The sequence below is a fragment of the Phocoena sinus genome, chromosome 16 (assembly GCF_008692025.1).
Source record: "Phocoena sinus isolate mPhoSin1 chromosome 16, mPhoSin1.pri, whole genome shotgun sequence".
Lineage (NCBI taxonomy): Eukaryota > Metazoa > Chordata > Mammalia > Artiodactyla > Phocoenidae > Phocoena > Phocoena sinus.
The window spans coordinates 40648221-40709168 of record NC_045778.1 but is presented as its reverse complement, the minus strand read 5'-3'; the positions used below and the strand labels follow the sequence as shown (position 1 = coordinate 40709168).

Here is a 60948-nt window from a genome sequence, read left to right as displayed (position 1 = left end):
GGGGAAAGTGGTGGGGGGGGTGGTATGATGAATTGGGAGATTGGGATTGACATATATACACTAATATGTATAAAATGGATAACTAATAAGAGCCAGCTGTATAAAAAATAAAATAAAATTCAAAAATTCAAAAAAATAAAGTGTCCTTACATCTCCGGTATCTGTTGGGAGTAGCCTACTTCTGTTTTCTCTTCTCTTTTTAAATAATATAAGGAATGGTTTCTTTTTCCCTAATTTATTTAGCTACTTTCCTCTATAAAATATTTTCTATTTCTAGGACAGGGGAATTTTATAAAATGCATTTTGCCCAAAATAGACACTAGGAATTCTCTTTAAATGAATGGTGTGTGTTCTATCAGAGCCTGCTTAAAATGGGGTCAAGTCTCTATTTAAAGAATTATAAAAGTGAAATAAAAGCAAAATTGAAATCTCCCTTTATTTTAATAGATTAAATGAAATATGTAAAGTCTTCCCCATCCCCAAATAAATAAGTAGATTTTCTTATAAGACCTAACCAGGACTTTAAATTTAATATCTAATGGTATTTTTCCCAGATGATATGAGAGTGAAGGACTCCTTTACAATCAGGACTCCTTTCATATTTGACGCTAGTTAACGCTAGCTGGCATTGCTAGAGAGAACCATTAGCTACTGATGCTGCCACTGCTGAGCTGAGTACACAGTATTTAGAGGTGCCCTTAGAAGAAGCAGCTTGGCTACAAGGAAATTCCTAAAATTAAAATCTTCCACCCTGGTTCATTATTTTTATACCCATTTTACTGTAAGTGAAGCTCAGAGAGGTTAAATAATATGCCTCAATTCACGTAGCTGTTAAGTAGAGAGGTCAGGATTCAAACCCAAGTCTCTCTGACTCCACAAATCCAAGTGTTCCCACACAATTCCATTTTTCACTCAATCCTAGACAAAGATGCATGCTAAAGTTATTACTTGCTGTATTTAAAGAAGAGAGAGAGCATTCTGGACTAAGACTGGCAGAAAAGTCAGCTTAGTTCTCTAAAACAGAGAGAAGAGAGTGAAGAAAGGAGGTACTTTATTTTATTTTATTTTATTTTGCGGTACGCGGGCCTCTCACAGTTGTGGCCTCTTCCACTGTGGAGCACAGACTCCAGACGCGCAGGCCCAGCGGCCATGGCTCACGGGCCCAGCCGCCCAGCGGCATGTGGGATCCTCCCAGACCGGGGCACGAACCCACGTCCCCCGCCTCAGCAGGCGGACTCCCAGCCACTGCGCCACCAGGGAAGCCCAAGAGGAGGTATTTTAAAACAAAGAAGATAATGAAGAGGAAAAAAAGGAACAGCAACAGAAAATGCATAAAGTTATCTCTCATCTATAGCTGCATAACAGTATTATCAGAAATTTAGCAGCTTAAAACAACACACATTTATTATCGCACAGCTTCTGTGGGTCAGGACTCTTTATTTCAGGGTCCCATGAGGCCGAAATCAAGGTATTGGCCTGGCTTTGGTCTCATCTCAAGGTTTGACTGGGCAAGGATCTGCTTCAAACGCAGATGGTCATTAGCAGAAATCAGTTCCTCGTGGCCTATTGGACCGAGATCTTCAGTTTCTTGCTGTCGCAGTTGCTGTCTTCAGTTCCTGGCTGGTTGCTGGCCAAAGGCCACTCTCAGTTCCTTGCTACGTAGGCCTCCCCAACACGGCCTTTGCTTCATCATGCTATCGAGATGGGCATTATACCTCATATAACTGCAGAAGTGACATGCTGTCATCTTTGCAGTGTTCTATTGGTTAGAAGCAAGTCACAGGCCCCACCCGCAATAAAGGGGAAGGGATTACACAAATGCATCAATACCAGGAGTTAGGGATCATTGCAGACCATCTTAAGGTCTGTGCACCGCAGGGAGAAAGGAATTTTCGGTCTCCAGACTCTAATTTGCTCTCTATAAGCCCAAAAGAGGGAATTCCCTGGCGGTCCAGTGGTTAGGACTTTGCGCTTTCACTTCCGAGGGCATGCAATTCCTGGTCGGGGAACTAAGATCTTGCAAGCCAGGCGGTGCAGCCAAAAAAAAAAAAAAAAATGCCCAAAAGAAATCCCTGAAACCAACACCTCCTAAAATTATTTCCCCATTTCTTCACCTGCCAAATGCATAACCATCCTTCAAAACCTAGATCAAATATTTATTTAATGATGAACTTGGTTGTTTTTTCATGGTACCCCATCCATATGTTCTATTATTCCCTCCTTTGTGGTTCCATAGTGTTTTGTTCAAACCTTTAATAGAGATAGCACTTAACAATTATTTATTATTATCTGTTTATATGTCTCTTATATATGTCTCTTCCAGATTCGTCCTATTCATTGAAATAATACCAGAATGTAGGCAAGTGCCTGTTACATTGTAGAGCAGCAGTTGGTGTTCACTGATTAATTACTATATTAAATATCTTAAATTATAATAAGTCCTAGAGAAACAACATCGACAATAAGTACCATAAACATTCAGAGGAGTGAGAAGTTAAATTTATTTCGTATAACTATGGATGTTACAGTTGGATCAGTGGGTGAATAGTACAAGGAAAACAAGTTTAAGCTCACTATAAAAAGAAGTGTTCGACTTCCCTGGTGGCGTCGTGGTTAAGGATTTGCCTGCCAATGCAGGAGACACGGGTTCAACCCCTGCTCCGGGAAGATCCCATATGCCGCGGAACAACTAAGCCCATGCGCTACAACTACTGAGCCTGCGCTCTGTAGCCCATGAGCCACAACTCCTGAAGCCCGCGCCCCTAGAACCTGTGCTCCGCAACAAGAGAAGCCACCACAATGAGAAGCCCGTGCACCACAACGAAGAGTGGCCCCCGCTCACGGCAACTAGAGGAAGCTGACATGCAGCAACAAAGACCCAACACAGCAAAAAATAAATTTATATTTAAAAAAAAAAAGACATCACATAGTTTAAAAAAAAAAAAGGGAGAAGTGTTACTGATAAAACGACACCAGGAGCTGATCTTTTTCCAAACTTACTAGAGTTTCATGTCATTACAGATCATTGGTCTGGGAATTCCTGTAGTTGTTGAAGTATGGGACCAAGTGACCCTTTAACATCTTTTCCAAACTTCCAGTCCATAACTTTATAAAGTTACTGGGCTTTTGCTTCCAACTAGCATGTCATCTGTATTTTCTTCTTGGGTTTGATATATAAAGCGATCTTTTCTTGGAGGACATGATGAAGGAGCTGGAAGTAGAAAGAGCTCAGAGTTTTATCAGCAAAGCAAACTCTAGCCTGCATTCAGATGATAGATTCATAAATAAACTATACTCCAACAAAAAGTTTTTTAAAAAATGATCGATTCCCACTACATTGTGTATCCTGTCTGTTGGGGAGGGTCATGGGTTCAGGAATAAGAATTCCCATTTACAAATGAGGTAACTATCTGGCTAGGTTTGCACTAACCATTTGGTGCAGAGAAGGAAAGAGGCAAGAAGAGGAAACCAAGACACCAGATGCTCTCAAGACAGAGAGGTCTTGAGTCTAGGTTGGTAGGGACCCACTGAAGTGGTTTTCAACAGACAAAACTTGAGAGATAATGACGGGAAAGAGATTATAATGAACCTTTTTCAACAAATCCTGTCCCCCTACGTTTTCCTGTATAACCTGCTTCCCCTTTCCTGGCCCCTAAACTGCCCTTCTCCCCACGAGCTTTCCTCTCTGCCCCCCAAGAAGCCCTTCTTCCTCACTGGTTCTCCTCCAAAAGCCTCTCTCTCCTCTCTATTGCCAGCCACCAAACTTTTTCTTAGCTGATCACCTTGATTGTGTTCATTTTCTGTGTACTTACCCAAGCTTGACCTCTGTTGCTGGAGTCACCTGCCTGTCTGAAGACTGGGACAGCCAAGACCGCAACCTTGCCTGTCCCAGATTTCTCACGGCTTTGAGAGGGGCCTTGGAAAAAACACAAAAGGCCTCTTCTTTCAAGATTTCTCTGTACTTTTCACCGTGTGGAAGTGGGTGTTTTGGTGCAGGAGCATTGTTTTTCTTCTCTAGTATTTGCAATATGTCCCCATTTCTCCCCCTTAGTCCTTTCTCTTGCTCATTGTTTTAAGTTATGCATTGCACACAGCACAGGCTCCAGAAATATGGGCTGAAATGAATTGAATGCACTTTCATGATAGGCTGCTTTGGTGGACCCAGCAGACAGCACAAAGCATTAATGGATCAATCTTTTGTTTCTACAAGAAAATAATTTGGTTGCAGATAAGTTAAAAACTATTAATGCCAACCTCTATGAAGGAGACTTTGTCACTATTTTTAAAAATTAAAAATTCATATACAATTTGATCCAGAAACTCTACTTCTAGGAATTTATCCTAGATTTACTTACACTTAAGCAAAGGATATAGTTTTAAAGTTGTTATATGATGCACTGCTTGTAATGGCAAACCAAAAGAAACAACCTAAGGGTTAAAGACGATAGGATTCAGACAATGAAAGAAAGTGCTGCCATTAAAAGAAATAAGGCAGGGCTTCCCTGGTGGCGCAGTGGTTGAGAGTCCGCCTGCCAATACAGGGGACGCGGGTTCGTGCCCCGGTCCGGGAAGATCCCACATGCCGCGGAGCGGCTGTGCCCGTGAGCCATGGCCGCTGAGCCTGCGCGTCCGGAGCCTGTTGCTCCGCAACGGCAGAGGCCACAACAGTGAGAGGCCCGCGTACCGCAAAAAAAAAAAAAAAAAAGAAATAAGGCAGATCTTTATGTACTGATATGAAACTCTACAATATATGTTAAGTTAAAAAAAAAAAGAGTGCAGAAGAGTATGTATATGCTTTAACCATAACTATCTTTTGTGTGAAAATGTATATTTGTGTGGTTGTATATCTGTGTGGATATGCATATACATATAACTAAAAATCATAAAGTTACAAGAAAAATCAGTGCAAAGCTTTATCCATGGCTACTATGCTTGAAATATTTGTTACATTGAATATAGTGGCATGAGCTTCTGAAATCCAAGCCCAAACTTGAAGATGACTGGAAATGGTTGGTAGGATTTTGCCTCAGTTATACAGGTAAACTAAAAGGATGTGAACTTTCTTCTGTAAGCAGGTCCCTCTAAATCAATTAAAGTCGTCACTTAGGATCCTGACAGGCAAGGAAGAGACCCAGCTTTTCAGCTTTTCACATTTCCTCATGCAGATTCCTCTTTCTTTTATAGTTCTGTATATAAATACTCCCTTCCCGGCCCTGCTCAATCTTTTCACCATAAAGCCTTCTCAACTGCGAGACCCCCTAATGATGGCTCCATTTTTTGACCCAATAAAGGTCTTGGTCAGGTCTTTATGGGCACTTGGCATAGATTATTTATATTATCTTTTTATCTTCATTTATGGGTTCTGAATTCCCAGTTAGGCTGTAAACATCTGCAGCACAATGCCTCTCACTTGAGGTAGACCTGGATTCAAATCCACTAGTTAGAAACCACATGTTACTATGTAACTTTGTTTACTTTGCTAAACCTCTCTAAACCTCACCTGTAAAATGAAAATAATAAAACCTACCACTGGGAGTTGGGCTGATTGATTCAAGCAACACATGCGAAACTGCCTGTCCTAGTATCTGACACATCTGAGTACCAGATGTGAGTCATGCCCCGCCAGGTTCTAACCGAGTAGTTTGCAGGAAGTCATTAGTATATCTTTATTTATGATAGCATAGGCTTAAAAAAAAAAGAAACCAGGGCCTTCCCTGGTGGCGCAGTGGTTGAGAGTCCACCTGCCGATGCAGGGGACACGGGTTTGTGCCCCGGTCCGGGAAGATCCCACATGCCGCGGAGCAGCTGGGCCCGTGAGCCATGGCCGCTGAGCCTGCGCGTCCGGAGCCTGTGCTCCGCAACAGGAGAAGCCACAACAGTGAGAGGCCCGCGTACCGCAAAAAAAAAAAAAAGAATCCGCCTGCCAATGCAGGGGACACAGGTTCGAGCTCTGGTCCGGGTAGATCCCACATGCGGTGGAGCAACTAAACCTGTGTGCCACAACTACTGAGCCTGCATGCTGCAACTACTGAAGCCCATGCACGTAGAGCCCGTGCTCCTCAACAAGAGAAGCTACTGCAATAAGAGGCCTGCGCACCGCAACAAAGAGTAGACCCCGCTCACCGCAACTAGAGAAAGCCTGTGCGCAGCAACGAAGACCCAACGCACCCAAAAATAAATAAATAAATATTTTTTAAAAAAGTAATTTTCAAAGATGATCAATGTAGTGATCAAATATGTTGCTTATCTGACATCCAGAGCAAATCATTTTATTATTGTTGCTTTTAAACACCTTCTATGTTACACGACAAAACTAGCTTCAGTAATATTGTAAAAGGGAATAAATAATAATAATGGCCAGAAAAGAATGCAGAGGGGAGAAAATTTTCGTTTATTTAACTTCATATGTATAAGCATGCTGGTAAAAATTAAAATTTAAATATTTCAATAAAATAAAGAAAAAAAGCATCTAGCTTTTCAATTACTTTAATGTATTTCTTGAAAGAAAGGAAACATACCTACATATTTGTCTGTGACAGAAATGAATAACATTACATCTTCTGTTTTGGGGCGCTGGCTTAGAAAAATTTGTCAATGACTTCATCAAATTGGACCTCCTTCGTATCTTCACATTCAATAGATTTGTGGATCCATCTTCAGAGCAAACAACATGTTTTAATAATTTTAACTTGGAAAAGTTTCTTTCACACAAAGAAACAGACACACAAAGAGTTAGGGAAAGTCTTAAACATGAGGATAAATTTGGAAGAGTCATAAAAATCAGATTTAACAAGAAATTCCAGAAATTGCAATATGCTTCAAGTCCTTGTCTTCAGGAATGATTCTAGAGGCTTTCAAATGTCTCCACAATCAAAAATTTTCTATTAAAATGTTACCTTTACCAGAGATTACTTTTTCTGTATTTTAGTAAAAACTTCCAAAGTTTTGCATCTTATAAAAAAAAAATCTGAGGAAATGACAGAATAATAGTAAATATTGGCATTTTTTTGATCCATTACTTTAAAATGGGTGTCCAGTGCTTGTCATTGAAACATTGACTTTTGATTTTTTTCTAGCAACGTAAGAACAGAATCTTTCATTGTTTCTCTTGGCATTCTTTGAACTTTTATTCTTTTTTTAATGTAAATGTCCCATATCTTTACATTTTGTTGTTGTATAGCCTTCTCAATTTCTATGCACAGATCTTCAGGGAGCAATTTCAAAGCTTAGTGTTTTTTCATCAGATATTCAAGTCTGATTCTTGCTGTTTACAAATATTTTCATATCTGATTAACTTCATCTAAGAATTTCATACCAGAAAAAAGATAACAAGAAACATACTTACATCCATCATTGTTCATTTTGAACCTACAGTTTAAATGTAAGAATATGTAAGTTACAAGCGTTGGAAGCAAAAACTGCCCAATGACCTAAAACAATTCTTGATCATTATGAACTTATTTTCAAAATGAATCCATGTAGCTAAATTCCACTGGGTCAGAAGCCAACAGTATAATTGGAAATTCTCCAAATTAACTTCCATGTAGTATGCAAAGCTATTAAAGAATTAGTAATAAAAATGTGCTAATCAGAATCTTACATATGCATTACTAAAACCCAACAAGTGATGAAAATGTTCTAAACTCAGATTGTGGTGATGGCTGCACAATTCTGTGAATATACTAAAAATTATTGAATTATATAAATAGGTGAATTTTATGGTAGGTGGATTATATCACCATAAAGATGTTTTTAAAAACTCAAGAGGAACTGCAGCGATAGTTTAGAACTTACATCAATGAATGATTTTTGAGGGTAGGAGAATTTTATCAATGACATTGTTTAGAATTGCTGGCAGTTTTGTATTATTCTTAAATTCTCTACAATGAGCCCCATATAGTCTGTGCCCAGGGTGAACAGCTCCCTTGGCATGCCACTGGATCAATTAATTTATGTGTTTATAATTCTATGTAATGTAATTGTCATTAAATTTTACTCCTTTAGGCTCTAAACACGGGGCAGCTGTACTATGGCTGCCCAAATGCTAAACCACACAGTAATCCAGGGGATTGTGGAATCTAGCATTAAATGACATTCAGGGATGACTTTGCAGTTTCTCTGCCTCTGATAATGAATTTTCTGTCATGTAGTTCCTCTGTCTCTCTCTCCCACACACTCTCTCTCCCTCCTTTTCCCCCTCCCCAGCATTCTGTGTTAAGAAATATCTGAAAATTATTCCAAGAGGCTTAATGTTCTTAAACCTGTCAGTTTTCTGAGACTTTTTAACACCAGCAGAATAAGGTGATTTTCTTTTTTAAGGTATGGAGGCTGCAGCATCTGTGTAGCTACAACACCTACATTCACACTAATTCCACCTCCTTTTCTTGCAAAGGCAAAAGAAACTTCAATCCAGACACCAAACGTTTGTTTTGTTTTGAGGTGGGTGGGATGTTAATGTTAAGATGTGACTCAGTTTTTTCCTATCCCCCACTAGAGTGGTGGGCTGGGGAGACTTAAGAAATTAACCAAATAGCAGACACTTAAGTAAGTGCACCTTTATGGGATGTTTTTGTCAAAACCCAGACACTGTGGCTCTCTTTCCCGTTTCTACACAATAGCCCTCTCCCATTTCCCAACAGGCAAGCATCAAAACAGCACAGTTATCTCCTAGCAAACAAAGGGCCTCTGCCCAAAGTCTCACACTTTTTCTCCTGGTCAAATGTGTTTTGTCTTCACTATTTCCCAGGCAGCTGAACTCCTTTTACTTTTAAGTCTTACAAGGTGGATTGCTCCCTCATTTTCAATCTCTCCTCATTTCTTCCATTTCCTGATCATCTAATGATAGAGTGTGTCCCTTTTCTTCAGGACAACAGTGGATGGAGTTCTCTCACACGTAAAAGCCGGAGAGAAAAGTGTGCAAAAGGGACTGGCTCCCAGAGGTGAGTCACACACCTGCTCTGTCTGTAATAGAAGGGTTGGCAGAGTGAATGCCAAATCCCATCCTCTGAGAGATCAACTGTTCTCAAGACAGGGTGGTTATTTGTTGGGGGAACATATACATTTAGAAAAAGCATATTATAGGGCAGTGGAAGGCAGTGAAGTGCCACGGCTAACAGCATGGCTATTTGCTCTGTTACTTACAGGCTATGCGACCTCATGAAATAATTTTTTCTCTTTAAATCTCAGTTTCTATATATGTAAAATGGGGCTAATAAGTATTTCCTTAACTGAGAGGCAGACTTTTTTGTATTTTAATGTTTATGATTGGGATATCTGACAATCTGTGCTGTTTTATATTCTGTGTATACTAGTCTATCTCCTAGGGTTGTTAGGAGGATGAAAGGTGATTGTGTGTAAAGTGCAGTTCACTGGTGGGAATTCTTCCATGACAGACTTTTTATTTTTTATTATTTATTTGCCTGTGCCGGGTCTTAGTTGTGGCACGTGGGATCCATTTCCCTGACCAGGGATCGAACCCAGATCCCCTGCATTGGGAGCGCAGAGTCTTAGCCACTGGACCACCAGGGAAGTCCCCATGATAGACTTCTTTCCTTCAAGAAAGTAGGCAGGTTAGAATCTGTGGGAAGATGAAATATTATTTTTATTGTTGGGACATGGGTTTGTGTATGTGTGGGGCTTTATCTTGCTCACAGACCTTCATGTTGGGCAGAGCTCACTGAGACAGGTCATCTCTGCTCCAGGAAACACTTGCCCTGCAGCTTGAATGGGGCTGCAGGATCTACATCCAAGATGGCTCCCCAGATGCAGGGCATGCTCTTGTTTATAATTTTTATCTTTAATATTTATCTTATTGAGGTATACTTTATATACTATATAATTCACCAATTTAAAATGTACATTTCAGGGACTTCCCTGGTGGCGCAGTGGATAAGACTCCTTGCTCCCAATGCAGGGGGCCTGGTTCAATCCCTGGTCAGGGAACTAGTTCCCACACGCATGCCGCAACTAAGAGTTCACATGCCACAACCAAGGAGCCCTCGAGCTGCAACTAAGGAGCCTGCCTGCCACAACTAAGGCCCGGTGCAGCCAAATAAATACTTTTAAAAATTAAAAAATAAAATAAAATGTACATCTCAGTGATTTTTAGTGAATTTACTGAGTACAACCATCACCGCCACCCAGTTTTAGAACATTACTTTCACCCCCAAAAGTTCCTTTGTGCTTATTGACAGTTCATCTCCACTTGCACTCCACAGCCTAGGCAACCACTGATCTGCTTTATTTGGTCTTTATAAATGTACCTTTGTTGGAAATTTCATATGAATGGAATCATGCAATATGTAGATCTTTTGCATATGGCTTTTTTCACTTCACATAATGTTTCTGACGTTTAGCCATTTTGTAGCATGTGTCAGTAGTTTGTTCCTTTTTATTGCCTAATAATATTCCATTGTATGAATCTACCACACTTAGATTATCTATTCACTAGTTGATAGACATTTGAACTGTGTCCATTTTTTTGGCCATTATGAATAATGCTTTTATGTACACACCTTTTTGGACATATGTTTTATTTCTCCTGGGTAGATTCTTAAGTATGAAATTGCTGGGTCATATGGTAAAGTTTATGCCTTTGTTAAGAAACTGCCAATATACTTTTCCAAAGTGGCTGTACCATTTTACGTTCCCACCAGCACTGTATAAGAGTTCCAGTTTGTCCCCACCATCTCCAACACCTGTCTTTTTAATAAGACTTTTTAAAAAATTGTGGTTAAAAAAAACACATAAAACTTACCATCTTAACTATTTCTAAGAGTACAGTTCAGTAGTGTTAAGTATATTCACATCACTGTGCTCTATACTCATTAAACCAGGTGTCCCCAACCTGGTCCTCGGCCTGTTAGGAACTGGGCGAACAGCAGGAGGTGAGCGGCGGGCAAGGGAGCAAAGCTTCATCTGCCGCTCCCCATCGCTCCCCATCGCTCGCGTTACAGCCTGAACCATCCCCCGTCCCCTCCCACCGTCTGTGGAAAACTTGTCTTCCACAAAACCAGTCCCTGGTGCCAAAAAGTTTGGGGACCGCTACATTAAACAACAACTCCCCATTCCCCCTGCTTAGGCTCCCTATCGCCTGGAAACCACTATTCTACTTTCTGTTTCTATGAAATTGATACATCATATAAGTGGAATCACGTAGTATTTCTCTTTTTGTGACTGGCTTATTTCACTTAGCATAATGTCCTCAAGATTCTTCCATGTGTCAGGATTTCCTTCTTTTTTAAGGTTGAAGGCATGGATTTTTTTTTAACACCTTTATTGGAGTATAATTCCTTTACAATGGTGTGTTAGTTTCTGCTGTATAACAAAGTGAATCAGCTATACATATACATATATCCCCATATCTCCTCCCTCTTGCGTCTCCCTCCCACCTTCCCTATCCCACCCCTCTAGGTGGTCACAAAGCACCGAGCTGATCTCCCTGTGCTATGTGGCTGCTTCCCACTAGCTATCTATTTTACATTTGGCAGTCTGTATATGTCCAGAAGGCATGGATTTTTAAAGGCTAAGGAGTGCTACATTTATCAACCTTAGGGTTAAGCAAAGTCTCTCTTGCAGTCCTAGGTGCAGGGGAGGGAAGGAAAAAGAGAAGGAAAGAGGAAGGAAGATAGGAGAAGTATATTGTGGAGGAAAGTTTCTGAAAAGGAGAAAGAAGTACAGAAAGGAATTAGGAACACACACTTTATCCCGTTTTGCCCAGGGTGAGCCCAACCACCAAACTCCCCTTGGCAGTCAGAAGCAATCTCCTTCCTGCCTTTCACAGGGCAGAAGTATATATTTATATATACATATATATACATACACATATATATATACATATATATATGTATATATATGGTCTTCTTGGACAGATTGATTTTTGGAGTCCTTGTAGCTTTAAACTGATTATGCAGTCGGCTCTGCATTTACTGCCCATAATTAGATCCTGCCAGGCTTTGCAGAAAAGCACATCCAGCCATGATTCATGGCACTTGGGAATGAGTTTGTTTGTTGAAAGGCTGTATCATGTAGACTTGTTCAACAACTTTTAAAGCATTAACATGCTTAATATTGTTTAAACTGGGGAGCAAAATTACTAACATCCCTCTTTCTCAGTAAATTGTCATATACTGTCCTGGATTACTTAGAGAATTTACAGAGCTGGGTAGTCATTTATTGCCTCTAAAGAATAGTCTTTACTATTATATGGTAATATCAAATGGAAAATGTGCAACTGTTGTAAAATAGAGCAAAAATTCTCAGAGCAATGAAGCATGGGGGTGGAGTTGAAAGGCTCCATCCAGAATATTTATATCATAGCCTAATATGACAAGTCATATCAAAGAATGAAGGAACTAAGTTTCTGAACATACTTGTGGAGAAGCAAGAGATTTCCTGGCATAGGAGAAAACTGTTAAATGGAATTGAGAAAAAAGAAAAAAAAAGAGAGATCTGAGAAGGAAGAACTCTGCAAAAGAATAGAACACATCTAATCAGGGAATAAAATTCTCTCTACATATAGCTTTCTGCTCTAGGACTATCACTGCCTTAATCTTTTTTTTTTAAATATTTATTTATTTACTTACTTACTTGGCTGCACCAGCTCTTAGTTGCGGCACCCGGGATCTTTTTAGTTGCAGCATGTGGGATCTAGTTCCCTGACCAGGGATCGAACCGGGGCCCCCTGCATTGGGAGTTAGCCGCTGGACCACCAGGGAAGTCCCTGATGTAATCTTTTTTACATTAAAAGTTTGAACCGTGGGGACTTCCCTGATGGCACAGTGGTTGGGAGTCCGCCTGCCAGTGCAGGGGACATGGGTTCGAGCCCTGGTCCAGGGGGATCCCACATGCCGCGGAGCAACTAAGCTCGTGCACCACGGCTGCTGAGCCTGTGCTCTAGGGCCCATGAGCCACGGCTGCTGAAGCCCACGTGCCACAACTGCTGAGGCCCCAGTGCCTGGAGCCCATGCTCCGCAACAAGAGAAGCCACAGCAATGAGGAGTCTGCACAACGCAACAAAGAGTGGCCCCCGCTCGCCGGAACTAGGGAGGGGCCTGTGTGCAGAAACAAAGACCCAACACAGCCAAAAATAAATAATAAATAAATTTATAAAAAAAAAAAAAAGTTTGAACCGAGTTGATTAGTGACATTTTCTTACAGAGATTTTTTTTTTCATTTTAGAGAAGAAAACATGAGGGGAGACTGCTGTATTGTCATTGTTACTTCTTTTTTAAAAATTTATACAAACGAATTCATGTATATTTATATAACTTATCAAAACATTTTCTAAATGAGGGCCAAGTAAGTGATTTTCAAGTACTAGAAACCATTCTTCTAACAAACTCTAAAGTAGAATCCAAACAATAGCAGATAACATTTTTCTGAAAAGCACCATGATCCCCTCACTGTGCTAAGCGCATCACGTGCATTACCTCATTTCATTATATAAGGTGTTATTAAACCAACTTTTATGTGAGGAAACTTACCCAAGTCCACTCAAGACAGTTTAGAAAAACAGATACATACTGAACTGCTCCAATTACTTTTGGGGGTGAGAGGCGCCAGGCCTAGAGCCTCAACCACTCATCTGCCCTCACCCCCTTCTTGTCCTACCTTCCACAATCCCAGTCCAAACTTCCTGGACTTCAGTGAATCACCACTCTGCCTCAGACTGGACGTCTGCTGGGCACTGTGCTAAAGAATGAGATGACTCAGTTGCTCTGTTTAAGAAGAGTTCTAGCTACCCAGATGTGGTTAATTTTAGGTGTCCACTTGACTGGGCTAAGGGAGGCCCAGATAGCTGGGTGTGTGTGTGGCAGTGACCACTAGACTGAGTAAAGAAGATCCACCCTCCCCAATGTGGTGGGTGTCATCCAATCCGTTGAGGGCCCAAATAGAGTGAAAAGGCTGGGGAAGGGTAAATTCTCTCCCTCTCTTCTTGAGCTTGGATATCCATTTTCTCCTGCCCTTGCACATAGGAGGACACAGGAGCCCCGGGTTTGTGGGCCTTGAGACTCCAGGACTTACACCAGCATCCCCCTCTTTCCCTCCTCTTTTTCAGGCCTTTGGCCTCAGACTGGAAGTTACATCATAGGCTTCCCTAGTTTTCAGACCTTCGGACTTGGACTGAATGTCACCACTGGCTTTTCTGGTTCTCCAGCTTGCAGGCGCCATATCATGGCATATTTCAGCCTCCATAACCATGTAAGCCAATCCTCATAATAATCTCCTCCTACATATCTATGTACTGTATACCCTATTGGTTCTGTTTCTCTGGAGAGTCCTACCTAATACACCAGGGCTGCTCAAAACTTTATTAAAATAGATTATGACTGGAACCACAGAAGGCGTTTCCTTCTCATACCTCATCAGACAAACAGAAACCAAAGTATGTTCAAACATTCTGCTTGCTGTTCAGTGCTCAAAATTGGTTTTAATTAACCGTTTAAAAAATAGGCTACAAAATAGACAGAAACACTTTTGAAGGAAATGTAGGTCCTAGAAGGGTACACATAACAGAAAACGCCCTTAAAAGAAGTACCTCCTGAAAAGTTTATGGTTGGTTGCACAACCTTTGAGGCTGTCTGCTCTGTGCCCTTCTTAAACCATGGTTCTGGCCTAGTTTCAAGCAGAAGCTACCTCAACACTGGGTTCTAACCCTATGGAGATTTACTTGGGGACAAGGAAATTCATGCTTCACACAGAGGCCCCAGCCTGGGAATGGTCCCCTTGAATCTTCTGGCGGGTAGCTGGACAGAGTTAGTGGGGGAGGGGGTAAGGTTAGAATCTGTGAGCCAACAAGCCAGACAGCTATTCTGGAAATACTTTAAAGGGAAGAATGCTTGAACTACATGTGTGCCAAACACCTGTTCTGAGCCGTCCCAACTCTCCTGACTGGGTTTTGACTCCTGGTGATTCTGGTTTTACAGTTATGGGACAGTAGAATCAAAGGGGAAAAGGCCCTCCTGTATCTGAAGACCGTGGTGGCCTATATGCCCAGAACTGTCCCAGGACAAATGAGAGCTCTCATCAGCCCCAAAAAGCACCCAGAGCTCAAAAGAACTGGGAGCATTTGAGTGGGGAGGCCCTCTACGAAGGCTTTTGACAGCACAGCCACAAAGAGGCACAAAGAGAAAACCAAAAGGAGCTCTTATAGTTGCAAAGACAAACATGTTTATATAGAGAACAGGTGGAAGAGAAGCAAAACTGGCTATCAGTGACTGTTCCCAGCAGTACCTGAGAAACAGGTAACTTCTGTTCCAGAGAGAGCAGAGCTGGTGGTGGTATTCCTAGCAGGGTGGCCTCTCTGCTCACCTCACTCAGCCAGGGCCAAGTTCAACGACTACAGACTCCGGAGTCCTGACACATACCCTGCTCCATCATGCCACACTCACCAGGAATGCCTGAATCTTTTCATCGAACCCTTCCTTTTCACTCTACTCTGAAAATTTCTGGCCAGATCAGTGTGTCAGTTTCTCCAGGGTCTTCAAAAACTGCCCAGATGGTTGCTTTGAGTCTGTCAAAGACTCAGCACACTTCACCCAGTCCCAAGAAGCTCTTCAGTCACCTCTTTTACTTGGTCAGCGAACCTCTCCAGAGACTTCTCCAAATGTCTTAATTACTTAATTGAACTTCTTCCCCTGGACCATTCTTTTTCCTGATTAACATCATCCCGCGACCATTCTGTATTCCAAGTGCTGAGAATGGCTGCTTCATATCCTCAAATATGAGTTTCTGAAAGAAGCGCAATCCCTCTCACAAAGTCTGTATCATTTGAGTTGGGTTTGTCAGGTGCAGGGTGGGAGGTCGTTCTATGCAGAGAGAATGCATTGTGCAAAGACACGTGACATTAATTAACTATAGTGTGTGAGCTAAAGTCTGAAAGGAGGCATTTAGGGACAAATTGGGATGGGTATTTTGCAGTAAGCTGAGGCATTGGACTTCCATGATACAAACCAATAGAGGTTTTTAAGCAATGGAGTGATTTGACTACTGCATCTTTTAGCAGTATGTAGGATAACCTGCAAGAGGGAGAAATTAATGCCAGTGTCCGGGCCTTTTGAATGAAATTGCCCTGATTGTAGCCTCTGCGTAAGTGTGTGTTTTTGTTATCTATGGAGTGATGATGGACTGTCCTATCAGGACTGTCCACTTAATGACCCTGGAGGTTTTTTTCTGGGCTTCCTGGTAATGAGCTACCTGCAACTAGTGCTTCCCCATAGTGGGAGCAGCTGAGCATGGCCTCACTTCCTACATGATACTATCCAAATGCTACCAGCTTGGGAATGCAACTCCCCAAAGCAGCTGATGCCCAAGCTCAGACTATTTCTCCCCTATTTACAAGGACACTCTCATGCTTGCCCTATAAAAAGGAAGAGCAATGTTTGGGGTAGGGCCCAACTTTCTGGAGCACAAAGATGGTGCATCAAGCTAGCCCCAATACACCTCTCTACAGGATGATATGAACTTGCTGGTGTGTTTCAGAAACCTCTTTGCCCCACAGTACTTCAAACTTCCCACAGCTGATTTGACCATGGGTGGCCAACTAACCCAAGTCAATCTACATGTACTTTGCTCACTAGCTGAAAATGTATAGCCTGGAGTAAAAAGATGAGTTGTGTCAATGGAATTCTTCCTTTTAGGGAGATAAATAGGGAGTACCAAAAGGCTTGGCCATTTAGCAGCAGGAGCAGTTGCTTGAAGACTGTCAAAAAGTGGGCTAAGGGTGGTGGGAGCTCATGCCTTGTACAAGAGAAGTTAAGGCGGGAGCTGGAAAAAGGAGGGCAGGCCAGCGTGCAGAGAGAAGCGAGACCTCAGGGAAAGGAAAGTAAGAGAGTAGCCAGGCTCCAGACCAGGTTTAGTTTTTATGTTTATTTTGGGTGGGAGGGCGGGGAGGGGGAATGACAGGCTTCTAAATTAAGTTTCAGATTCCATTAATTATTTCTACCATTCTTTCACGATCCTATTTCCCTAGACATTTTCTTTTAAGTTACATGAATGGATTTTTGCTGCTTGCTCTTTGTAAGCCTTTAGAATGCTATGGTAGCTATTGTTCTGGACTTCCTGAAAAGCTTTCCTCCAGCCCTCACCTGGTAACACATTCTGATTCCTGGCCACAGGGGAGGAAGGTGCACATGTCCAGTAGACTTTTGGACATAAAAGTCTGAAACTGGGGTGACGGTTTGGTTGGAAAGACAGATTTTAAAGGCATCATCATATAGATAAAAACAAATAAGGAAATAATTGTTATACAGCACTTTCAGCATATTAGGTACTGTGTTTGGCACATTACATTAATATCAGTGAATTCTTACAATAACATATCTAGAGATTATTATCGCTTTGGACATGAGGAAACTGAGGCTTAGAGAGTTTATGTAGCTACACGGTCACACAGTGGTAGGGGTCAGAGTTGGGATTCCACTCCAGGATAGGGGGTCAATCTACGAAGCCCAAGGTCCTCCAGCCATGCTGGGTGGCCTCCCAGGACATGGGAGGACACGAAGTCTACTTTTTAGGAAGATAGTGATGGTGAGAGATCAGGGGTTGGAACTCCAGGGCACTCTAACTCTTGAGAAGAGGAGCTGGTAACAGAAAAGAGTAAGTCAGAGAAGTAGAAGAGCCAACCACCCTGGTGCTCCGGAAGCGGGAGGCGGTGAGCGTTTTGAAAAGCGAAAGGGTAGCCAGCAATCAAATGGGTCAAAAACATCACAGAGGAAAAGGAATGAATTGGATTCGGGAATTAGAAGCTCAAGCTCAACTTTGGTGAAAACCGAATTCTGCTGCTGAAAGCAGAAGGCAAGTTTTAAAGGGGACACAAGTTCATAAGAATTGGGGGAGTGAGGAGTGCGAGTAGACTATGTGGATTGAGCAGGTATTGTACTGCCAACGGAAAAGGAGACAAGAGTGAGGACGAAGCTCAGAATTCACAGTTCCAAGGAGGAGCAGGCATGCGAGATTAGCGTCGGACAGAAGAGGGGCCTTTTGAAACAGAAACTAAGGAGGTAAGTAAGGCGTCATAACTGGAATGAGTCTGTGCATGTGTGAGAAATTTAGGCAATTTATATATTTGAGAACAGTGAAATCTGTAAAGGTAAAAATAACAAGACGAGCTGTAGCACATATTCGAATCCGGTACATGTTTTTCGAGCTAATTTGTCATCCTCATTTTACAGACTGGGAACTCCAGGTTCAGTACCTTGATCAAAATCCAATTGCAGGGACCAACTCCAGAGCCGGCAGCTCTGAGCCCACGCTGTGGGTCGAGGTCAGCGGTGAGTAACCAGTCCGGCCCGGGGCGGCGGCCGAGCAGGGCGCAGAAACTACACTTCCCAGTGTGCCCGGCGGGGCGGGGCGGGCGCAGGCTCCTTCCCAGAAGCAAAAGCGGAAACAAAAGAGTCTCGCCGGCGTCCCCGCCCGCATACTCGCGCACACTCGCGCTCGGGCGCCCTGGGAATAGGCACCGGCCCCCGGAGCGAGCCAGAGAGCGGCGAGCTGGGGATTCACCCGGCTGAGCCAGCTGAGGAGCCGGCGAGCCGGGCCCGCGACGACCCCACGCCCCCGAGCCCCGCAGCCGCCCCCAGCCGGCCGGTATCCCAGCCGCCCTCCCTGACCCATGGCGCTGAAGCGGATTCAGAAAGTGAGTGCCGGGGCCAGGCCTGGGGCGGCGGGGCGGGCTTCGGTCCCCTGTCCACGCTGACCCCGGCGGTGGCCCCTAGAGACGCGCCGCGAGGGAACGTGAAGGGAGGATGGGCCGGGGCGGGGACCGGGGGCCAGAGACGCTGGCGGGGCCAGCGGGCACCCGACAGGTGAGGTGGGAGCAGCGGTAGGTCCCGTGTGCTGGAGGTTTGTTGGAGGCAGGGGGCCCGCTGTGCGCTCGCGCCGGAGCTGAGCCCCGAGCCCGGGCTGGAGAGCCTCCTTGGTCTCCAGACCTTCCCGCAGTCTGTGCTGCTCGGTCACTGCTGGATTTTGCTCTACACCCGTCTAGTTTTGGCCCTTGTCATGCTGCTTTCTCCACGCTGTTTCTTAAGCCCGTCCTCTTTATGTGCTTGCCTCCCCGGGCTCCCGGGAGGGCCTGGGCCTTCAGCCTTCCTCCGCGGAGCTGTTGGGTTTGTTCTTTCTCTCCTCTGCGGTTGGCTGTTGCTCAGATGCCCGAATGGGGTGGAAAAGCTCTTTTGGGGCCGAGAAACCAGGAGAAACCTCCTGCCTCTTCTATTTTGGTGCCTCTCCTGCTGCCACTTTAGGTCACATAGCTGTAGTGAAAACATAGTTGCTGATACACAACAAGATGACCTCTTGGCTGTGATTCATCGTGAGTGAAGCCAAGCAGGTTTTTTTTCCCCTCGTGATAAACTTATATGTAAAGTTTGTGACACAACAGAAACTGCCACAAATTAAATTGTTTGATGCTTTGACACATGGCTATAGAATGAGGAAGAAATGTGTATGTTCATTAAACAAATATTTATCCATCCCAACTCAGTGTTAGGAATTATCTTCTCTTGCATAATGTTTATTGCTACAGTCTCTAATGTGAACATCTTACAAAACTGAGGTTGGGGCATTTTCTTTCTCTTCACTTTTATTTCTTTTTGGGTTATCACGTCTGTTCACTGACACAAGTTTTAGGTTCTTACTGTTGTGGTTCATGTGGAGAACACTGAGAATTTGTTTTTTTTAATGGGTAGTGCGTTCAGCAAGTTAAGCCAACAGTGGACAGCATGTTTCGCAAAGAATTTCAAAAGAAATGCTACCAAAAATTTGTGTCAACTTTTTCAGGCATGAATCCACAGAGCAGTGATAGAGATGTATACATTGTATTCTCAGTTACCCTTGGTGTCATCTTCTGGTACAGAGGACAGCAACTTTCAGACCCAGCCAGTTTGCCGGGGGTGGGGGAGAGGTCAAATACTAAATCTGTGAAATACTGTTATTTTTTTGTGCCTTTTAAGGTTCCTCTCACTACAATACACATAGCTAATCATCAGCATTTATTGATTAATGTGTTTTCTGATTTGAAGATAATGCAATTACACATTTTTTTCATGTAGATAATTCTCATTTTGAAGCCACACAGCATCTTTGCCATGTCTTGTGTACTTATTAATGATGATGTAATGTTAGCTCACATTTGAGGTAAACACATTTTTGCAAGGAAGTCTTAAGATTCCATTTCCTTCTTCCCTAGTTGTGAGAATTTTTCACAAGACTTCGCACATCCAGTAGCTTTTAAATAGTGTAGAATTTGTCCACAGTAAGTAAGCATTCAAAGAAAATTGACACTATTTGTAAATATACTGGGCAATTATCAATCACCATGCTAAGTCAATATATTTGGCTTATATTTATAATATGGCATATATGAAAATCATATTTTTAGTAGCTATTGGTTATTATTAGTTTATAACAGAGTTGTCTGTAAAAAAAAAAAAAGAAAAATTTGGGATCACATAATATCTCATCTCTGCATATCAGTCTTTGGCTTTTCTTCTCTGTTATCAGAAAAGTTAACTTGTACAAATCTCTTTTCCAGCCATTCTTTCAACTTCAAGAGGCATTTAATTTGATTCCCCACTTTTCCTCTTTCTTTACCTACCTCCTTGACTAGAAGCAAATTCCAGGGGAGCTGTGCTGTTTGCCATATGAACAGTTAAGTTACAAAGCTGTCTTTGATATCATCAGTTTACAGATTCTTTTTGAATCTTGCATGCTTCAACAAAAGAGTACGCATAATTAACTTTCGGCCTTTCTTTTAAAATGTAATAAAGTAACACTGTCAGGTACCTTCCAGGTCATTGGGTTGTGATTTTCGTGCACCCACAGTGGCAAGCTTTAGAACTGTGCAGAACCTTAAAGAACTCTGCAGGAGTGGAGTGGGGTGGAGGGCAGGGGAATAGCTTACAGGCGGTGGTCCCCAACCTTTTTGGCACCAGGGACCGGTTTCGTGGAAGACAGTTTTTCCATGGGGGGTGGTAATGCGAGCGATGGGGGGGATGGTTCAGGCTGTAATGCGAGCGATGGGGAGCCGCAGATGAAGCTTCGCTCGCTGGCCCACTGCTCACCTCCTGCTGTGCAGCCCGGTTCCTAACAGGCCATGGACCAGTATCCAGCCCCTGGTGGCTGGGGACTCCTGTTACAAGGTAGTGTATCAGAATCACCTGTGGGACATTTTCAGACTGTCCCCACTGCTGTAAATGGAGAGATGTTGAATCCCACAGATGCGCTGGGGTGGAAAGAAGGTTGTGAACCACTGACTGACATTCTAGTCTACTCTCCTTATTAGAGAAGGAGCTTGAGGTTTGGAGTGGAGTGCTTTGTCCAGGTTAATATCTTAAGAAGTGATTTGGCATGTTTTTAAAAGTTCATAACTTCACTTCATCTGAAAAGATTAAAGATAGTTGAATTAAAATTGTATGAATATACAAAGCATGTGGATATGAGTGCTCAAAATATGTTTTTATGCTAGAGTATGCTAAATGATTTAATACTCTGATTTAGACATCCAATGCCAGTTTTGCATTTCGGCTCATAAATTTACACACCCATGCCTTATTTTTAGACACAATGGAAGATGTTGTCACAGCCACCTGAATCACTAAAGGGAAAAAATTTGAACAAAGTCTGAGGAAAGATCCCCTAAAACATGTCTGAAAAAAGAGGGCAGTTCTTCAGCTGGACATTTATTATTTTCTAGAATTAATTTTGAAGTGTTTATTCTATGAATACTATTTTCATACCTTGGTAAACTTTTTTTGGAAATCATTTTTTAAAATAATTAATTATTTTTTGGCTGCATTGGGTCTTCATTGCTGCGCGTGGGCTTTCTCTAGTTGCGGCAAGCGGGGGCTACTCTTTGTTGGGTGCGTGGCCTTCTCATTGTGGTGGCTTCTCTTGTTGTGGAGCACAGGCTCTAGGCGCATGGGCTTAAGTACTCATGGCTCGCAGGCTCTAGAGTGCAGGCTCAATAGTTGTGGTGCACGGGCTTAGTTGCTCCGTGGCATGTGGGATCTTCCCGGACCAGGGCTTGAACCCGTGTCCCCTGTGTTGGCAGACAGATTCTTAATCACTGCGCCATCAGGGAAGTCCCTGGAAATAATTTTTTTTAATTATAAATGTTATATCACAATACTGAATGTCTTGAAAACCAGAAAGGGAAAAAAAAAGAACGGAAATTCTAACACAGTTATCATCTTAGTATATTTCCCTCTAGATTTGAGTTTTGTTTTGCAAATATAGCAACACAGATGACTATTCCTCAGTATATAGTTCTGCTGCCAAAATGGAATATTTGTATTTTTAATAGTCAATTTAACTTAAAATGTATATATAAATTAAAATACTTTATAAGTATTCTGAACTGTTGAATTTTTTTGTTTTGTACACTTCTGCATTAAACTATTTTATGTCAGTGTAGAAAACCTTAGGATACTTCAAAAAAACAAACAGAAAAAAAACCGCAGCCCTTTGTGGATGGAGCATCAGATGGGAGAAGAAGCTCTGGTTTCTGTTCCTGGCTCTGTGACTTACCAGCTTGTTTCCCTATCCATACAGCTGCTGATAAGTACAACCAGCATGTATAATATATAATGGTTCCTCTGTGCTAGATACTGTATTAAGTGCTTGACATATATTAATTGATTTAATCATTAGTGGGCCCAAGAGGTAGAAACGATTATTATCCCCATTTTACAGATGATAAAACTAAGGCATAAAGATGTTGAGTAATGTACTCAGAATCACATTTTGTAATTGTAAGTGGCAGCACTAAGAGTCCAAACCAGACAGTTGGCTCCAGAGTCCCTGCTTTTAACTATTTCAGTATATCCAGGTAGACTCACATCTTCTATCTATTGTACTTAAACTGAAGGACATAGAGTCAAATGAGTTTATGGATGTAAGTGTTTTGCAAACTGGAATATTCTGTACAAATGTAATGTGGTATTATAATTAAGACCTTGGCATATTTAATCATTTTCACTGATGCATCACTCAGCTTGTTGATTATGCATTGTAAGTTTTTGCTCTGAGGTAATGTGCACTAGACCGGTTAACATGGTAAAAGAATAATGTAACTTTGTTCATCTTTATTCCATCACTTAAAATGTTTCTCCTCCAAAAGGATTTAGAAAAATTGGTGTAATTCATAAATGTTCTGTCAAAAGTATCATTTCATTGGGAGGTTTTCATTTGAGAAAATGGTTTACGAATTGATCTAGCTATTTAGTTCGTATAATGGCTTTGAATAGTAGTCAACAGTTCAGATTACACAGATATATTAGAAAGACTTTCAGATTACAAGATTAAGTCTAAGACTCCAGGTTCCTTCAGTAAAAAAGGATATGACTTCTAAAAACATTTTAAAAAGAACACACTATTCATGCTTCTTGGTAGATAAATGGTTTGCCTTGAGATGAAAGGAAGAAAGTGTTCTTTTTCTAAAAAGCCACTGTATGCATTTTTCTGCTTTTAAATCTTTGTAATTAAATTCAATCTTCCTTTTGCCGCCAAGATCATATATTTTTCTTCCTTTATCACAACAAAGGTGTAAAAAGATTAGATAACCTATCCTAGTTTAAAAGTTCTGAGGTTTCTCCTCTGTGGAAATAAATAGCATAGATCTAATAAGGCTGTTTATGCCTGCTTTAGGAAGCCAGGCACATGTTATAAAAACCAAACCTAGCAGGATGTGGGATCGCTTCCAGCAAAGCAGAATAGCATCCTTATTCATTTTAGTTCCCTGAAATACATGTGGGAAATGTATTTAATGAGCACCGCTAATCAAAATGATCAGCCTAATACTTTGCATCAAACTGAGTTAATTAATGGTTGTCTGTAATGTATTAGCTCCCCACACCCCTTTTTTAAAAAGTGGGTAAACTGATGCTATGTGTAATTAAAAAATTAAGTATTGAGATACTTGTCCTCTCTCCTCTTAACCCTGTGTGCTGGATTAAAAAATACTGGAATATATAATATAACCCAAATTTGCAGGGTTTCAGGATTGGAGGGGTCCGCAGACCACCTCAGAACAAATGAAGGCCAAACAGGTTCTGATTCTGGCCTGCTTTGATCTAGATGGCCTCTTAGAAGCTGAGGGGTTTTTTCTGCATTTAATTTGGTCTTGGGATGAATCTGTGAAGGTTCAGTTACATACATTAGACAGTAGTAAGAGGCTCCTATGTTCCAGGAGTTATCCGTAGTATGGGGAGGAAACCATCCTGAAAAACTCCATCTAGCACTGGCCGTTGGATCACACCATGCTCTGCAGCTTCCTGTCTTTCCTCTTTCTGGATGTTTCCCCCACTGTTCTGTATTCATATTATCCTGTTTGCGTGGCTCTTCTCCTTCACTGACAGCATTAGATTCCTAGTCTTCTTTCAGATTTAGGAAAGCCTTTCTAACTGGGGTGAGGTGGGGGGTTTGTTCACCTTAAACTTCATTCGCAGTAAAATTAACCTGATGGTTCTCACTCCAGGTGGCCACCCTCCTTTTGTGAGTAGTTTGGATTGCTCTAGAGGTAACCCAGCAGACTTGGTGGCCTGGGCTCATTGTTCTTCTCCAAACCAGTAAAACTCTTTTTTTTTTTAAATTTATTTTTTTTAATGTATGTTGATTGAACTATTTTTTTAAATAAATTAATTAATTATTGGCTGAGTTGGGTCTTCATTGCTGTGTGTGGGCTTTTTCTAGTTGCGGCGAGCTGGGGCTACTCTTCATTGCCGTGCACAGGCTTCTTATTGCGGTGGCTTCTCTTGTTGCGGCACCGGACCCTAGAGCACGCAGGCTTCAGTAGTTGCAGCACACGGGCTCAGTAGTTGTGGCACACAGGCTTAGTTGCTCCGCGGCATGTGGTATCTTCCTGGACCAGGGCTTGAACCTGTGTTCCCTACAATGGCAGGTGGATTCTTAACCACTGCGCCACCAGGGAAGTCCCATAAACTAGTAAAACTCTTGCTGGTGTTTTTGCTTCCCCCAAGTTTTGATGTGTTGTATTTTCATCTTCATTTAGTTAAAAATATTTTCTAATTTCCCTTTTGTTTTCTTTTTCGATTCTTGAGTTATTTAAAAATATATTATTTATTTCCTAAATAATTGGGATTTTACAGAGCTTTCTGTTATTGATTTCTAATTTAATTCCATTGTGATCAGAATATTTGTTATTGACTCCTTTAAAATTTTTGAGGCTTGTTTTATGGCCCAGAATGTGGTCTCTATGTTTTACTTACACAATGATAACATCCTTCCGGTTTTCAGCATAGCTTTTCAATGAACAGTGTTCAATAATTTCTAGTCTTCATTTTGCCAGTGTCCGTTTGGTGTCTGTACAGCGTAGGCTATGTTTAAGTAATGAATGCCAAACTAAGACATTTACACCTTGCCAATGTTTTGGTGTCTTCTCCCACTTTTATGAGCTTTCAGAGCAGGGGTGACAAAATCAGTTTAGGGGGACACAAACTGCATTTTAAAAAATGGAATAGAAAACATTAGTGCTTTGGGTATAGTAATGGTGTTGTTTCAGGAAATCTTTGTTTTAGTTATGTACATGTATTCCTGTGCGTGTATGTGTTATGTGTACTAGGTTGTGGTATATAATGTTTTTCTTATTATGACTTACTGTAAGGAAAGTTTGAAAATCACTGTCCCATAGCATAAGATCTTTAGGTAAAATCACTATTGTCAAAAATACATGTCATATACATATATGTGTACATATGTATATAGAGAGAAAACAAATGAACCTATATACATACATACAAGCACACATACACAGATATAGATTCACACACATTGTAAAATGTTCTAGTCTTAGAACGTTTCTGTTTGATACAGACTGTCAATGCTCATTGTTTTCTGCTACAAGTAGCAGCATTTTATAGTCACTGATGTACAGCTGCAGTATTCAAGAATAGTACTGGGTGATACTAAGAGAGATTAATTACTTTATTATGAAAATACTTATTAAGTACCTACTATGTGCCAGTTATTAGGGATAGAACTGTAAGAAGGTAAATATTTGGTACATATTGGTAGATAGGTTTGTGCTTTAAGTGGGTTTTGAGAAATAGGCTGCTCCCTTTTTTCTTGTTCCCTGAAGCACCAATCTTTCTTGGTTACTATGAAATAAATAGTAACTTTTGATAATGTAGCATTTAAAATGTTGTGTTGCATGTTCCATCGTGTGTCAAAATTCTATTATGTATGTAATTTCCTATCATGTTTTTCTTGCCTTTCAGAGTGTCTTTGAACAGAGACCCTCTCAAAGCTTGTGAAGTAGTGTTCATTTCTAACCGTTTATAAGAAAGAAGGCTCCTGGGAAAAGATAATAAGAATTCCGTTTCATTTCTTCATTTGTCACACTTTTGTTTCTCTTGAGCATGACTGAAAATGTGCAAATGTCCTTCATTCAGTACTGGAGTATTGTTGGCTCCAATGTCAACTGAAAATAATGTGCTCTAGTTATTACAGCCTTGAGGTGAGTATTGTTTTGGAGTGGGAGGAGTGCTGGAGTGGAAGTCAGATGGTCTGAGCCTGTGTCCTGGCTTTGGCTTTGTGACCTTGGCCAAGAAACTCATAGTCTTTATTTTCTTTATCTAGAAATATAATTAGTTGAACTAGATAACTTCTGTGGTCTTTTCTGACTTACAATTTTAAGCACATCTAAATAATGTTATTTGCTGTTTTCCTTTTGTCCAGCAAACAGCAAAAATGGTCACAAAAATAAATATTGAGCAGTGACACTGTGCTCTACTGCTGCATGAAACTTGAGCTAAAATTATATTTATTTTAAATTGTCAGAATTGAAATAAATGTGGGCATCTTAATGTATAATATAAGATGAATGAGTCTCTAAAGATATAGTACTTTTTGATTAAAGAGCATTTATTTGAGATGCAAATAAGATGTATTTCTTTTTTTGTATGGGTAACATAATGTGCTTTTCTAATTCCATTTAGCATCCATCTGTTTCAAAGGTATCTTTTGTGCTTAAAAGATTATTTTATCCACATATTTAGACAGCTGCCTTACACAACTGCTTTACATGTAGTAGATTTTTAAGATTCAAGTTAATGCACTTACAGAGCACCTTATGTATATAAGGCATATACAAAATGTGATAAGGAGAATATGGAAAAGCAAGGTATAACCAACATTATCTAAGAAATTTTAAACTGGTAAGGATATGAGATGTACCATAACAACTAGGTAGACTTAGGAAAGTACCATAAGGAAAATACAACATTTGAGCAGGAGGGGAGTCAAAGGTGGGAGAGGCCAAATTTATTTGGGGGAAATTAGGAAAAATTATACGGAAAAGGTGGAATTGGATATAGCTTTGGAAGAATAGCATTTTTTAAGACAGGGAAGCTAGGTCCATAAAGGAAGCTACAGAAATGGAGGCACTGGAAAGTACATGGCTTATTTGGAAGGGAACAGATAATCATGCTTTTGGGAAGCATTCAGAAAATATTAGACCATAAAAGTTCATACTGTGGAGGGCCTTGAAGACTCATGCTGACAAATGTGTAGTTAATGCAGGAGTTGGGGGATGCCATTGAAGATTTTTGAGTAAAGAAGAAACATTCTTAATCCTATTGCTAGGTATACATTCTTGCCCTCACAGAACACAAGATTCTTTACTGTTTGTAGTTATAGATTTGTAGTACATCACGAAAAGGGAAGTACAAGAGTGCCATGGGAATATAGCAGGGACCCTTTGGAGGGTTCAAGGAAAGCCGCCCTAAGGAAATGATGTTTAAGATGAGACATGAAAGTGAAAGTTGAGCGGGGTGGTGATTAGGAGTTTTCTATCTAAAAGGAAGTCATGTTTGAAACTAGAGACAAGACAGCATTTTAGGGAATTGAAAGTCACTGTGACTGGTGCAGAGAATGTTGGGGGAAAGTGTGGGGCTAGAGAGCAGTCAGATCCTGGAAACCATTTTAAGGATTTATAAATCTTCTATTAAGGCTAATGGAAAAACTTTGAAAGGGTTTGACATGGTACTTCAAGAAGATGATTTTGACCACAGTATGTTGGTAGAGAAGTAGGAGGACAGCAGGTTAGTTAAGACAGCATTACACTTGTTCAAATGAGGTCCAGGAGGGTCTGAGCCAGCCTGGTGGCAGAGGGCATTTGGAAAAGGGGATATGTGAGGAAAATTGTGGGTGTTTGTACCACCTGGCCTTTTTGAATTGGTCTGACCCACCGTACCTCCCCCTGCTTGGCCTTTCAAGTCAAATCTCTAAGGCTCAGTAATCTGGGCAGTCTGTTCAGACCCCTCCATCTACTGACCAGTTCTTTAATAGTGTCTCCCTGGTTCAAACCTTTGGCTTCTTATCCTGAAATGTCTCTCCTCTGGCTTTTCTCCAACTCTTCTGCCCTTTGGACCTCAGTTTTTCTATAGGATGGGCCTCCTTCTAGAACCCTTTCAGTGGGAGGATCTGGACTAAAGGAGAATCTAAACAACTTGGTACTGATTCGTATAGACGATGGGGCATGAAGGGAAGAAGGAATCATGGTGATCTCAAGGTTTAGAGTTTGGGTTCCTGGAATAAGTGCATTTTTACCATAATACTTCATAAAGGAGATTCAAATACAATTTTTTACTGGGATACCTTGGATTTGTCTAAAATATATTTTTATTTATGTAATTCCTATGATGGAAATACTACATATAAAGGGAGGTTGTTGAGTCTTCCCTTTAAAAGGAAGCCATGTTTTAAATTACAGGCAAGGTAGCATTTTGGGAAATTGAAAGTCATATTATGGCTGCTCTAGAGAGCATGGGGGAAAGTGGTTTCAGATCTGAGATATTGGGTAGATAATGTCCCTAACCTGACCTCAAACATTTATTCTAAATTGTGCTCTTTATAGTTCAAATTTAATAAATATTACTTTGATGTGGCAAAGTCAGTAGTGTCATTGCTTTCTTCATCATCTTCCTTTTGTGTGGAATTTGGCTGCATTATCATTATTTTTAATAAACAGCCTTTGCCAGAGATACCTGATCCAAAGAGACAGCGAAGCAGCCAGGACCAGTTTATTGAAGTGAATTTGGTTCCTATAACTTAATTAATTGGATGTCATCAGCATTTTGAAGTCTTCAGGAAAGAATCTTCACAGTTTAAAATAAAGATATTTTAATTCAAGGGTTTAGAGGGGTTCTGTATTCAGAGACATTTCTGAGAATTGTTTGACATCTCCCTATTGAAATAGCTCTAGTCAACTGGATAAGGAGATCAGAGTCTGAATTACAAGCCCATGAAGTGTTTATTTACAGACAAACCAATTATAGCTCATACATCCCTTTAGAGACAACATAAAAAATGCAATCCAGTAAGAATCACTGTCTTGTTTTAGAAGTGTTGATATAAAGATGGTTGTGTCACATTAATTAATTGCCTGTTGAGCCAGGAGTTTTGAAATAATGCTTTCATGTGCTTTGGATTCAGTAATTTAGATTTTGGACTGTAAATCAGTCACTATGCATGGGCTGTTTAATGTCCTTTACACATACCCAGTGGGGTATATATTATATCTATTATGGAGATTTAGACTTTCTGAATGTTGAAACTAGAGAACAACAAAGCATTTTCAGTCTGGTCAGCACAAATTTTTAGAGAATATTTACTGCATAGTGTCATATTAAGTATGATGGTAAATAAGGAAACTGACTTGTTAGCTTTCCTTCTCCGCTGTTCAGATTGGCCTGTTACCCTTCGGGGAGCTGAGAGATTAATGCAGGCCTCTCTGCTCTTACATTCCCTTCTTTGTTTCCTTTTATTTGTTTACTTTCTTTGAATTAGGCTGCCTCATCTACTTTTAGATTTTAAGTCCCCTAGAGGCAGGGACTGTGTCTAGTTTGGTTTTATGGAGAACACTCAGCATATTGTGGGGATGTTATAAACATGCCATCTGTGCCAGTTTAAAATTCAGTTTCAGGCCTCTCGGTACTTTTCTTTGTGTCTAGTTTGATATAGAAATCTGAACTAGACTAGAGGTGCTTAGCCATATAAGGCTATATAAATTCCTTAAGTACATGTTTTTGTGGACTCATAGTGCCAGTCTAGGGACACTATCTAGATAGGGACAATATCTTATAATCTGCCTTTCATTATTGTATCTTGTATTTTTATTTTGAAATTTAGTTAGTATTTTTATGAGTGTCAGATTGGAATAGAAAACTGCTTCATTAATCCAGACTATCTGGGGGCATACTTTCACCATATTGATGATATTTATTGCATGGTCTATGTTTAAGTATAAGATTGGTTTGTTTTAAGCTTACTTTGTTTAAAAGAAGACAGAAGTTAAAACTGTGTATTTCAATTTTCAATTTAAAAAGCCACTGGAAATGAAATTGAAAGATACACAAAATACATGTATACCCACAGCGTGTTTACTATAACGAGTTCTTTTCATATATGGAGTTATAACTAGTCTCATTATTTGATAGCCATCTTTTACATTATATGATTTCTCTCTGTGTGACTGGCAGTAGAATTGCTGGGTCATGTTCACCTTTAATGATTACTGTCAGATTTTTCCTCTTCCACCAGTGACATATGAGAGTTCCAGTAGCTTCACATCTTTGTCAACATTTGTACTTTTCTTCTTTTTTAATTTTCACCTTTGGAGGTTGTAATGACATTGTATTTTGGTTTTAATTTGCATTTCCTTGATGACTAATGAAGCTGCGGCCCTTCCCGTATGCTTGTTGGCCATTTGGATACCCTGCACCACCAGGGAAGTCCCTTTTTTTTCTTTTTCTATATGGATACCCAGTTGACCTAGCACCACCTATTGAAAAAATTTTTCCTTTTCCCTCCACTAGAATGTCACTGTGTTCACTTTTAATTTTTGAATTCCAAGTTTGCCATTTTCTTTCCATTTTCAGCACATTGATGAAGTTAAAATAAGTGCTCATAGTACCACTCAGATGTCAAACACCATCACTTTTGCTTCTACATCAGAAGTGCTATTTGTTTATTCAAAACAGTGATAATATCCTAAATTGGGTTTAAAGGATATGCTGTCCATTTTTAAAATGTGCAGCTTTCTGTAATGGAGCTTTGTAGAGCCCCAGGGAGCACCACTCACATTGAAATCTATGTGAATGGCGCCCCTTGGAGTTGGCACACATGGCCTGTGGGGCAAATGCAGCAGCCCTGAGTGCTGTTTGTAATAACTGGCAAATTATAAAAAAAACAAAACCAAAAACATGATCTTGGGACTTCCCTGGTAGCACAGTGGTTAAGAATCAGCCTGCCAATGCAGGGGACACGGGTTCGAGCCCTGGTCCGGGAAGATCCCACATGCTGTGGAGCAGCTACGCCCGTGTGCCACAACTACTGAGCCTGCGCTCTAGAGCCTGCGAGCCACAACTAATGAGCCCGTGTGCCACAACTACTGAAGCCCGCGTGCCTAGAGCTCACGCTCCGCAACAAGAGAAGCCACTGCAACTAGAAGCCCACGCACCCCAACGAAGAATAGCCCCCGCTCTCCGCACCTAGAGAAAGCCCGCATGCGCCCAGCAATGAAGACCCGATGCAGCCAAAAATAAATGAATAAATAAATTAATTAAAATAAGTAAATAAAACATGATCATTTTCTATGCTCCAGCAATCCTCGTTTGTAAAACGAGGGTTATTTGTGTTCAATCACTGTGGTGCGCCACAAGTTTAAAGGGGTGGAGTAAGAAAGAAACTCTGAGGCAATCCATGTGGCTTTTCAGAATTTCCCAGCTCTTACAACCTTTTAATGTTTCATATTTGAGTTTATTTTTTATTTAGAAAGTAGTTTATTAATTTAACAAAAAAGAAAGAAAGTAGTTTGTGTCAGTCAAGATATTTTATACCAGTTCCTTCCTATATCACACTTCTGTCCTAGGAGAAACTTTCTTTCTAGGGCTCCCTTGAGTGATCTAAACTTTAATGAACACATTCAGAAGGTGACCCTTGAGGCTCGTAGCTACTCTTATATGTATTTTCTTGGAGGCACAACTACTTGTAACCTATATCTTTTAAACTGTTGGGTTGGCCAAAAAGTTCATCTAGTTTTAAGTAAAAATAAAAGGCACGTTTTTCATTTTCATGAAGAACTTTATTGAACAATGTATTCACTAACCGAACGAACTTTTTGGCCAACCCAATATATCTTATAGAGTTACTTTTTTCCACAAATGAGTTCTCCTTGAATTTCATGCCCCAGTTCAATCATCAACAAATGTGCCTGACTAGTGACTTGTGAGGATTTTTATTACTATCATAATCTTATACCATTAAAAATAAATGTTTAAAACATTGGAGTTGGGACGAGAGTATAAAATCAGAGTCATGATCCCTATTAGAAAGGATGTGGAAGTGCTTAATAAACAAACTCCTGCTATAATTAGTTCAGCTGGTTAAATTGAGCTTGGAACAAGTAAGAAAAAAAAAACTCAGTCCATGCCACAGACTGCAGCTCTGAGTATGCGTAGCTCTGTCGCCAAGGATTGCCAGTGTTTGGAAGACAGCTTAACTTTGAGACTAGGTCAGCTCAGCACAAACCCCTAACTCCTCTTGGAAAAGCAGCCCAAAGCTACGTCCTGAAAGTAGGTCAGCAGCATCTTAAACAATAAGGATGGCATATTTAGAGTTTTGCGGTCTTCTAAATCAGAAGAACCACAACAAAAAAGACTCACAAGAATTTTGTGTGGCTTTGGACACTTTGCTAGAATATCATACATTCTGTAAATTGAAAATAGTTGTGGCAGTGGCATGTGTTTTTGATACCTTAATGATTAATATTCTTTTGAGGTTCATTTCTAGATGTTATTATATGTTATTTAAAAGGCCACCCCAGTCTTTTTTAAGTGACCTGCACTATTCTCTCAACACTTGTTATTAAGATTTTTTTTTATTATATGCAGTCCGCATATCTACATAGGGGAGTGATTAATTCTGATTCTATTGCCAAATCTAATCATTTACATTTTAAAAAATAAATTTATTTTATTTATTTATTTTTGGCTGCATTGGTCTTTGTTGCTGCGCGTGGGCTTTCTCTAGTTGCGGCGAGCAAGAGCTACTGTTCGTTGTGGTGTATGGGCTTCATTAGTTATGGTGCACAGGCTCAGTAGTTGTGGCTCGCGAGCTCTAGAGCGCAGACTCAGTAGTTGTGGTGCACGGGCTTAGTTGCTCCGCGGCATGTGGGATCTTCCCAGACCAGAGCTCAAACCCGTGTCCCCCGCATGGGCAGGCGGATTCTCAACCACTGTGCCACCAGGGAAGCCCCTGCATTTCTGAAAAATAGAAATTTGAGGTATCTATGCTCTGCTGATCATGCTCTTCCTTTTTTTTTTTTAATTGGAATACAGTTGCTTTACAATGTTGTGTTAGTTTCTGCTGTACAGCAAAGTGAATCAGCTATATGTATACATATATCCCCTCTTTGTTGGATTTCCTTCCCATTTAGGTCACCATAGAGCACTGAGTAGAGTTCCCTGTGCTGTATAGTTGGTTCTCATTAGTTATCTGTTTCATACATAGTAGTGTATATATGTCAATCCCAATCTCCCAATCCATCCCACCCTGCCTTCTTCCCTTGATATTCATATGTTTGTTCTCTACACCTGTGTCTCTATTTCTGTTTTGCAAGTAAGTTCATCTGTACCATTTTTCTAGATTCCACACATGTGCATTAATATAGGATATTTGTTTTTCTCTTTCTGACTTACTTCACTCTGTATGACAGTCTCTGGGTCCATCCACATCTCTGCAAATGGCACAATTTCATCCCTCTTTTATGGCTGAGTAATATTCCATTGTATATATATACCACATCTTTATCCATTCGTCTGTTGATGGACATTTAGGTCGCTTCCATGTCCTGGCTATTGTAAATAGAGCTGCAATGAACATTGTGGTACATGACTCTTTTTGAATTATGGTTTTCTCTGGATGTATGCCCAGGAATGGGATTGCTGGATCATATGGTACTTCTATTTTTAGTTTTTTAAGGAACCTCCGTACTCTTCTCCATAGGGGTTGTATCAAGCTATTCCTTAAATTATATTGTTTAACTCAAACAATATCAAGCACCTTATATGAAAGGCATTGTTCTAAGTATTGTGGAGGAATTCATGAATAAAATGCAAAATAGTCTTAGTTTTAAAATAATATTCTGGGAGAAGAGGAAAGGGAAGGAGGAAATTAGAATTTCTTGAGCATCTATTATATAGGCCAGGTATTAAGCTAGTTACTTCACTTATGTGTTTTCATTTAATTCTCAGTGTAGTTCTTCCAGTGGTGTTCCCATATGAGGCATTTGAGCAAGAGGTTAAGTGAGTTGCCCAAGGTCACATAGCTAGTAAGGATAAGTAGCAAGGCCAGGTCTGACTCCAAAACTCATATTTTTAAAGTGGTCATTGAGAAGACAGCCACTGTTGAGGAGAATGGATAAAATTTGGGCACAGGGAGTTAGAAGGAAGGTTATTTTTAGAGAAGGAAAATTATGAAGGTCAGAAAACTTTAGTCATGTACAGGGAACATCCAAGTCCGCAGGCTAGACCTGACTAAGTGGTTCTCAAACTTTTTGGTCTCGGGACCCCCTTATATTAAAAGTATTGAGTGCCTCAAAGAGCTTTTGTTTGTATAGGCTATATGTATTAATATTTACCATATGAGAACTTAAAACAGAAATTTAAAATTATTTAGTAATTTAAAAATAACAATAAACCCATTGCATATTAAAATAATAAAATTTTTATTAAAGATAACTGTATATTCCAAAACAAATAAAAGTAGAGTGTCATTGTTTTATACGTGTTCAGATCTCATTATAGTCAGGCTTATAAATGACAGTTGAATTCTCACATCTGCTCATGCATTCAATCTGTTACAGTATCAAATATTCTTAAACTGGAAAACACTGTATACCCATGAGATAATTGAGAGTGAAAAAGGCAAATATCTTAGTTTTACTATGAAATTAATTTTGACCTCACAGACCTCCTGAAAGTGTTTTAGAAAACCCAAGGGCATTCTTTGGAGAATTACTGGGGATATTTGTGAAGGGGAACCCAATTGAAAGTGTAGGGTTAGGACTAGATAATGAAAAGAGTTGGTTGAGTTTGGTCTTTAATAAGCAATGGGGAGCCACTGACATCTTCTAAGCAGAAAAATGAAATAAACCGAGCTGTGCTTTTAGAAGATTGTTATGCAAGTAATTCATAGAGTATTGGGAAGCAATTATAGTTGAACTGTAATAGATTTTTGAGGTAATGTAATAGGTATTAAGGTAGAATATATTATACTCTTCCTCTGACAAGATGAACTAGAGAAACAGGAGTCAAAATGAGCGTGGTGGCTAGGAGACTAATAATCCCATTAATAAATATAGGGAACACAGAAAAAGAAGCAAGCTTGGGAAGGAAAATAGTGAGAGGTGGAAAAAAAAAAAAAAAAAGATTGAAACAATGTAAAAGACATAAATAAAAAGTGACGGCCCACTGCCAGATATAACTACTGTTAATAGTTTGGTGTGTATTCTTTTTATTTTATATGCATGTATAGTATTATGGGATCTCTTGAGCATACTTTTGCCACATATATTTTTCACTCAAAAACTATATATATATATATATTTTTTTTTTTTTTTTTTTTTGCGGTACGCGGGCCTCTCGCTGCTGTGGCCTCTCCTGTCGCGGAGCACAGGCTCCGGACGCGCAGGCCCAGCGGCCATGGCCCACGGGCCCAGCTGCTCTGCGACACGTGGGATCCCCCCAGACCGGGGCACGAGCCCGTGTTCCCTGCATCGGCAGGCAGACCCTCAACCACTGCGCCACCAGGGAAGCCCAAAAACTATATTATTTTTATACAACGTTCTTTGATGTCAACATATACGTATCTCATTCTTTTTTTTTTTTTTGCAGTACGCGGGCCTCCCACTGCTGTGGCCTCTCCTGCTGCGGAGCACAGGCTCCAGATGCGCAGGCTCAGCGGCCATGGCTCACGGGCCCAGCCGCTCTGCGGCATGTAGGATCTTCCCGGACCGGGGCACGAACCCATGTCCCCTGCATCGGCAGGCAGACTCTCAACCACTGTGCCACGAGGGAAGCCCTGTATCTCATTTTTTTTAGTGGCTGTAGTATCATAGTATGGTTATGTCATAGACCCATTCCCTTATTGATGGGCCTTTAGGTTATCCTCAGTCTTTCATAATTACACAGAATGCCTCACTAAACATCCTTATATATATATATATATATATATATATATATATATATATATATATATATATATATCTATCTTTGTCTGTTTGGATGATTATTACTAGGAGGTGAAATTCCTGCATCAGAGATCATATGCATTTTCCACTTTCACAATTATTGCCAAATTTCCCTCCAAAAGGTTCTGTCTCAACTAGCACTTCCTCCAACAGCAAGTGACATGCTTATTTCCCGCCAAAGCCATGGATGGAGGTATTCTAATACGGTGACAGTGGTTTGGTTTGGGTAATCGCCTTATGGATGTTTGACTATTTATTCATTGCTCTCTCTTGTTTTTCCCTACAAAGCACTGTTTTGCTTTGTTTTGCTTTTGTAACACACACACACACACACAATAATTAAAAATGAATGGTTTTAGAAAGAGAAAAACAAATACCATATGCTAACGCATATATATGGAATCTAAAAAAACGGTACTGATGAACCTAGTGGCAGCGCAGGAATAAAGACGCAGACAAAGAGAATGGACTTGAGGACACAGAGGGGGAAGGGGAAGCCTGGGACGAAGAGAGAGAGTAGCATTGGCATACATACACTACCAAATGTAAAATGGAATGCTAGCGGGAAGCTGCTGCAGAGCACAGGGAGATCAATTTGATGCCTTGTGATGACCTAGAGGGGTGGGATAGGGAGGGTGGGAGGGAGGCTCAAGAGGGAGGGGATATGGGGATATATGTATCCATATAGCTGATTCACTTTTTTGTACAACAGAAACTAACACAACATTGTAAAGCAATTATACTCCAATAAAGATGTGAAAAAAAATGAATGGTTTTAAATGCTTTGTCTTTGAGACCTTTAACTGTTAATCAGCATGGGATAAATTGGATCTTATGAGGATCCTATGGACTTGAGCAACTTGTATAATTCAGTGTTAATTCTTAAAGAGTGGAGAGAAGAGCAAAGGAAGAGATTACTGATCCTAGCATTTCCTTTTGAAATAACATAAGAATCATTAAATTATTTTTAGTACTCCATATGTGGCTGTGATGCTAGAAGTAGATAAATAAGAACGCCAGTTATGGTAGAGAAAGCATAAATCAGGTAATTGGGTGATTTCTGAAAAACTTTGTGTAAATTAAATCAAAAGGGAAAAGTATAAGTGGTCCTTGATTTCTTGTGTTTGTCTAAAAGCATATTGGCTTCTGAATAGACTAAGAGCAAAAAGGTGGGGTTTTGATTTGTTTGGTCATAGTTTTTATTTGTTTTATATTTTCACCTCCTTAGCACAACTCAGAATTTTTCATTTTTCAAATTGAAAGTCTCTATTTTTGTAGGCAGGGGAGGGTGTGTATTGTGCCTTTTGTTTTCTGTTGGTCATTCTGTCTGTGCATATGCACCATAGTTTCAGTTGTGTATTTCCAAACAGTGTAATAGGGCATATTTCCAGACATATTTTTTTTTACTTTTTATTTTATATTGGGGTTTGGCGATTATCAATGTTGTGATAGTTTCAGGTACACAGCAAAGCGACTCAGCCATACATATACATGTATACATTTCCCCACCAAACTGCCATGCAGGCTGCCACATGCAGGCTGCCACATAACATTGAGCAGAGTTCCCTGTGCTATACAGTAGGTCCTTGTTGGTTATCCGTCTTAAATATAGCAGCAGACACATATTTTGATAAAAATAACATTAGAAATTTAGACCCTCCTAAAAAAGTCTAAGATGCGTAAGTTTCCTCACCAAAGCACTTGTGTTAGTATTAGTAGTAATTTAATGATTGATGTGACTATTAAGAATGTTTGATGTACCATCAGCTGCCTCTTTCCTATAAGTGAGCTTTAAATAGACAAGTTAAGAACCTGGCCTTAGCTTCACAGAGAACATGGTCCTGAGAAAAGGAGAAAGGCTGTGTGAGTTCACTGCCCAGGGCCCAGGCACGGAGCCTAGCACGTCCAGCTCTGTGCTCCCAGCTCTTCACTTTTTCTACCCACCTGCCTTCCTTTTAAAAATTAAAACAAAGCTTTTGAATTCTGATTATGATGTATATGTATAATGTGTAATATATAATGTATGTTCACTCTAAAACAAGTAATAAAGTATTGAAAGTGATAAATGACAAAGTAAAGGCAACTGTAATCCTCAGAAAAAAAAAAAAAAAGAACCTGGCCTTGGGACTTCCCTGGTGGTCCAGTGGTAAAGAATCCACCTTCTGGGCTTCCTTGGTGGCACAGTGGTTAAGGATCCACCTGCCAATACAGGGGACATGGGTTCGAGCCCTGGTCCAGGAAGATCCCGCATGCCGCGGAGCAAGTAAGCCTGTGTGCCACAACTACTGAGCCTGCGCTCTAGAGCCCGCGAGCCACAACTACTGAAGCCCCCACTCCTAGAGCCTGTGCTCTGCAACCAGAGAAGCCACGACAATGAGAAGCCTGTGCACTGCAACAAAGAGTAGCCCCCGCTTGCTGCAACTAGAGAAAGCCCTTGAGCAGCAGCAAAAAATAAAAAAATTTTTTAAAATTAATTAAAAAAAAAAAAGGAATCTCCCTTCCAATGCAGGGAACATGAGTTCGATCCCTGGTCGGGGAACTAAGATCCCACATGCCGCGGGGCAACTAAGCCCATGCGCCACAACTACTGAGCCCGTGTGCTTCAACTTGAGAAACTGTGTGCCACAAAACTACAGAGCCCACATGATCTGGAGCCCACGCACCACAACTAGAGAGAGAAAACCCACACGTGAAAACTAGAGAGAAGCCCCGCGTGCCACAACGAAAGATCTCGCATACTGCAACAAAGATCCTGCATACCATAGCTAAGACCCACGCAGCCAAAAAAAAAAATAATAAAATTAATTAATTAATTTTTAAAAAAGAACCTGGCCTTTGCAGTTCAGTTGTTAGATTTTATCTTTCTCATCCTTAGGTCTAACTTCTATCAAGAGGTAAAATCAGGGCACAGAAATATAAGAACATGATAGTGAATATTTCTCTATACTAGTTTGAAGGGATTTGAAAGAACAGTCTGACATTTGAACACAGTTCAGGGCTATTCCATGTAAAACATGGTTTGGGTTTTTTTTATTAGTAAACAAAATAAATTTGTATGTATTTATGTATGATTTACTCGCATATACATTACTCCGTAAAATATATACATGCAAATCATTACAGTTTTTTTAACCACAATTAGAGATTATTTTCTTTTTCTTAAATTATATTTAATTGAAGTGTAGTTGATTTACAGTGTTGTGTTAATTACTGCTATACAACAAAGTGATTCAGTTATACATATCTATATGTATATATAGATATATATACACACATTATTTTTTTAAATTCATTTATTTATGGCTGTGTTGGGTCTTCATTGCTGCGCACGGGCTTTCTCTAGTTGTGGCGAATGGGGGCTACTCTTCGTTGCTATGTGTGGGCTTCTCACTGCGGTGGCCTCTCCTGTTGTGGAGCACAGGCTCTAGGGGCGTGGGCTTCTCACTGCGGTGGCCTCTCCTGTTGTGGAGCACAGGCTCTAGGCGCGTGGGCTTCAGTAGCTGTAGCACGTGGGCTCAGTAGTTGGAGCTCATGGGCTCTAGAGCGCAGGCTCAGTAGTTGTGGTGCACGGGCTTAGTTGCTCCGTGGCATGTGGGATCCTCCCGACAAGGGATCGAACCCGTGTCCCCTGCACTGGCAGGTGGATTCCCAGCCACTGTGCCACCAGGGAAGTCCCTACACACACATTCTTATATATTCTTTTCCATTATGGTTTATCATAGGATCCTGAATATAGTTCTCTGTGCTATACAGTAGAACCTTGTTGTTTATCCATTCTATATATAAAAGCTTACACCTGGGGCTTCCCTGGTGGTGCAGTGGTTAAGAATCCACCTGCCAATGCAGGGGACATGGGTTCGAGCCCTGGTCCGGGAAGATCCCATGTGCCGCGGAGCAACTAAGCCCGTGCGCCACAACTACGGAGCCTGCGCTCTAGAGCCCACGAACCACAGCTACTGAGCCCGCATGCTACAACTACTGAAGCCTGCGCGCCTAGAGCCCATGCTGCACAACAAGAGAAGCCACTGCAATGAGAAGCCCGTGCACTGCAACGAAGAGTAGCCCCCGCTCTCTGCAACTAAAGAAAGCCTGCGCACAGCAACGAAGACCCAATGCAGCCAAAAATAAATTAATTAATTAAATAAATTTTTAAAAAAAATGCTTGCATCTGCTAACCCCAACCTCTCACTCCACCCCTTCCCCAACTCCTTCCCCCTTGGCAACCACCAATCTGTTCTCTATGTCCGTGATTCTGTTTCTGTTTCATAGGAGACTATCATTTTCTTATTAACTAGTTTTCTAGTTAAAGTAAGGGCCAAGAGGGACTTCCCTGGTAGTCCAGTGGTTAAGACTCCGTGCTCCCAATGCAGGGGACCCGGGTTTGATTCCTGGTCGGGGAACTAAGATCCCACATACCACGACTAAGCCTGCATGCTGCAACGAGAGAAGTCCACACGCCACAACTAGAAAAGCCCATATGCCACAATGAAGACCCAGCACAGCCAAAATAAATAAAAATTTTTAAAAATTATCTCTTAAAAAAATAAAAATAAAATAAGGGCCAAGAAGTTCAATTTACCCATCTACACTAATCTTCGGAAAACTCACCATGATGAATCTTTTCAAAAGCAATCTCCTAAAAGACCGAATTAGAAAACAGTTAAGTAAAGCACAGTTATTCTAAAATGGGGCTATGGGGAATTCCCTGGTGGTCCAGTGGTTAGGACTCTGTGCTTCCACTGCAGGGGACCCAGGTTCGATCCTTGGTGGGGGAACTAAGACCCCACAAGCCACCTGGTGAGGAAATAAATAAATAAATAAATGGGGCTATGACTTGGGAACTGCTCTTCCCCCAGTCATTTAAACTGGTTCAGTAATTGTATTCAGCTACTAGAGAATTGGATAGTTGTTGTGAATCCTGTATTAACTTTACATTTATTTGAATGCCTACTATGTGCCAGAGACTGCTGTATGCTTCATATGTATCATTTTACTTGTTTGTCATAGAAACTGTGGATGCAAGTCATAATATCACTTTGCATTAAAGAAAACTAAGGCTTATAGAGGAGGAAAAAAAGAGTTTTGCCCAAGATCATCAGGCAGATGAGTGTTGGCACCTGGACTTGAGCTTCAAAGCCTTGCTTTTTTTGTTTGTTTGTTTCTTGCGGTACGCGGGCCTCTTACTGCTGTGGCCTCTCCCGTTGCGGAGCATAGGCTCCAGATGCGCAGGCTCAGCGGCCATGGCTCACGGGCCCAGCCACTCCGCGGCATGTGGGATCTTCCCGGACCGGGGCACGAACCCGTGTCCCCTGCATCGGCAGGCGGACTGTCAACCACTGTGCCACCAGGGAAGCCCCAAAGCCCTGCTTTTTAACAACTGTCACTGAAATCTTCCTCTTTATTGTTTAACTATACCAGGACCAAAGAAGCTACTAACTCTGTTTAGTTAATTCTTGTCAGGAAGAGAAGGACAGCAAGAACTGTGGGGAAAAATCAACAAAAACAAAAATGAAAGTACTGAGGTATACTGGAAAAGACCAGAAGACTTGGAAGGAGACTTGAGTTTGCACTTGGCTCGGTTACTTAGCTCATATATCACTTTCTTAGGAAAGCCTTTCCCTACTCCTTGTTTGTCTCTATTAGGACACTGAACTGATTGCAATGATTCTAAGGTGTACATCTTTTTCATTTTAACATTTCTAAAATCTGGACACGTCTTATAATTGTTGGTGTCTTAAAATTAATTGACAGTGTTTCTCCTTAATTATTGGTACATAAAATAAGGATTTGATTTACCATCGATGGCATCTTAGATTTGATGAGTGCAATATTTGTTTACATGTGTTCCCATGAAAATGTTTACATGAGTCCCACAGTTTTTAAATAACAGGTATATACAGCGATTTTTCTGATTTCTGTTCTAATCCTCTTTTAAGCTCTAGCCCTGTATGTTGAATAAATTTTCCTTTGATTTCACAAGGATCACAGATTCAGTGTATCTACTTTCCAAATCAACATGTCTTCTAGTATATTCCCACATCTCAGTAAATGGTATCTACACCTGTAGAAGCTAAAAAGCTAGAAGTGCCACTGCCAGGGTTTGAATACCAGTTCCACCCTATACTAGTTCTGTGAGTACACAGCGAAGCATGTCACCTTTATTCTTCATTTGTAAAATGGGAAGCATAATAACACCTACCTCTCAGGATTATTAAGATGGTAAAACATCGAGTAAATATTAGCTGCTGCTAGTCTTCAACATATATATTCGTGACCTTTCTCCTTCCTCTGTACATGTAATTCATCGTCAATCCTGTGATAAGTAGGCCTTTCACAATATCCCAGATCCATCCTCTTTTTTATCTGCTGCTTCTCCAGTCCAAGCGCCTGTTATAGCCTGTAATAACTAATCTGGTAGCTTCTCCTCTTTCCCATCTTTGATCCATTCAATACATAGACCAGTCAGAGCCATCTTTTAAATCAGATTATGCTACATCTTAAAACCCCTCCCAATGCACTTGGTATAAAACCCCCAATCCTTAATATGGTGTATAATGTTCTCACTTTTCTGCCTGGCCTCTGCCTACTCTTTCATCCTCATCTTATGCCACTCTGCCTCACGTTACTCATTTCTCCCAAAACTGACTCCCACTCATCCTTTTGATTTCAGCTGAAATGTCACTTTCTCAAAGACATTCCCTTATCTTCATAACTAAATTAGGTTCTTCAGTTCTAATATATAGTCTTTTTTTTTTTTTGCGGTACGCGGGCCTCTCACCGCTGTGGCCTCTCCCGCTGCGGAGCAACAGGCTCCGGACACGCAGGCTCAGCGGCCATGGCCCACGGGCCCAGCCGCTCCGCGGCATGCGGGATCCTCCCACACCGGGGCACGAACCCGCGTCCCCTGCATCGGCAGGCGGACTCAACCACTGCGCCACCAGGGAAGCCCTATATAGTCTTTTATATTGAATTTACACCTTTCATAGTTGGTGGTGATCATTTCCTTCCCAACTGAAGGTAAATTATTTCCCCAAAGTCATAGAGCTAGTTATGGTAGGATTGGAATGCCAGCCTAGGACTGGCCAACTAAAGCTGTGCCATTTCCATGATCCTTCCTTTGCTTCCTTGAGAGCAGAAAAGAGCATATGAATCAATGTGCTAGCCTTTAAAAATATGGCCCAACTGCTCTCCTTTCTTTCCATTTAACCTTCATGTTGTTCCTTAAATATCCATCTCTCTGTGAGCCTTCACTCTCCCAAATTAGATTATAAACTGGTTGAAGTAGGATCTGTTTTTTATATATTATACACCTAGCATTTACATAAGTTACCCTGCATATAATAGATACTCAAAAATAGTTTGTCTTAGAGATGCTAAAGAAAAACAATTTTTTAATCCATTTAATTTTTTCAGGGTTTGGAGCTATCTCATGAAGGAATTTACTACCTCATTCCATATTCTTCTACCCATCAGTGACAATATATTTTACGTGTCCATATTGTGAATAGAACTGCCTAAAATGATTTTTAAATGAGTAGTTTGTGTCTTCATGGATTATTATGCTTGTTTCACTGGAAAAGAATTAACCTTAAGTATTTTTGCTTTGTTTCAGGAATTGAGTGATCTACAGCGTGACCCACCTGCTCACTGTTCGGCTGGACCTGTGGGAGATGACTGTAAGCTTTGCTCTCTTGCTAGGATTTTGCTACCATTAATAATACAGGTTTGAACACTTGTTAATGACTCCAAAACTCCTTTGTTTGTTTCAGTGTTCCACTGGCAAGCAACTATTATGGGGCCTGTAAGTATGATTCGTTTGTGTGAAATTAATCCCCTCAGCCATCCTTCATTCTTGGCATTTCACCTTTTATCAGATGTTTTTGGCTAGGGTTGAACTTTCTTGTACTCTGAATCTCTCAGAAAGCAAAATATGAGTAAAGGATTTATGATGATTTTCTAGAGCCCTGGTGGCAAATACTTGCTAGGAACACATTTACAACACTTTGCCAAATGCTTGATCATTATGCATAATAATGAATCACCCACAATTTGCAACCAGGCTATGTGTTTATCTTTTTTTAAACACAGAAAGTCAGTTGTTCAGAACTAAGTGTAATTACTCTCACATCAACATTTTAGTAAGTTAGAAATAAGTCTAATTAACCCAATAATGGAATTCCTACAAGTAACAAGTATCAATTTGCAATAAGTTTCATCATTGTTCCTGTGTGTGAGAGGAACGGATAAAATATTGCAATGGCTCTATTGTTGCCACATCATGAATTTGCCTCTTTTGTTGCATTGTCCTGAACTCAGAATTACTTGCTATTCTATGACTGGCTTCTCTTCATACTTATTACCTTTGTTAAGATTATTTCTTTCTACACCTGAGAAGCAGTTATGACTTTTCTTTCTGTGGGCAAAAATCTGATTGCATAAGAATGGGCACTGATAGCTCAAATCTACTTTCTGAGTAAAGACTGCGTTAGTAACATGTTTCCGTTAACATCATTCTCTCCTCCCTCCCTTGAAAGATCTTTATCTAGTAAGCCATAGTGTTGTTTTTTGTCTTGTTTTGTTTTGTTTTGTTTTTTGCGGGCCTCTCACTGTTGTGGCCTCTCCCATTGTGGAGCACAGGCTCCGGGAGCGCAGGCTCAGCAGCCATGGCTCACGGGCCCAGCCGCTCCGTGGCATGTGGGATCTTCCCGGACCGGGGCACAAACCCGTGTCCCCTGCATCAGCAGGTGGACTCTCAACCACTGTACCACCAGGGAAGCCCAGCCATAGTGTTTTTAATCATATGGCCTCATGCTTAGCTTCTAAAAAATACAACAGTTATTGAATTTTCAGAGCAGGAGTCCTGAGTAAGTGTCTTAAATTACTAAATTGTTTTATTAAGTTAGTTTTTTAAAGGGTGAAGTGCAACATATTTAACAACTTTTAATAAGAATCTAGTTATTTGATTTTCATTGCTTACCAAGAACCTTCAAAATAATATCAAGTCTTACCCTTACCATTTGAATTATAGCCCATCACAAATATTTCTCAGGTGAATCACATGTAGCAAATGGTTACAATTATGTTACTCATACCCTCTTTATTGTAGTAATGTAAATATGCCGCTCAATAATATAATTTGAACATCTAAGAAGACCATATCTGTTGATTGTAATTAACTTACATTTTCTACATTCCTTATAATTTTTGATGAACTGGAATTAAACTATGTGTATAGTAAGAATGATTATATGGTACAGTCCTCTAATGTATATGTAGAAACTTAAGGAGGAAGTAATGATAGCCTTGCTATTATTACCAAAATGTTAATGTACATGATACTTTTAATTAAATATAAATGAATTAAAATAGAATTTCAGGTATTTTTGCTACTTTTTCCCCCCTTTTCCTTTTTTTTAATCATCCTTTTTTTTTCTTGCTTGTAACATTATAAGTATTTCCTAATTGCTATAAAGAGATATGGCCAAACTTAAATTCCTCTTGTAAAGTTCATTCCTAATTAGATAATTCTATGAAACTGAATTTATCTAGTTTTGTTTGGGGCTTTTTTGCATTTCCCATGTTGTTTTGTAAACTGCTACTAAGTGAAGATTTGAGGTCTAAATTATGTAACAGTGTCACTTAGCCTTTTCTTTTCATAAGTTGGTCCTTTCAGTTCATCTCTATTCTTGCCCCTTAAAGGATCATGAGAACTTAAGTTTTATAATTAAGAAGAAAAACACTAGCTTCAACCCTTTTCTTTTATACTGATTACTGCTACAGAAAATTATTCTTTTCTCACAGCAGTCTTGTGTGTTTACTGATCTTTAACAGTCTATACTCATGAACAGATTTGTTTGGGCAAGTCAAACCACTCCACTGTGTGTGTCCTATTTTTGTTTTGTTTTAAACTATGATGTTGGCATGATTGTTGGGAAGTCCTCCTTCATGCCTGCAAAGAGAAACCTGTTTTTAAGGTAAATGATTTGAACTTATGACAAAATGATAGCATTTTTTTCAAACTGGTATATTTGGAGGGAATCATCTTGGGTTACTAATAATAAATATAGTAATCAAAACACTGATGTGATGATTTTGTAATTTCAGCCTGATAGCGCGTATCAAGGTGGAGTCTTCTTTCTCACTGTACATTTTCCGACAGATTATCCTTTTAAACCACCAAAGGTATTTTTATTTTTATGATTGACGTGACTCCTGTGTCAGGGGTTTTACTCTCTATCCAGAGATATTTTCATGAAAAGACTGTGGGTAGGTTAGCATGTTCAAACTGTTCTGTGAAATCAATGAATCTAAAATGCTTTCTTCCTCAAATATTGTATTATGTCTGTAAACAGAAGGCAGTATCTGTTAGGCTAGAAATTAGCTTCCCTACCTGTCTATCCCTCTGCATTAGATATGTGTAGTTTGGGAAGTTTTTATGGTCAAGAGTTAGACTCTTCCATTCAGGGGATTATCTTTCCTAGGTTGACCCTTCTTTCTCAGTTTTTAAGTATTCAACAAACATTTATTGAGCACCTACCATGTTCTGTTGCATTGGGGAATACAAAAGTAAAAAGACATAGCCCTTTTGTTTAGTGTAGGAAAGATTAAAACACATTCTTATTAAATTTAGCTTAAATCTAAAGAGGAAGCCAACAAATGATGGGGGTGTCAATGAGGGAGAAAATGATTAACAAATTCTGTCACTGAGGAAATATTTACTTTAGATTCTTAAAAACACCTAATTAACATTACATATGAAACAATGTAACAACTCTCGTGGAAGATTAGAATTCTTGGTGGATTTGTTAGGGCAGGTAATAAGCTGGGGCCCCTCAACTTTCCTCTGGAATAAGGTCAGCAGCCTATTTCTAGATCCAGGTATCAATTGATAATCAAATTAAGAAAAGGATTGCTTTGAGGGTTGATGAAAGCCATGGTTAATTACTTCAGGTGCTACTCAACCAGTCATACCACCTATTATAGACTTATTTATCACACTTTCCAAAATACTCCTCAGTTCCTTGGGGTTGGGGAGAGCAGAAAACTGACTTTGCTTTCACATTATCAGTAGCTAAAGCCACTTGCACATAAAGTAGATGCTCATCCAATTTGTGTTGAATACATCTCTCCTCTAAGATCACATAAAATTGAGGACATTTTACCCTAGAGCAAATTGGTTCTGTTTGCTTTCATAGTTCATGGATTGTCACAGTTTTGTTTTGTTTTGTTTTACGTTTAGATTGCTTTCACAACAAAAATTTACCATCCAAACATAAACAGTAATGGAAGTATTTGCCTTGATATCCTGAGGTCACAATGGTCACCAGCTCTGACTGTATCAAAAGGTAATTTCATTTATCAGATTTACAACAGTTGATAACAGTGAGACAGGAAAAATATAGCAGAAATATCTTAGGGACCAAAGTTTAAAAAAACCAATCTATTGTGTTTTCTTCTGCTTTGCTTTTGCTTTGCTTTCATAGCTTTTATATTACTCTTGCTTGGGGGGGTTGATGGACAGATCTAAATGATGAAATGAGAGAAATTTAAAATGTTAGAACTAGGAATTTGGGGATAAGACTGTTGACATTTCACCCCTTTAGTTTGGGCTTTATCTTTAAAAAGAAAGAGACAGGGACAGAGAGAGAGACACAGAAGTAAAAATAAGATTTTAGGACCAGATGTCCCATTCATTAAATGGAATTATTTGTTGACATGATGAGTAAAGCTTTACATCTCCTTTACTTCATCTCAGAGGAAATGTCAGATTGGCAGGTAAAGTAAATGATTTAAAATGAAAGACAGGAATTCCCTGGCAGTCCAGTAATTAGGACTCCACGCTTTCCCTGCCGAGGGCCCAGCTTCAATCCCTTGTCGGGCAACTGAGATCCCCCAAGCTGCATGGTGTGGCCAAAAAAAGGAAAGACATATTTCACACTTTACAGTAATGTAGTATATATAGCATGTTAGTCTAAACTTCAAATAATCAGTAGCATCATTGTAAGGACTGATACATAATCCACGCAGATTCTCAACTTTCACAGTTGCATAGCATTATTCTTTGCTAAATTATGAGATGTGTATATAGGGCATCTGAAGCCGTTTGTTTCATTAGCTAATGTTATTTGCTTTGCCAGCCTCTTAATTTTGTCTTGTTTCTCTAACAGAAAAGAGCCTGAGTTATTGTTTTGAGTTAGAACCATCTACCCCCTGAAAGTAACTTGGTAGTTTTCCCTTTTTATAAAATTTAAGAAAACTGTTTCTCTTGAAGGATTTGGGGGAGGAATCCATGGTCATTAAAAAAATTTTTTAAAATAAATGCTACCTGAATATATAGCTTGTTTTAAAAATTGATAAGGTTTAGAGGAAGCAGTGTCCATAGCCATGATTATTTCAAGTATTAGATAAGTAACAGCCCTTCAGATCGGTTAGTTATTCATGAATGGCAATTTTTCTGATCTAACATATCCCTATAAAATGTTCATGTAGATTCTAGTGTTCTTTTAAAAACCTTTCACATACTATAACTGTTACACACTAGATATAGGAAAGATACTGTGTCATAGGGGTTTTCAAATTAATATTCTGTTTCCTGGAATAGGATCACAAAATGAAATTCATTTAGCATATGCAGCTAAATACTTAGCGCAGACTGCCAGATGTTGAATACTTACCTTCTGCCGTTGGTCGCTTTTTATAAAAAATAGTTTTGTTAGCTTCTAGAAACTGTCCTTTAAGAACATTTTCAAACAGCCTCAGTTTCCTCATATGTCAAATGGGGATTATAATAGTATTACCACATATGGTTACTATGCAACTAGCACATAGTAAGCATTCAAATGAATGTTATATATTGTTATCTTTTTCCTTATCTGAAAACATTTGATTTGTGTGCATAATAGTGAAATCAGGGCACAGGGCTCTTGGCAGCAGGAGTGGGGAGATGAGGAACTTCCTTCTTGCCTATTTTATAAAGTAGCTTATATTTTCTTTATTTGTACATTTTTCACTTTTTAATATTTTAAATGTCTTATTTCGCTTTTTATTATGAGTTTAGTTAGAAAACTTTCTGGAGGTGTGAGCCCAGATAACTTACCCAGTTGGTTTAATATACAGGCTTGAAATTCCATTGGGCAGATGAAAGATTAAAAAGATGAATGAAATATTAGTTTTTGTTAGCCCGTAGCACCCCCTTTCCAAGTCATTAAAAATCAACTCTGGGGCTTCCCTGGTGGCGCAGTGGTTGAGAATCTGCCTGGACATGGGTTCGAGCCCTGGTCTGGGAGGATCCCACATGCCGCGGAGCAACTAGGCCCGTGAGCCACAACTACTGAGCCTGCGCGTCTGGAGCCTGTGCTCCGCAACAAGAGAGGTCGCGATAGTGAGAGGCCCGCGCACCGCGATGAAGAGTGGCCCTGCTTGCCACAACTAGAGAAAGCCCTCGCACAGAAACGAAGACCCAACACAGCAAAAATAAATAATTAATAAACTCCGACCCCCAACATCTTCTTTAAAACAAACAAACAAACAAAAAATCAACTCTGCCTTCCTTATAAATTCACCTTTGGATTTGTAAGAGTAGGAAAAGATAAAGGAACATAGTACAGGAAGGTGAAGATGGAATGTTGTTCCAAAGATACCATGTATCCCCTCAGAAGTGGTGGCATGGAAGCAGACAAATGAGGAACCAGAGTCCTTGTTTCCTTCTTTTTCAGACACTTAGTTGTTTGTTTTTTTAAGTGTAGCTATTTGCATTAGTATTTTGATACAACATGCAAGAAACAACTACTATAATTTATCAATTTTCATTTATATTTAAAAATATACAAGTTATGTAATGATAGCTGTGCCTTTTTTTTTTTTTTTTTTTTTTTTTGCGGTACGAGAGCCCCTCACTGTTGCGGCCTCTACCGCCGCGGAGCACAGGCTCCGGACACGCAGGCCCAGCGGCCATGGCTCACGGGCCCAGCCACTCCGCAGCATGTGGGATCCTCCCAGACCGGGGCACGAACCCGCATCCCCTGCATCGGCAGGCGGACTCCCAAGCACTGCACCACCAGGGAAGCCCATGCCTATTATTTTTAAATGCATTTGCCACAAATAATGTACATGGAATAAAAAAAATTCACTGAAAATAATCTTACAGATATTCCTTCTTTAGCTCTAAGCCCAAGTAAAACAGTGCATGAGCTTCATCTCCCAAAGCGGTTTGAACTGTTAACTGTAATTTGATTGCTTTACCGTGAACTGTTTAGGACACAGATTTTCTGCATTAAAGTAGAATAAAAGTGGACAGTTTTCTTATTAAAGTAAAAAAATATCTCTAAGAAACATCTAAAGTTAGGATGCTATTCTAATATTTTTCCAACTATGTACCATCCGGGGTATATGTGTGTTACCTAAAAAATATTTTTGTAGAGAACTCTTGAGTTTAAAAGTTAATAGCTACTTTGGAGGTTCACATTTTTAAAATAAATAGAAATTCAAATAGAATTTAAAATTGCAAAAGTGATAATAATTTTGTATTATATACACTGTATGGTAATTTTGTAATTTAAAAAATTAAAGATATTTGCTGGCAACCAAAATTAATCTCAAGTGTAATTTAATGTGTTCATTTTGTTTTTTCTTTGTAAGTTTATTGTCTGTTCAGTAAAATTATTTTCACATGTGTAATTCATATAAAGTAGAAAGATCATTACTTAATATGATGTTCTCTTTTAAATCTAGTTTTATTGTCCATATGTTCTCTGCTTTGTGACCCTAATCCAGATGACCCCTTAGTACCAGATATTGCACAAATCTATAAATCAGACAAAGAAAAGTAAGTGTTTGCTTATATTAGTTTCTATTTGGGTGCATTTCTGTGTAGTCTGCCAAAACATAAGTACTATCAATGTATTGAAGTACATTTAGTTATGCTTATTGTGTTTATGTTAAGTTGGTTTATCTATCCAGTGGAGTAAACATTTCTTTTTAAATTCTATTAACTCCTTTTACAAAAAAATCTCATCCCTTCCCACTTGTTGTTTCATCCTTTACTATTTAATAGTACTTGTTCTGCATTTACATAGTATGCATGTTTTTTGATAGTAACTATCAAACTATTTATAATTCTAAGTAGTAAATTTACAATTTAAAAAGTTGATAATTGGAAATTACTGAATATCGTATTCCTTACCTTCTCCCAGGAAAAGTTATCCTTAACTACCCCTAAACTGACCTAATTTTCAAGGTGCTACATCTTGCTGGCACCATTGATTCATTTGCATTTTACAGATAATGACCATTCAGGGTTGTCATTTACAAATTTGTATTAGAAATTGATTTCCTTATTTCGTTGTGTATAACTTAGGTACGTTTTCATATAGGTTGTAAAGAGATCCATTAGTTTAAAAAATCGCTCATGTTTTCTGTTTTATTTATGCATGAACCTAAGTCACATTGACCCAATAATTGGTGTATGTATGATTATTGCAGTTAAGCATAAAAAAGGTATACAGTTTTACATAGACAGATCTTCTAAAAGATTTAATTTGTATGTTTTTACTATATCCCTTTTGTATGTCTACAGATACAACAGACACGCAAGAGAATGGACTCAGAAATATGCAATGTAAAATCAAAAAAATTTTCATATATACCAGAGTACTGTAAAATCTAGGTTTTTTTCAACATTAGCAGTAAATCAAGCACCGTTTACTGTTTCATTGTACCATGAAATCCTTTGATTTTTACCCATTTTAAATGTATTTCTGAAGCAAGACAAAACAAACTTCCAAAAATATTCTTGAGACTGTGATGAGAGCATTTATCATTTTGTATGCATTGAGAAAGACATTTATTATGGTTTTTAAGATACTTGGACATCTGCATCTTCAGCTTACAAGATCTACAATGCATCTGAAAAGCAACCAAATTATTTTTTGCTGAAACTAGATGTTTTTACATGAAAAATACTGTATGTGTTGTCTAAGATGTCGTCAGTTATAGAAATCTGTATTCAGATTTCATTCTTTGTTAGCTCACTTTATAATTTGTATTTTTTTACTGTATAGACTAAATATATTCTATTTACATGTATGTCAACTCGTTACTTTTTTCCTGTGAACAGTATTGAAAAAACCCAACAGCTGATAATGAAATGAATTAACTGTCTGTCTCCCTTGTCTTAGGGTATTCTGTAGATTGATTGCAGATTCCTTAAACCGGAAATGATCTTTACACTGTAATTCTCAGTATACTGATTATGGAGAAACACTTGTTTTGATTTTGTTATACTTGACTTAACTTTATTACAATGTGAATTAATTGCACTGCTAAGTAGGAAGACGTGTAACTTTTATTTGTTGCTATTCACATCAGAATTTTTTTCTGTATAGGCAATATTATATTGACACCTTTTACAGATCTTAATGTAGCTTTTTCCATTTAAATAAAATGCTTTTTCTACTATTTGTCTTGATTACTTAAAAAGATAAAAAATTACTTTATAAGTAAGGATCAATACTCTATATAAAATTTTGCATGGAAATTAATTCCAAATTGTAAGAATGAAGTCTGTTGTATTTGGCACTAATCACCATTAATTATATAAATTTTATTGCTTTAGGTTTGTATAGATATCTGTTTACTAAATTGTCAATCTAGAGGATGATATACACTGGTCCCTTGTTATTGAAAAGAATTTAGGATATGTTGGCATTTGTCTTGGATCACATCTAAAATGAATTATTTTCTAAGGTACTGAGATGAATGTAAGACAGTGTCACCTACATTGAAGAAAAGTCTTTATAGACCTGAAGAATAATTAGGTTAATTCATTAAAATGCCCCTCTAGATATAACTGACGTTGTATTTCTTAACATTTTAAAATCTAGAATTTCTAAAATAGAATTTTAATGCCATCACAGTTTGAAAGAGGACATCCATTTTTTACCATAGAAGTTATGCAGAAAATTCTAAAATGACACTTTCCCTCTGTTTTATAAATTGTCAGTTAAAATGATTTAAATGAGCAGGTTATCTTTGCAGATTTTAAAGAAAGCTAGAAAGTTCTAATGTTTTAACTTGGAAAAAAATGTCTCTAATTATTAGCATGCTTACCAAACTTGAGTGTCATTTTTAAGAAGAGTTGTAGCTCTTCTGATTATTTCAGTAGCTGTATAAGTGTACAAAAATCTGTGATGGGTGTAGTCATTAGCAAAGAATGTAAATCACTTAAGTATTTTACCATGGTTCATTATTATAAAGCACAAAATAACCCATTGTTAAAAAATGTGTTTTTATAAATGAATGTAAAATAATTAAATGAATTGTGAAATGGATGTTTAAGAAAATATAGGTTTAAAAAGTAACTATATTAAGTGATGTCTTGAAACAGCCATATCATGAAGAATACTACTATGTTATTATAAGCTACATTGGCCCAGAATTTGAACACTCAACGTCATTAGATTTAAGTATTTAGTATATTTTGATAATAAAGGGTTTTGTTTCTTGAATATCTTTCACTTTTTAAAAAACTTTTGTGTGGCATTTATTTTTGGAAATGTCTTTTTTTTTTCTGTATTAAAGTTTTGAAACTTGCCTAACACTCTAACTCTGTTTGCCTTTGCTTACATCTGAATTGTACAACCAGTCTCTTGAGGAGTGAGCACAAGTTCTCATAATTAATTTAAAAATCTTAGAAGTTCAGCAATGGCATAATGATCAGCCAGATCAGTATCTTGGGTTTGTTGTTTTGTTTAATTCTAACAAAGGGTACATCAGTTACCTAACTGTAAATCCGAAGCCAAGGACCTTCCTCCATAAATCAACCATTAATTTAAGGACCTCCTGGGAGTGAGGAAAATGGAAAGTCTTTTGGAGTTTTACGATCCTACCTCTTGAAGTCTTGGATTCTGAACACTCGTAACTGCCACATACAATAAATCCATGATACAGGCTGTAAGGGGTAGCCTCACGCTCATCCCCCCAACTATCTCTAATTCCTGAACAAGCTTTACACATGCATATGTAAATCATATACAATTATTCATTTTTGCTTTACGTTATACCCCCACCCCTCCATGAACTCTGTTAGGGAAAATTTTAAATTTACTTTGTCAGTTAAGCAATTTCAAAGGATCAAAAGGTATTAGGTGAGAAACACAAACACAAAGCACCAGGGCAACCCTAAGAGTTAATATTCAGAGTAACTTTTGGGGCTTCCCTGGTGGTGCAGTGGTTAAGAATCCGCCTGCCAATGCAGGGGACACGGGTTCAAGCCCTGGTCCAGGAAGATCCCGCATGCCGTGGAGCAACTAAGCCCGTGCACCACAACTACTGAGCCTGCGCTCTAGAGCCCGCAAGCCACAACTACTGAGCCCACGTGCTACAACTACTGAAGCCCGCGCACCTAGAGCCCGTGCTTCGCAACAAGAGAAACCACCGCAATGAGAAGCCCGCGCACTGCAATGAAGAGTAGCCCCTGCTCGCTGCAACTAGGGAAAGTCCGTGCGCAGCAACGAAGACCCAATGCAGCCCAAAATAAAAAGAGTAACTTTTTTTAAAACTTAATGAAAACAATACCACATGTAGTTTTTCATTTCTCATTATTTTATCACAATGATATGTTTATCTTCTTTGTACATGATTCCAGTCATTGATGTTTCACAGAATCCTGCTCTCTCAGTTCTGTATTTTTAAGGTGGAAAGATTGGGGAAATGAATTTTCCTCTCCGATTAAGAGAGATTCTTGGTGAAGCTATTTATATCCTGTCCCTTTGTTGGTAGTCATTTTGAACTGGATTCAGAGTCCAGTCCTATGTTTTAAAATTTGAGTTCTGTAGTAGAATCATTGGTCCTGTTACTCATTTTTATTAGGACTAGCCGTGGAAAATGTGATTAATACTCTAGCCATGGCCATATAGCTTCAGTGTATTCAAATTGTTGACTTTGGTCTGTTAAGATACAGCACTTATCTTTTTAGTTGACTTTGGTCTGTTAAGATACAGCACTTATCTTTTTAGTTTGTTTAAATCTTTTGTGGTTATTAACATAATAAAATAACAAACATGAATTTTAAAAGTTTACTTCTAGCACTCTATCAATGTAAACTATGCCAAAAATTTTCTTTAAAGCAGACGTTTAATTGCAGTTTAATAGCCCTAAAATGTAATGCATATTATTTGTGAAAGTTCTAATTTTTTACAGTGCTTCTCTTTGCCTGTTCTGACAGTTGTGTTTTACAAACAGGGCAGCAGGTAGAGATTCATCTAATTTCACTTGTAAAAATTCATCTGTATAGATAACTAGTCATTTCTAAAAAAAATTTTTTTTTTTTGTACTGACATCTGCAAACTCCTAAACTGTATATTGATACACTTTGACCAGGAGTTTTTTCAGTAGTAGTGATAACTGAAAATATGTAGACAGCTGACGTTTTGGGTAATAGAAATAATTTGTAACACGATAGTGTTTTATCACTTATTTGTATCATGTTACATTTAAATTTCTGCTCTCATTATCCTGTTATATATGTAAGAATGTGGTTTTAAATTGTAAATGAACTGAACTAATAGGAAGAGGGAATATTCACCTAAAAGTTCTAGCACTTGGAGGCATTTTTATAAGATACATTTTAAAAAAAAACTTAGCGCTCTCTTAGGTTCTACTGTTGTAGAGGGAGGAATGTGCCTTTCTTACCCCAGGAGGAAGTTGTTTTTATTATGATGGCACATGTTCTGAGCTATGCTTCCTCATATCATTTGCTTGCTTTTGTTAAAATCTTTTTAGTGCAAAAGATCACTGTGAGTTGCATGTAAGATTTTATTGTAAAATTAATATACATATTGTGGGGAACAGTTGTGACACCACTTGTGTAAGCACTCCTGATACACCCGTTTAGGTGGTCCAGTGACCACCCACACATTCAGTGTGTCAATAGAAGAAGTCACCAGACTAAGCATATGTTCATACTCACAGCTAAGATTTATTATAGCGACACAGCAGATATACAGCTCCCTCGGTAAGGGGAAAAGACAGATCATGAAGGAAACCATGAAGCTTTCTCTGAAGGGGCCACACAGAGCTCACTCTCCCTCCAACAGTGAAATGCAGTAACACAGGCACAGTGTTTCTGCTCAGGGAAGCCTGTTTGAAATGCAAAGTTCAGGGGTTTTAATAGGGGCTAAACCATGTAGGCACCCTTTGCCCACCAAAACTCCAGGCTCCCAGAAGGTAAGCAGGTGTTCACTGAAATCACATTGTTTATCTAAAAAGTCTAGTCAGGCTAGCATAGCAGATAGAACCTTATGTCACATAGGGAAAGTTTTAAAAGCCATATTCCTAGATGCCAGCTGAAGGCCAACCTGGTAAGCCCTTCTAAAAATCAGGCCTGCACTATTCGTTGAAAAGACTGTTCTTTCCCCTTGAAAAGGTCTCTGTACCCTTGTCGAAAATCAGCTGACCCTAGAGGTTTTTTATGGTCTCTGAACTCTGTTCTAACGACCTGTATGCCTTATGCTAACACCACACTACATTGATGACTGTAGCTGCATAGTAACTTTCGAAATCAAGAAGTGGATTTTCCAACTTTGTTCTTTTACAATATTGTCCTATTCACATCCCTCGTGATTCAAAATGCATTTTAGGATCAGCTTTTCCATTTCTTCTGAGATGGACCAGATGGGGGGACCATGGGTGATGTGTCCCCAGCAGCTATGGTTTCTTGATGGAGTCCACAACATAGTGTGAGCCGTGTCCCATTAATGTCCTCCAAGAATTCTATCCCAGCCTCTTCCCACTCCCCAGTCCTGAAGTTCATGATTCAGTATTATGTATGCGCTGAGAGAGAAATGAGCTCCTTTCTGTGTTCCCCACAGTTGGGAGGCCAGGTGGTCACTCACACACTCTCACTTGCCCTTGTTAGAGATATCACAGGCTCAGAGGATCTCTTTTGGCCCTAAGCTGTGCTGTCTTTGGGAGAGGGTTGATGCAGTAAAGTCAAACTATTTCTTTTACCTTCTCCGATGTATCCAAACTTGTATTTTTTTTTTTTTTTTTGCTTCAACATTGTCCAGGAAGTTCACTGCTGGAAACCTGGACTTCCACAATGGCTCTTTCATCCATAAGTGATTGTCTAAGACAGTGTTTTGCAGGAGTTCCTGGGCTGTGGCTATGAGGGGCTGGAGCCAGTTCATGGGCCACTGCAGGGTCCACAGCCAGGACCAGGACCACGTTCCGTATGTCTGTTACTCAACGCACAGGTGGGCAAGATTCCTCCCAGATCCCTTGGCAGAGATGCTCACAGCTCTCACAAAGGCACTTCTGTCCATAGATAGATGCCAAATTTTTGTTGGGGGTAGGGCGCAAGCAAGGGTCAACTTATTCAGCCATAGTGCTGACATCACTCTACCCCAGTGTGGAGTGTCCTTACCCTTTAAAAGTGCCCTTACCATGCTGTATTATCAGTATCACTAACCATGAGATCCTTAGTGTTTATCATTTTTGACTCCCTGGGACCTAGTACAGTATCTGGTCCACAAGAGCTCAAATATTTATTGAATAAATAAATGAATGAACTGGGCCTCATGATACTTAAGATTTTAAATGGCATATTTAAGTGGGGAAGTAAGAGAAACCAAAGATAATAAAGTAAAAATCATTCAAGTAAGAGAAACCAAAGAAAGTAAAAATAAGTGAAAATGGCCTTGGTCTATGTGCAATTGAGAGAAAAGATTAGGTGGAGAAGGCAGATTAATTAGATGTGAAAACTTGATTTGATGGCCTGTAAGAAATCAGTGTTTTTTTTAAAAATTCTATTTTATTATTTTATACAGCACATTCTTATTAGTTATCTATTTTATAAATATTAGTGTATGTATGTCAATCCCAATCTCCCAATTCATCACACCACCAGCCCCCGCCACTTTCCCTCCTTGGTGTCCATACGTTTGTTCTCTACATCTGTGTCTCTATTTCTGCCCTGCAAACCGGTTCATCTGTACCATTTTTCTAGGTTCCAGATCAGTGTAAGTTTTTTTTTTTTTTTTTTTTTTTGCCGTACTTGGGCCTCTCACCGTTGTGGCCTCTCCCGTTGCGGAGCGCAGGCTCCGGACGCGCAGGCTCAGCGGCCATGGCTCACGGGCCCAGCCGCTCCGCAGCATGTGGGATCCTCCCGGACCGGGGCACGAACCCGTGTCCCCTGCATCGGCAGGCGGACTCTCAACCACTGCGCCACCAGGGAAGCCCCAGTGTAAGTTTTTAATCAACAAAATGATGTAATAAAAGCATGCGTTTGGGGCTATTTATTTAGCAGAGTGTAGAATTGGAATTGGAATAATTTGTCATACTAGAATCCTCGGAATCAGTCTTGGCTTCCACCTGTGAATGAAATCCTGCTGATTGTACTAGAAATGCCTTTGGCATATGAGCCATGGCAGAATCTTAGTTCAGAATCTCAACCTCTTTCCTGAATCATAGCAATAACCTCCTAATTTACCTCCTTCTTTACAGTCTCCTCACTTCCATCACTCTCAGTGCTCCTACCAAAGAGGTTTTTCTAAAAATGAGTTTAAGCTGCCTAAAAAGTTATTTGTCCATCTTTTGCTAACAAACTCCTTAGCATATTACACACAGCCCTTCACAACCTAATGCCACCCAACTTCTTTAGACTTGTCTCATACTACTCCTTTTCACATATATTTTGTCTTCTTAAGGACACCATGCCCTCATGCATATCTGTGACTTGCACATACTGTTTCCCTTTTCTGGAAAGCACCTCCACCCTTCCTCACTTGAAAAAAACAGTTCAAATGTCACCTACTCTATGAAACCATTCCCTACTCTCCCAGCAGATTTAAACAGATGGATCATGCCTTAGTCACCTTTGTATTTTTAGAACTTATTGCAGTATCTAGCATAGTACTGGCTTCTACTAGGAATGGAGTCTTTTTTAAAAATATATTTAAAATGATAAATATTACCGTTGTATTTTGGAAAAAAATGTAAAACAATACAGGTCTATATAAAGTAAAAATTGAGTACCATCTACTCATTCCTGCAATACTAAGGTATAATCACCATTAAACCCAATTTTGTGTGTATTATTTTGCACACTTTTTATGCATGCACACACATGCATATGTGTGTGTATAGTTTTTAAAAATTCAAGCCTGAATGACTGAATGAATGAGGAAATAAAGGAACTTCAGATGTTATTTTTAGCAACGCACAAATTAAATAAGTCAAGAAAGAGTCATTTTTAACTGTTTTTTAAAAATTATTTATTTGGCTGCGCCGGGTCTTTGTTGCAGCATGTGGGATCTTCATTGCGGCATGTGGGATCTTTCAGTTGTGGCATTTGAACTCTTAAGTTGCGGCGTGTGGGATGAAGTTCCCCGACCAGGCATCGAACCTAGGCCCCCTGCATCGGTAGTGTGGAGTCTTTCTTAACCACTGGACCATGAGGGAAGTCCCAAGAAGGAGTCTTTACAAGGATAGAAAAGAAACAATAAAATGTAAGGGAATATTAAAAAAACCAAACAAACTGGGAATTCCCTGGCGGTCCAGTGGTTAGGACTCCACGCTTATGCTGCAGGGCCGCACAGGTTCGATCCCTGGTCAGGGAACTAAGATCCTGCAAGCTGAACAGTGCAGGCAGAAAAAAAAACAAAAACAAAAAAACTATGGCAACTTCATGACTGAATTGCCTATATTACACTTACATAGAGTCAAATATAATTTCAAAGCTGCAAACTGTGGATTCATAGGTGGAAATTTTTAACAAGATGCAACAAGGAAGATAATCCTTCCTATATATCTCTCTCTGAATACCAGTTTTCATACCTGTACAATACAAATAATTCCACTTTGTAGGATTTATGAAAGGATTAGAAGCAAAATATATTAACATGCTTGCCATGTAGTTGAGTGATAAATTATAATTATTACCATTTGTATTGATCCAGTGTTTTAAAATGGGAGGGCAGACAAGGTAGGTTATTCTGTTTATTAATAGCATTATTCCCTCAATATAATCATTCTGAATTTCTTCCACTCTTTAATTTGGCTTACAGGAATATCCAGCAATATGAATTTGGGTTTTATAATTTGCATAAAATTATAGTTATCCATTTTACTTGTCCTTCCTCCTGCTGACTCATAGAATCAGCTTTAAAATAGAAAACCTATATTTATTTTGCATAATACTGCTATAGCAATGGCTAAAAATAACTCTGATACCTTTTTTTTTTTTCGCGGTATGCGGCCCTCTCACTGTTGTGGCCTCTCCCGTTGTGGAGCACGGGCTCCGGACGCGCAGGCTCAGCAGCCATGGCTCACGGGCCCAGCCGCTCCGCGGCATGTGTGATCTTCCCGAACCGGGGCACGAACCTGTATCCCCTGCATCGGCAGGCGGACTCTCAACCACTGTGCCACCAGGGAAGCCCCTCTGATACCCTCTTAATAATTAAGGTTGCATACCTTGTTCTAATTGAGAAGTAATTCATAAACTAATTTAGATATCTGGGAACTATTAACATGCAATAGATCTTTCTTTAGAATTTTTCTCTCCTTTCCATCATTTTGTACACTGTTGGGGTTTTTTTGTTTGTTTGTTTTTGTTTTTGTTTTGTTTTTTATGTTTTGGCTGCACTGCACGGCATGTGTACTGTTTTAAAAGGCAAACTGCTGTGAGG

The 60948-nt window shown here is 39.5% G+C and overlaps 1 protein-coding gene across 1 annotated transcript; it reads left to right on the top strand.

Annotated features, from left to right (window-relative positions):
- The first annotated feature begins 18359 nt into the window (after window positions 1–18359).
- On the top strand, window positions 18360–53769 carry UBE2D1 (ubiquitin conjugating enzyme E2 D1). The gene is made up of 7 exons (XM_032608961.1): window positions 18360–18637; window positions 43878–43941; window positions 44035–44066; window positions 46370–46447; window positions 47505–47610; window positions 50996–51089; window positions 51840–53769. The coding sequence occupies exons 1-7, from the start codon at window positions 18614–18616 to the stop codon at window positions 51883–51885; spliced, it is 444 nt and encodes a 147-aa protein (XP_032464852.1). The 5' UTR covers window positions 18360–18613; the 3' UTR covers window positions 51886–53769.
- Window positions 53770–60948: the final 7179 nt, after the last annotated feature.

Bases quoted from the DNA above. Each gene is read 5' to 3' on its own strand.
- UBE2D1 (XM_032608961.1), top strand. From the start codon at position 18,614: ATGGCGCTGAAGCGGATTCAGAAA. The intron at 18,638-43,877 runs GTGAGTGCCGGG...GCTTTGTTTCAG, and splicing joins CGCTGAAGCGGATTCAGAAA to GAATTGAGTGATCTACAGCG. The intron at 46,448-47,504 runs GTATTTTTATTT...TTTTACGTTTAG, and splicing joins ATCCTTTTAAACCACCAAAG to ATTGCTTTCACAACAAAAAT.